Source organism: Scyliorhinus canicula, unplaced genomic scaffold (genome assembly GCF_902713615.1).
Source record: "Scyliorhinus canicula unplaced genomic scaffold, sScyCan1.1, whole genome shotgun sequence".
NCBI lineage: Eukaryota > Metazoa > Chordata > Chondrichthyes > Carcharhiniformes > Scyliorhinidae > Scyliorhinus > Scyliorhinus canicula.
Window position 1 is genome coordinate 302619 of NW_024055909.1, and position 69183 is coordinate 371801.

General features: G+C 47.2%; 1 protein-coding gene and 1 pseudogene across 1 annotated transcript; both read left to right on the forward strand.

Moving 5' to 3' along the window:
* The window catches only part of LOC119961300, a 16871-nt pseudogene extending 15629 nt beyond the window's left edge, over positions 1-1242 (forward strand).
* A 45491-nt stretch (positions 1243-46733) lies between these two features.
* Positions 46734-52742, forward strand: LOC119961296. Its single transcript, XM_038788710.1, has 2 exons — positions 46734-48787; positions 51747-52742. The coding sequence occupies exon 1, from the start codon at positions 46857-46859 to the stop codon at positions 48504-48506; it is 1650 nt and encodes a 549-aa protein (XP_038644638.1). The 5' UTR covers positions 46734-46856; the 3' UTR covers positions 48507-48787; positions 51747-52742.
* Positions 52743-69183: the final 16441 nt, after the last annotated feature.

Sequence of the window (69183 nt, forward strand, 5' to 3'; positions counted from 1 at the left end):
GCTATCCACTTCACTCTCCGCCTTAAGGATGCACCACAGTGTCCCCAGCCGCCTCTTGGTCTCCGAATGCAGATTTCCAGGAGTTGAAGCTGGACGCAATTCCTGAGAGCCCCTGGCAATGGAAATGTTCCCAGCTTCCCACGTGGAACACAAGGAGAAAAGCCACGCCTTTGGTTTTTCTGCTAAGACTTTTAAATTAAACCTTTCGTGGATGCTTGATGTCAGACAATATTCATTATTCTCGGGCACTTCCCTACTGGTCCACGTTGCTATAGACTATTTCCCTTATAAACTATAAACCACAAAAAGTCCTGACAAACTATAAGTGATAAAAACAGTAAATATTTACCCGACGTTGCCCACTACTTACCAAATTGCTCTCCCTTTTGCCTGTATTGCTGCAGCAGGGTAAGGCCACTCTGAATATTTTTTTTAAAATTAGAAAGCAAACACAAAATATGAAAAAAGCAGCACTTTCCTCTCTGCATCGAATTCCCACTGTGCTCCTAATTCCCGATACCCACACTCACTCTGGCTGTGTCTCGTACTGAAATAGAACTGAGGTAAGATGAGATGACTCATGCGCCAGTTAAGCATCAATAGCAATCATGGTCAAATTAGTCCCTCGTTAGGATTCATGTGACTGGCAGATAATTGTCACCAACTCGCAGTTTACAGAGAGACGGACTGCGCCCGCCCATACACCGGGCTGGATAACAGGATAAACAACAAAGAGGGATAGGAAAACATGTTAAATTGAGGGCAATGCACATTCCTCTCACACCGAGCCACCTGCGCCAATGTCTCTGGAATTCTATATTTTTAAAAACATTTATTGTACATTTTCTGCAGATCCAAATCCGCGGATACCGTTCGTCTCTGTCCTCCTGCCCTCGACTGAAGACGTCTCCGCTCAGAGATTCGTCTCCCTCAGCTGCTTCGTGAGAGGTTTCTCCCCCCGAGAAATCTTCGTCAAGTGGACCGTCAATGACAAGCTGGTGAATCCCGGGAACTACAAGAACACCGAGGTGATGGCGGAGAACGGCAATAGCTCCTTCTTCATGTACAGCCTGTTATCCATTGCAGCGGAGGAGTGGGCCAGCGGCGCTTCTTACTCCTGTGTGGTGGGACATGAAGCCATCCCCTTGAAGATCATCAACAGAACGGTTGATAAATCCAGCGGTAAACCCAGTTTTGTGAACATTTCCCACGCTGATGGACACCGGTAATTCATGTCAATGAGAATCAATCAGACACATTTCGATTCTTAAATAAAATACAATAAAGGCCTTTCATTCAAAACTTAGCTATATGCACAATCGCTCACTTAACCCTGTGTAAATATGTCACGAAAGTAATTCTCTGCCTGGAGTCGTAAATTCTCCTTCCTCTGGCACAAACCTTACATCCACCGCTCGCAGTTCAGATACTGCACGGATTAGAGATGTATTGGAGTTCATTCATTACATGATTCCACAGAGTATTTTCTGTAATATGCCTCCTGCTGAATTCGGATAGTTTTCTATTACTGAGAAACAGCTGCAGCAAATTGAAATATCGGTGTCCCTGGTTCGTTCATTATCTATCACTCAGAATTGGGGTCAGTTGTCAGTTTAGCATCGTGCGCCTCATGGGAATGGAGTGATGGTCATATAGGAACACGTTCTGCTGCTCATCAAAAAGAGTAGAAAGGTTAATTTGTTAACCCTCTACTCCAAACTGGAGAGGATAATTGATGATTGTTAACACGCTTTAACCTCGAATCCCAACCCAGGCAGCAGAGAGAGCGCAAGGATGAATTGAAAAATGAAAACGGCTTGTTGTCACAAGTAGGCTTCAAATGAAGTTACTGTGAAAAACCCCTAGTCTCCACATTCCGGGGCCTGTTTGTGGAGGCTGTTACGGGAGCCCAGTACACTAACACTTCCTTGATAGTGGTGGGGGGCGTTGACAGAAATTATTAACCCATTGTAATCACATTTCTCCATCAGAGTAACGAAAAAGGACAAATGTTTGCACATTGTTTTTTGAATTCCCTCCGAAGGAGTTTTTAAAAAATACATTTAGAGTACCCAATTATTTTTTCCAATTAAGAGTGGCCAATCTACCTATCCTACACATCTTTGGGTTGTGGGGTTGAAACCCATGCAGACACGGGGAGAATGTGCAAATTCCACACGGACAGTGACTCGAACCCGGGTCCTCAGGGCTGTACAGTAAGAAGTCTTACAACACCAGGTTAAAGTCCAACAGGTTTGTTTCAAACACGAGCTTTCGGAGCACGGCTCCTTCTTCAGGTGACTTCTGAGGAAGGAACTGCGCTCCGAAAGCTCGTGTTTGAATCAAACCTGTTGGACTTTAACCTGGTGTTGTAAGACATCTTACTGTGCCCACCCCAGTCCAACGCCGGCATTTCCACATCATCTCTCAAGTAACACGCTTTTGCACAGAGCTGTGAATACTATTCCCTATCATGCACGCCACCAGAACCAGGCATGGCTGTTGGTGAAACTTGTAGCAAAAATCAAAAATACCCACATGCAAACACACGCACAAACACAACCGCAGATAATATGCCATCACAAGCATGCAAGCAAGCAGGGACCCACAGGTAAACATTAACAAATGCACTTGCAAACTCTAACAAACACAATAATGTAGACATGATGACAAATATTATCTTGGAAATGAACACATATATGTGGACACAGATGCATGAACACTAACAGGCACATACAGCCACACGCATTTCATAGATAAACTAACATTAACAAATTCACAGTGACACACATAGGCGCAGATGTTAACAGACACGCATAAGGACACAAATATATATGGCAAGAACAGACATTACCACATAAGTCCAAGAACATAGAACATAGAACATTACAGCGCAGTACAGGCCCTTCGGCCATTGATGTTGCACTATCCTGTGAAACCCTTCTAAAGTCCCTCTACACTATTCCATTATCGTCCATATGCCTATCCAATGACCATTTGAATGCGTGTAGTGTTGGCGAGTTTACTACTGTTGCAGGCAGGGCATTCCACGCTCTTACGACTCTCCGAGTAAAGAACCGACCTCTGACATCTGTCCTATATCTGTCTCAATAATAATAATCACTTATTGTCGCAGGTAGGCTTCAATAAAGTTCCTGTGAGAAGCCCCTCATCGCCACTTTCCGGTGCCAGTTCGGGGAGGCTGGCATGGGAATTGAACCCTGCTTGTTCTGCATTCCAAGTCAGCTATTTAGCTCACTGTGCTAAATCAGTTAATAATAAGAGGCGGCACAAATTGCCACAGTGGTTAGCATTGCTGCCTCACAGCGCCAGGGCTATGGCCTTGCATGACTGTCTGAGTGCAGTTTGCACATTCTCCCCTTGTGTGTGTGAGTTTCCTCCGGGTTCTCCGGTTTCCTCCCACAGCCCATAGATGCGCTGATTGGGTGGGTTGACCATGCTTACTTTGCCCATTAGTGTCCAAAAATGTGCAGATTAGGCGGGGTTACAGGAATAGGGCAGGTTAATCGGGTTAGGTTGGGTGGTCTTTCGGATGGTCGGTGCAGAATCGATGGACCGAATGGCCTCCTTCTGCCCTTTAGGGGTTCTATGAATAAACAATTTAACAGGATCATACAGTCAAAAATATTAACATACACACAAATGGAAAGTCGAATGCATGCAAAATGTCGTATATTGCACATCCAGACACTTAAACAGAGATAAATGCAAAGATAAATTTATAAACATACATATCAACACAGCAACACATTAACGAGAAACACATATTCAGATCATGCATGTTCATTGATATACTACCACAATGCACACACACAGAGGCAGACGCAGATGCATTAATATATCCATCAATCCTCATTAGAATGTTTCCGCCACTAATTAGAACTCATACAAACACAAGTGCAGAATAATTCAAATGAAACGATACAGATGCATATTAGAGCGACAGAGAGATAGAGAGGGAGAGGGAGAGAGAGAGAGAGTGAGGGAGAGAGAGAGAGAAAGACGAAGGGCAAAATCAGAATTATGACGGACATTTTTTACAGCAACATTCGACTGTTTCGACAGCAATTGTCGTTAAATGACATGCACAAAAGCCAGATAACAGATAACAACTGATTTTATTTAATGATATACCAACCATTTCCATCACACACAAAAACATGCGTGAAACTCTGTTCGAATAGCTCTATTCACTGTCTTGTCTGAAGTAGTTATCTGAAACTATCATTACGGTGACCATTATCAATGTGTAAACCTTCTTCTGTGTCTCACCATAATATTCCCTGATGATAGACCATTTAAAAATTGATTCGCAATTAAGTTGCATCTGAAGGTGAAGAAAAAATACAACATTTTCAAACACAGATGTATCATTGTTTGCTGTTACTGCTTGCTTTGTGAGCTAGAACCTGTAGATGTTGCAACATGCAAGGCACAGGATGTTCCCATGCGTGCTACATTTGATCCAACCAGCAACAAGAGCGTGACTCATTGCAGCGTTTTGATAGGTCACCCAGATCAGGTCAAGTGTCAGTGAAGATCCGTGCAAGGGAGGCAGTGGCGTTGTGGTATTGTCACTGGACTAGCAATCCAGAGACCCAGGGTAATGCGCTGGGGACATGAGTTGGAATACCACCAGGGCAGATGGTGGAATATGAATTGAATAATAATCTGAAAGTAAAATCCTAATAACGACCATGAAGCAATGGTCGATTGTTGCAAATGCCCCATCTGGTTCGCTATTGTCCTTTAGGGAAGGAAATCTCTCATCCTTACGCAGTCTACATATGACTCCAGATATACTGCAATGTAGTTGACTCTTACATTCCCTCGGAGATCGGTAACAATGCTGACCCAGCCAACGCCACCTATATCCCACGAACGAATCCAGAAAATCTGCAACAGGATAATAGGTTCCATGCACATAAACTGCTGCTGTCAATCACGAGAAGCTGAGTTGACAGGCTCAAAAACAGGAAGGCAGAACCACAGGCAAGTGAACTTAATATATGTTAGAGCATGGGCATAATCTGCACATTTTTGGATTGTAAGTAGGAATATAAATTGTGAGTAGGATATACAGAGGAGACTGGTGACTAAGATATTTTCAGTGACTGTCGTCACAACCAGATAATATAATGAGAATTGGGAAATTGTCAAATATTTGAGGAACAAATTAAAAATAAGCATATTAGCGAATGTGTGGGGAGATTGCAGAGCACTGCGATTTAGAGAGGACTGTATTTCCTCAAGTGTGAAATGAAAACGGTTAGTATGCAGGGCCAGCGAGTAATCGGGAAAAAATGAATCTAGTTTTATCATGTGGGTAATTGAATACAAAAGTAGCGATGCACCGCATCAGTTACACAGAGTGTATGCTAGATCACACCTGGAGTCATTGCGCACAATCCTTTGTATAAAGTCGGGATATATCCTTTCCTAGAATCAGTTCATGGTCACAATCTGACTTTTAATTCCATTTTTTTATTCTACTCAAATTTCACTACCTGTCATGATGAGATTTGAACCCAGGACCACAGCTCATTCTCCTGCTTTGCTGAATTACTAGCGCAGCGGCAGTATGATTACGCCACTCCCCACTCCTTGCTGAAGGGAGGATGTAATTTCGCTAGAAGCAATGTTTGCCAGAGACTACCATGAATACCACCGGTTGTTTTATGATCAAAGTTTATATACGCTAATGTTATATGCACTGGAGATTAAAAGCATAAGAAACATATATAATGCTGAGATGTCTTGACATAGTCTCTGTGGAAAGGATGTTTGCTCTGCTGGGACAATCGGGAACGAGAGGTCACTGTTCAGATATAAGAGGTCGCCAATTTCAGGTAGAGTTGAGGGGAATTGTTTTGTCTCTCAGAAAGTCGTGAGTCTTTGGTCCTCATTGCCTCAAAAGCCGATAGAAACTTAGTCTTTGAATGTATTTGATAGAAAGATAGATAGATTCTTCAGAAGCAAGGAGTGATAGGTTTATTGGATTCGGCAGGAATGTGGGGGTGAGGATACAGTCAGATCGACCGTGATCTCATTGCGTAGACGAGCAGGCGGTCGGGGTTGACGGATCTCCGCCAGTTCTCAGGATGCATAGTTCGGGAGAAGACCTGGAGAGCAGGAAAGGCAGCAGATGTGTGGTGGCTTCCTGATGCGCTTCGAGAAGCCAACGGTGACCCTTTGGAAACATGGCGATCTTCTATATCTGGCTGAGAGTTGGTGCTGGAGTTTAGCCTCAGGAATCCATGGGAACGTTGTCGCAAGAAGCGCGATTGAAAACCTGGCAGGTGAGAAGTCATGGAAGCAGTCCGGGGGATTTACACAGTAACTTCATTGCAGTGTTAATGCGAGCCTACTTGTGCCAATAATAAAGATTAGTATTATTAGAAGGAGCTATTTTTAAAGGCAATTCAGAGGTTCGATATTTGGAAAGGAATGCTCGAGTTCCCTCTTGAGGGGAGATAGTTTGAACCAGTATCGTGTAACACATAATTGATAAGGACGCCTGGCTGTGTTGTGTCGGGGTCTGTGGAATCTATGTTCGTCACATCGACCATGCATTGTGCAAGTTTGTGTGTTCGACTGCCGATTACCTGTTAATTCAAATGTGCCACGTGTTGATTCTGAATGTTTTTGATTAAGATAGGTATTGCAAATAACCACACTTCTTTGACTTTGTAGAGTAATGTTTAATTTGTTTGTGCAAAGACTGTGGATTTTTATGGCTTGGAGTGTACATTGGATATTAAACTTTGCAAACGTAAAACCGAATCATACCAAAAATCTGTTGGTCTGATCTAGGATCATAACAGAACATATTTATGGAATACAGCGGTGCTATTAAGTATTAGATATGTATTGATAAGAGAGATTAACTTAGCATGTTGACCCCGGTTGAAAGTTTAATTATAGAACAAATTGCACTTTAAGGGAAGTAAAAGAGGAAGTAGAACATCATTAGGATTTTAACCGACTGAAATACCCCTTTCCCATCTCCGTAGACATTAGAGGCCACATCTGGATTGAAGACGGTGGGGATGATAATGGTAATATCGGGACAACCGCTTCCACATTCATCACTCTGTTTGTCTTCAGCATATTCTATAGCACTGCAGTGACTCTGGTGAAGGTGAGAAGATTCAATCCATTCACTCTACCATCTCTCCACATTTCTACAAGTTTCATTGAAAAATAAATTAGATTACTGCAACGGATCACTAAATATCTGTTTCATTCTTTTATTTCTCGTACAGATCGAGTGATCAGTTGAAGTTAGGGCGACGTTCATTTTCCTCAGTGTTTATTGGCACCTCTGGATTACAATAATAAACATATTCTCTTGATCACCCTTAAAGAAAGATGTCTTTATTTTATGATGCCAGTTTTTTTTGTGACGAGAGAAACATCTTGCTGAGGTTCTCCATTTTGCACATCCAGAATCTTCGGAATCATACCTGTGTTTTCAGCAATATTCAAGTGCAGAGTGATCAAGAGACTGTTTCGATTCGTAACCTGCAGTTGAAAAGAATCATGATTGGACATCTTGCGTGTTTTTGTTCCGTTGTTCATTTTTGCGGGATGTGGGTTTCGCTGGCTGGGCCACCATTTGTTGCCTAACCATAATTGCTCGAGAAGGTGGTGGTGAGCTGTCTTCTTGATCCGTTGCAGTCCATGTGGTGCAGGTACATCCACTTTGCTATTGGGGGGGGGGGGGGGGGCGTTATCATTATACGGTTAAGGTAACTTCGATTTTCACTTTAGTTTTTGTTAATGTGCTCATAAATAGCTTTTCTCGCTCCTGTGCTCAGATATTTCTTCCTTTTATGTCGCAGTTATATTTGCTCACTGGTATGTTACAGGTGTAGATAGTGCTGGTAGCTCAGACCCCAAGTGTTCTTTTCTCAATTACTCTCTAAGCTGTTGTATCCTCTTAGTGTAAGTTTGAAACATACGTTCTCCCGAACATACTCTGTGTGAATTTGTCAATAAATTGTTAAACTAATTAACTTGAAATTGTTTGCATTTCTTTTTCTAAGGTTCCTCCCCAGCTTTCGATTTTCCCTATTAAAGCCTCCCCCCCCCAACCCACTCCGCACTGCCCCCTCCCCCCGCACACACACACACACGGAGGGATCATGGCAGCCAATCACTTTCGCATGATGTTATCAGAAAACGCAGAGGCAGAATGACCACACAGCCAGAAGAACCTCTCTGAACTCTTTCATATGATGATTCGTCAAAATCACATGCCAGTTTCTTGTAAAGGGCACCACACTGATCCATCCCAGCCCGAACAGAACGGAAATTGGAAAATTAAAACTGCCTGTACAGTGTCTCAGTCAAACGCTACGGTGCAGGCACAGCATGGGGTTAGATTCAGAGTAACGCGGCTGTAGACTGTGCCAGCCTACATTCCCAAGGCATTTTCAACTTACCCGCAGTTCCAATTTAACCATTTGGGTTGTGGATACCCTCGGATCTAATATCTAATATATTCCATGATAGATACACAGTGAAGTTCCTTCTTCAACGGCCAATCAGTGGCTTTCCCGACGGGTACATTCGGGGTTAGATAGAGAGAAACTCCCTTTATGCTGCACCTCTCAAACACGGCGAGGACAGGTTTAGTGCTGGATTAGATAGACAGTAAACCCCCTCTATATAGAACCATAGAAAAGGTACCGTGCAGAAAGAGGCCATTCAGACAATAGTGTCTGCGCCGGCCACGACAAGAGAAAATCCACTAGTCGCTCATTTCTCTCTCACTTTCCAGCAATTGGTCCGTAACCTTGCAGGTTGCAGCACTTCAAATGCACCCCCAGGTATCGTTTAAATTAGTTGAGCTTTTCAGCCTCAACGACCTTCCGAGACAATGAATTCCAGACACCCACCACCCTCTGAGTGAAAAAAAATTCATCACGCCCCCGCTAATTGTTCTCCCAATCATCTTACTACAATGCCTCCGAGTACTTCACGACAAACCTTACAACATGCCAAACATCAGCTGGCCAATACTGTTACTTGTTTCGTGCTCAGACGAATTAATTTCCATATTGCTACTATCCATTATATTATATGAGCTCCATACTTAATATCACAATCCCAGGCCAGACCCCAATAGTGGATAGGATACTTGACCGAACCCCCAATGTTTTATTTAAATTTTGTAAAACTATGATGAAACGATACCTTGCTCCAGGAGTGATTGCACGAAGAAATCGAGATATGGTCTATTAAAGCAAACAAACTTTATTACTAACACGATATTAAAATCTTTAACATAATACCCGACAATAGCTGTCAGACATTCTAGCTGCATGTCTTCAAAGGCTGTTTTAACGGGCTTGTTTCAGCTCACCCGTGTCCTCAGGCACATCGGTATTTCTTTACATACGGTTAATCTCTTTTCACTAATTTACAGTGGGGGTTTCACTGTGCGCATAGCTTCGGCCAGATCAGAACAGAATCCAAACTCCTTCCTCAAACTATCTGACGCCTTAGCTCCACCCAGCAATGACAGCATCTCCCCAAGCTGAAAATGAATTGACTCCATTAATCAAAACAAAATTGCATTGCCCAAGCTTTTTACGATGGTTAATCAATCTCTAGCTCCCAAAAGCGTGTTGTCTTGAAACCTTAGAATCTTTGAAAACATTGTTTCAGCAGTCAACACACTCTAACCCAGGCGTTTAACCCTTACTTCTCCAACACATAATACAAAATATCTAAAATTCCGACACTCATCACAACTCCCTCGGCTGTGGTGCAGCACATTTTCTAAAGACTTCTCGAAGCCCATCAACAGAAATGGCCGCATTAACCATCTGTGTGACTCATCATAAAAGTTAACTAAACTTAATTAAACTTCATTTGCCATTACCAAGTCATTGTTGTATTAATTGATCAAGAAGTCGGTTCCAGCTGGTTCCACTGATGTGCCACCTTATCAACATTCCTGGAGTTTCCAAAAGTTAGATTGTGCATAATTGCGGATCAATGTGGCTGATTTGTGAACATTAAGGTGTGCGACGGGGCCAAGTATCTCAGTTGAACAAATAACAAATAATAAAGGAAAGAACAGCTCAGGAACAGGTCCTTCAGCCCTGCAAGGCTGTGCCGTCCATGCTGCCCGCCAAATCTGAAACGTTTTACAATTCCGAGTTCTGGATCCCTCTATTCCCATCCTATTTATGTACATGACAAGACGTCCCTTAAATGTTTCTATGGGACCTGCTTCCACCATCCCCTCCGGCAGCCAGTTCCAGGCAACTACTACCGTCTGTGTAAAAAAACGTCCTTCGCAGATCTCCTCTAAACTTTGCCCCTCACATCTTAAACCAATGTCCCTTCGTAATTGACTCTTCCACCCTGGGAGAAAGGTTCTGACTATCCAATCTGTCCATGCCCCTCATAATTTTGTAGACTTCTATCAGGTCGCCCCTCAACCTCTGTCATTCCAGTGAGAAGAAACAGAGTTTATCCAACATCTCTTCATAGCTAATGCCCTCCATACCAGGCAACATTCTGGTAAACCTCTTCAGTACCCTTTCCAAAGCCTCCACATCCTTCTGGTAGTGTGGCGACCAGAATTGAACATTATATTCCAAGTGGTCTAATTAATGTTCTATATAGCTACAGCATCACTTGCCAATTTTTATACTCAATGCCCCGGCCGATGAAGGCAAGCATGCCAGATAGCTTCTTGACTACCTTCTCCACCTGCGCTGTCACTTTCAATGACCTGTGGACCTGTACACCCAGACCCCTCTGCCTGACAATACTCTTAAGGGTTCGGCTATTTACTGCATATTTTCCACCTGTATGAGACCTCCCAAAATGCGTTACCTCACATTTATACCGATTAAACATCATCTACCATCACTCCGCCCACGTTTCCAACCAATATCCTGCTACATCCTCTGACAGTCCTCATCACTTTCTGCAACTTCAAGAGCCCTTATGTCATCCGCACAGTTACTTATCCGACCAGTTGCATTTTCCTCCAAATAATTAAAATATATTACAAAGAGCAAAGGTCCAAACACTCATCCCTGCAGAACACCACTAGTCACAGCCCTCCATTCATAAACGCACCCTTTCCACTGCTACCCTCTGTCTTCTATGGCTGAGCCAGTTCTGTATGCATCTTGCCAGCTCACTTGTAATACCGTCTGACTTCACTTTCTGAACCAGTCTGCTGTGATGGATCTTGTCAAGTACCAAACTGAAGTGGATTTAGACATCATCCACTGCCCTGCCGTCATCAATCATCTTTGTTACTTCCTTCAAAAACTTAATCAAGTTAGTTTTCTCTCTTTCACAAAACCACACTGTCTCTCGCTAATACATCCATTTGCTTCCAATAGGGAGTAAATCCTATTTCAAAGAATCCTTTCCAATAATTTCCCTACCACTGACATGAGGTTCAGCAGCCTGTAATTTCCTGAATTATCATTGCTACGCTTCTCAAACAAAGGAAAAACATTGGCTATTCTCCAGTCCTCTGGGACCTCATCTGTAACCAGCAGGAATGCAAGGATTTCTGACAAGGCCCCAGAAATTTCCTTCCTTGCCTCTCTCAGTACTCTGGGTAGATCCAATCAGGCCCTGGGGACTTATCTCACTTAATGTTTTTCAAGACGCTCAACACCTTCAACTTTTCGATCTCAATGTGACCCAGAGTATTTGCACATCCTTCCCCAGGCTCATCAACACCAAGTCTTTCTCTTTCGCGAATACTGATGCAAACTATCATTCAGTACCTCGCCAATTTCCTCTGGTTCCACGCATAGATTCCATCCCCTGTCCTTGAGTTGACAAGCCCTTTCCCTGGCTGTCCTCTTGCTCTTTATTTACGTGTAAAAATCCTTGGGATTTTCCTTAAACCTATTTGCCAATGACTTTCCGTGGTCGCTTTTAGCTCTCCTGACTCCATGCTTTAGTTCTTTCCTACTTTAGTTGTATTCTCACGGGCTTCCTCTGTTCTTCGCCTTCTAACCCTTACAAATGCTTATTTTTTCCTTTGGACGAGGCTCACAATATCCCGCGTTATCCAGGGTTCCCAAAACGTCCCATATATATCCTTCTTCCTCACAGGAACGTCCCTGTCCTGAATTTCGAGCTGCTGACATTTGAAAGCCTCCCACATGCCAGATACTTATTTAATCTCAAATGTCCGTGCCCGACCTCGGGTCTTCAGTTCCCGCGAATTTGTATATAAATGGCCTTCCCCCAATTTAGCACCATCAGCCGAGAACTACTTGATCTTTGTCCAGCAGTACCTTAAAACGTACGGAATTATGATCTCTGTTGCCAAAATGCTCCCCTACTGAAACGTTGACCACCTGGCCCGGTTCATTTAACAACACTAGATCCAGTATGTCCCCTTCCGTAGTTGGACTAGCAACATTTTGTTTCGAGAAACCTTCCTGGATGCAACTTACAAACTCTGCATCATCCATTCCCCGAACACAAAGGGAGTGCCAGTCATATAGGGGATGTTAAAATCACCCACCACACCAATCCTGTTGCTTTTACACCTTTCCAAATTCTGCCTACATATCTGCTCTTCTATCCCCCTGGCTGTTGGAAGGCTTATAGTAAACCCTCAGCATTGTGACTGAACTCTTCCTATTCCTCAGCTCTACCCATATTGCATTGTTGCATGAGCCATCTGAGGTGCCCTCCCTGAGTAGACCTGTGATATTCTCCTCAACCATGATGCCAGAAGTCTTTGTGACCAAGGTGAGAGGGCAGGAGAGGAGGCATGGGGAGATGCCATTTCAAGTGATGGGAGGGAGTTTTCAATACTTGGGAATTCAGGTGGCACGGGGATGGGAGTAGTTACATAAATTAAATCTGGCCCGATTGGTTGAGTAAATGAAGGAGGATTTTTGGAGATGGGACATGCTCCCGCTGTCACGGGGGAGGGGGGGGGGGGGTACATACCCTAAAAATTATGGTTTTGCAGAGATTTCTGTTTATTTTCCAGTGTGTCTCTGTTTTTATTCCAAAAGCTTTTTTTAAGATGGTCAATGCAATGATTTCTGGGTTTGTATGGGCGGGTAGAACCCCGCGAATAAGGAAGCTGCTGTTGGAGCGGAGCAGCGCGGGGGAGGGGCTGGCTTTACCGAACTTCAGGAATTAATACTGGGCGGCAAATGTAGCTATGATCAGGGAGTGGGTAGTGGGGGAAGGTTCGCTATGGGAGCAGGTCGAGGCGACATCATGTAGGGGCACAAGTTTAATTTCACTGGTGATGGCATCGCTGCCATTCTCGCTGGCTCGGTCCTCCACAAGCCCGGTGGTAGGGGCAGCTCTGAGAGTTTGGGGGCAGTGGCGGAAGCAGATGGGAGTGGAGGGAGCGGTGGCGCGGGCTCCAATTTGTGGGAACCACGCTATGTACTGGGAAGGTTGGAAGGAGGGTTTGGGGGGTGGCATAGAGCAGAGATTGAGAGGCTGGGCAACATGTTTATTGATGGGCGCTTTCCTTGTTTGGAGGATTAGGGCAGCACGGTAGCATGGTGGTTAGCATAAATGCTTCACAGTTCCAGGGTCCCAGGTTCGGTTCCCGGCTGGGTCACTGTCTGTGCGGAGTCTGCACGTCCTCCCCGTGTGTGCGTGGGTTTCCTCCGGGTGCTCCGGTTTCCTCCCACAGTCCAAAGATGTGCGGGTTAGGTGGATTGGCCATGCTAAATTGCCCGTAGTGTCCTAAAAAGTAAGGTTAAGAGGAGGGGTTGTTGGGTTACGGGTATAGGGTGGATACGTGGGTTTGAGTAGGGTGATCATTGCTCGGCACAACATCGAGGGCTGAAGGGCCTTTTCTGTGCTGTACTGTTCTATTCTACTCTATTTGTAGGAGGAGGTGGTCTTTCAAGGGTCTTTAGGCTCGTTCGGCCTAATGGCCTCCTTCCGCAAGGCAAATTCCATGATTCTCTGATTATCACCTGTAAAGTAAAATGAGAAAATATGTCATTGGAAACATGGAAGTCTGACAAAACCTGAGGGTACATTAGAAAATGTAGGGAAAATCTCACGAGGGGTTAACAGCAGCAGTAAAAGAAGGTAGCCTTTATGAAACAGGCGTTAAGAAAACAGCTTCTGACAGCTCATTATGTAAAACTGATGCCTGTCTTTCAAGTTAAAGCAGATTGATCTTTTAATTACATGAAGGGATACAGTATTTCGCACCTTCTTTGAAGTTAATTATTTTAGTAAGCAGTTAAAAAAGAATTGCGAGGATATCCAGTTGTATTGGGTGACAAACGATTAGGTGTGAAATCCTGCTGACACCAGTTGAATATGGGAAGCCAGAGACGATGTGTCCACGAGAGCACAAGTTAACACCAAGTCGTGGTCAGAGGTCTGACAAGCTAAGGGCACTATTTGGTAATAAAACAACTTTAGAAGTGACAGGAGCCAAATGTAACACCCCTCTAGGATCAAAGCACTTTTGAACATTACAAGGAAAAAAATGTAATCAGAGTTCGATGAACTAAAGTCATGCTCATCATGAAAACGTAGTTGTGTTAAATGTAATTAAGATTAAAGGTACACTGAACAGTCAAGAGCAAAACGAAGTTACTTTACGATAATGTCATAAATTTAACTACTGTTAGAAGGGCAGTTTAAACCCTGAATGGCTAGCAGCCAGCAGAGTCATCTCTCATAGCTGCCCTCGGTCATGGGACGGATAGAACACGAAAACCGAGCAAAACAGCAAATTATACCGGGGGATAACTGGAAATATTAGTTTTACCCAAATACAGTAGCACCTACTTAAGTCTGCATCGGAGTCAGGGAGTGAGAATCCCTGTTCACCATTTAGAATATCTTGATTTTTATTGGCATAGGGGGAATTCTAAGAATATTGGTGAGTTTTTTTACTTCACACCTCCTGCAACGTGGAATGCGCCAGCTGGTGGGTGTCTTGAGCATACCTCATTTTAAATGCATGAGAAGTCTCACAGCACCAGGTTAAAGTCCAACTGGTTTTCAAATGGCAAAGTTTCCAGCTTGATGAACCCTGCCATATCATTAATCCAAACTTTCATGCTTGGGGGCTTCATATCCCTCCACATTAGTAGGATCCTCCGCCGGGCTACCGGGGACGCAAAGGTCAGAACACCAGCCTTTTGTTTGGCTCCTGCACTCCCGGCACGTCTGATACCCCAATAATGCTATTCCCCCAGCTCGGCTTGACCCGGGTGTTCACACTTTGGGACATAGTCCTCGCAAGCCCCTCCAGGACCCCTCCAGCACCGGGCAAGTCCAGAACATATGCGCGTGATTTGCTGGGCTCCGCGAGCACACCCACACCTGTCCTCCACCCCAAAAAACCTTCTCATCCTCGCCCCCGTCGTATGCGCCCTATGAACAACTTTGAACTGTATTAGGCTGAGCCTGGCGCAAGAGAAGGAGGAATTTAACCCTACTCAGGGCATCAGCCCACATATCCTCATCCAGCTCCCTCCCCCCACTTTGCCCTTTAACTCCTCCACCGAGACCTCCTCCACTTCCTGAGTTCCTGATAGATCACCGAGACCTTGCCTTCTCCAACCCATATTCCCGAAATTACCCTGTCCTGAATCCTTCATGCTGGGTGCCGCGCAAATTCCCTCACCTGCCATCTCACAAACGCACTCACTTGCATGGACCTAAAAGCATTCTCGGGAGGTAACCCAAATTTCTCCTCTAGCGCCCCGAGGCTCGCAAACGTCCCATTGATGAATAGGTCCCCCATTCTTTGAATCCATGCCCGATGCCAGCTCAGAAACCCCTATCCATCCTACCCGGAACAACCTGTGGTTCTCTCGTATCGGGGACCAGACCGAGGCCCCCACCTCGCCCCCATGCCACCTCCACTGCCCCCAGATCTTCAGAGTCACCGCCACCACCGGACTCATGGTGTATCTTGTCGGCAGGGAGCGGCAACGGTGCCGTCACCAGCGCCCCCAGACTCGTACCCACACAAGACGCCACCTCTAGCCTTTTCCACACCACCCCTCTCCCTCCATTACCCACTTGCGGATCATCACCACATTAGCTGCCCAATAATAGCCACATAGATTTGGCAGCGTCAGCTCCCCTCTGTCCCTGCTATGCTCCAAAAACACCCTCATCGCCCTCAGGGTGTTTATTCGCCCATACGAATCCCATAATGCTCCTGCGTACCCGTTTTAAAAAAGCCTTGGGGATTAGGATGGGCAGGCACCAGAACACAAACAGGAACCTCGGGAGGACCATCGTCTTGACCGACTGCACCCTACCCGCAAGGGAGAGTGGCAGCATATCCCATCTCTTGAAATCTTCCTCCATCTGTTCCACCAACTGTGCCAAATTGAGCTTATGCAGGGCCCCCAAGTTCCTAGCTACCTGGATCCCCAGGTATCGAAAGCTCCTCTCCGCCCTCTTCAGCGGGTAACACGTCTATCCCCCTTCCCTGGTCCCCTGGCTGCACCACAAAGAGCTCACGCTTCCCCACATTGAGCTTATAACCCGAAAGTCTCCAAACTCCCCAAGGATCCGCATAACCTCCACCATCCCCTCCACTGGGTCTGCAACATATAACAGCAGGTCATCAGCATATAATGACACCCGGTGTTCCTCCCCTCCCCGAACCAATCCCCTCCGGTTCCTAGACTCCCTCAGTGTCATGGCCAGTGGCTCAATTGCCAGTGCAAACAACAAGGGCGATAAGGGACACCCCTGCTTCATCCCGCGGCACAACCTAAAGTACCTCCGACCTCCGCCCGGTTCATAGTCGCACTCGCCACTGGGGCCCTATATAACAGACTGACCCACCTTATGAAACCTTCACCGAACCTAAACTCCGAAGCACCTTCCCAGAGATACTTACACTCCACCCGATCAAAGGCCTTCTCCGTGTCCATGGCTGCCACTACCTCCGCTACCCCCTCCACCGAGGGCATCATGATCACATTTAGGAGCCTCCGCACATTCGTATTTAACTGCCTGCCCTTCACAACCCCATCTGGTCCTCATGGATTACCCCCGGGACACAGTCCTCAATCCACATAGCCGGAACCTTCGCCAAAAACGTAGGGCGCGATTCTCCCGAGTCACGAAGACTCGGAAGCAGGCGTCAAAAACGGGCGGGGGTTTGACGCCAGCCTCCGCCCCCCCCGACTGGGAACCGATTCTGCTCCTCCGGTCGGGGCTAGCATCGCGCGGTAGCCCGTGAACTCCAGGCATGGCGTGCTTAATGAATTTCGTTAAGCCCGCTAGCCAGAGTTAGCGACGGCTGACGCATCAGATGACGTCAGCCGTGCATGCGCGGATTGGACGACTCCAACCCGCGTATGCGCGGATGACGTCATCAAGCATATGCATGAACACACGCCATGCACGGGCCGGTATGCCCCTCAGCCGCCCCGCGAATGGATACAGCGGGGCGGCGGAGGGAGAAAAGATGTGCGCGGGTGTAAGTACCCGCTGCCAGCGATCGGTGCCCCACCGATCGCGGGCCCATGGCACCCTTGGCACGGCCGTGGTACTTGCGTGCCAATCGGTGCCATGGTTCCCCAGATCGGGACTTTATGGCCGTTTTATGAACGGTCAGACCAGGTGTGTTTTACGTTCATAAAAACGGTCGTAAAGGCCTTGGAAATCGGCCCATCGGCCAGGGGTGATCGCTGCTCGCCGTTAAAAAAACTGCGGGCAGCGATTCGTGTCGGAGGAGGCGGGCGTGGGGGGGGGGGGGGGGGGGGAGAATAGCGGGAGGGCGTCGGACCAGCGTGGCTGTAAAAATTTACGCCGCCCGCTATTCTCCGCCCCGTCGTGAGTGCGGAGAATCGCGCCCGTGGCGTCTACATTGAGGAGCGAAATCGGCCTATACGATCCACATTGCAATGGATCCTTGTCCCGCTTCAAAATCAGCGAGATCAGTGCCCGGGACATTGTCGGGGGCAGGGTTCCCTCCTCCCTCGCCTCATTAAAAGTTCTCACCAGCAACGGGCCCAGCAGGTCCACATACTTTCTGTAAAATTCAACCGGGAACCCGTCCGGTCCTGGAGCCTTCCCCGCCTGCATGCTCTCCAATCCCTTAACCAGCTCCTCCAGCCCAATGAGCACCCCAAACCAGCCACCTGCTCCTCCTCCACCCTCAGTTGATCCAAGAATCGCCATATCCCCTCCCCTCCTCCGGAGGCTCAGACCTATACAGATCCCCATAGAAGTCCCTAAGGACCTCGTTTATTCTCACCACACTCTGCACCGTATTCCCCCCTCTGTCTCTAATGCCACCAATCTCCCTCGCTGCCTCCCTCCTATGAAGCTGATGTGCCAGCACCGGCTCACCTTCTCCCCATACTCATATACCGCCCCCTGCATTTTCCTCCACTGCGCCTCTGCTTTTCCCGTGCTCAATAGATCAAATTCCATTTGGAGGTTTCATCGCTCCCTAAGCAACCCCTCCTCGGGTGCCTCTGCATAGCTCCTGTCCACCCTTAATATCTCCCCCACCAATCTCTCCCTCTCCCTCCTCTCTCTCTTCTCCCTATGGGCCCTAATGGAAATTAGCTCTCCCCTAACCACCGCCTTCAAAGCCTCCCAGACTACCCCCACCTGCACCTCCCCATTACCGTTGGCCTCCATGTATCTTTGAATATACCCCCGGATCCGCTCGCATACCTCCTCATCTGCCAACAGTCCTGCATCGAGGGGCCATAACGGGCCCTGGTCCCTCTGCTCCCCCAACTCCAGCTCCACACAATGCGGGGCGTGGTCCAAGATGGCTATAGCCGAATATTCCGTTCCCTCCACTTTCGGGATTGTGCCCTACTCATTATGAAGAAATCTATCCGGGAATATGGCTTTATGGATGTGGGAGAAAAAAGAAAATTCTCTGGCCACTGGCCTGGCAAACCTCCACAGATCCACTCCCCCCACCTGGTCCATAAACCCCCTGAGCACCTTGGCCGCAGCCGGCCTCTTACCCGTCCTGGACCTGGAACGGTCCAGTGCTTGGTCCAGCACCATGTTGAAGTGCCCCCCCCCCCCCCCGCCTTCCCATTATCAAGCTCCCTGCCTCCAGATCCAGGATCCGACTCAACATACGTTTCATAAATCCGGCATCATCCCAATTTGGGGCATAAACGTTCACCAGTACCACCCGCATCCCCTGTAACCTTCCACTCACCATCACATCTCGACCTCCATTATCCACAATATTCATCGCCTGAAACGACACCCGTTTCCCCACCAGTATTGCAACCCCTCTATTCTTCGCATCCAGCCCTGAGTGAAAAACTTGCCCTACCCATCCCTTTCTCAGCCTAACCTGATCTGCCACGTTCAAGTGTGTCTCCTGTAGCATGACCACGTCTGCCTTCAGTCCCTTTAAGTGCGCCAACAGCCGGGCCCTCTTGACCAGCCTCTCACATTCCATGTTATCAGCTGGATCAGGGGGCTATTCCCCCCCCCCCCCCCCCCCCGCTGACTAGCCATCCCCTTTTTTAGGCCAGCCACGTGCCCGTGCCTCCCGCATCCTCCACTCCCCCAGGCGGCAGACCCCCACCCCGACTCCCTCTTCTACCTCCAGCTCCCCTTTGGCCAATACAGCAGCAACCCAGTTCTTCACCCCCCGACCAGACCACCATCCAGCCATTCTGCTCCCCCATTACGCTCCCTTAAGTCAGCTGATTCCTGTTCCCCCCGGCCACTCCCACCATTCCAAACCCCCCCCCCCCCCCCCACCAGTATGGTAATCCCCCGCCTCCCCCTGCCAGTCAATATACGCTCTCCTCCAGCACCGCCCTTCCCCCCAGGCCACACCCCTCCCTTCCTTAGCACGGGAAAAAGCCAACGCTTTCCATCCGAGCCGGCCCCGCCCCCAATGGCACAGCTCTTTTTTCTGCGACCTCGCCCCAGCTCCCCAACCTGGGCCTCCAAACCCCCCCTCCATCAGCGGGGACCTGCCCCTACAGTACCAGCGCCCACACTCTCACACAGCCCCCACATCATACCCCACTCACCCCTTCCCATGTCCCCTCTTCTCAACCCGAAACCAGCAGAAGAACACCCTCACAATACAGTGAACACCCCTACAACAAACCCTCAGTTCGAGTCCAGCTTTTCAGTCTGAATAAAGGTCCACGCCTCATCTGGCGCCTCAAAATATTGGTGACGGTCCAGAAACATAACCCACAATCGCACGGGCTGCAGCATTCCAAACGTCACTCCCTTCCGATGGAGAACCACCTTGGCACGATTAAAGCCAGCCCTCTTCTTGACCACCTCCGCACTCCAGTCCTGATAGATACGGATCTCAATATTCTCCCACCTGCTGCTCCAGTTTTTCTTCGCCCATCTCAGGACGCACTCCCTATCCATAAAGCGGTGGAACCTCACCATTACAGCCCTTGGCGGCTCGTTGGCTTTGGGCCTCCTTGCCAGGACTCAGTGAGCCCCGTCCAGCTCCTGGGGCGTCGGGAAAGCTCCCACGCCCATCAGCGTGTTGAGCATTGTAATTACATATGCCCCAGCGTCAGACCCCTCCACTTCTTCAGGGAGTCCCTGAATCTGAAGATTCTTCCTCCTCAACCTGTTTTCCAGGTCCTCAAACTTCTCCTGCCACTTCTTGTGTAGTTCCTCGTGCGCCTCCACTTTCTCTGCCAGGCCCAGAATCTCGTCCTCGTTCTCTGAGGCCTTCTGCCACACCTATCGAATCGCTGCCCCTTAGGCATTCTGGGTCTCCACCAGCTTTTCTATCGACGCCTTCATTGGCGCCAGCATTTCTGCTCTCAGCTCTGCAAAGCTGCTTTTGAGGAACTCCTGCTGCTCCAGCGACCACTGCGCCCACACTGCTTGATCTCCACCCGCCACCACCTTTCTCTTCCTGGGCCACTCTCTTCGCTGCTCCAAAACCACTTTTTTGATCGCTCCACTCCTGGTCCACTCCATACAGTGCTGGCGGAACCTTACTATCACCTGCCCACACTGGGAACCGTCGTACCAGTGCCGCTGGGGCTACTCAAAAGGGCCTAAAAGTCCGTTCTTGGCGGGAGCTGCCGAACGTGCGACCTAGCACAGCATGGCCGCAACCGAAAGCACGGACTGTAAACATTGTCCGGCTCTGTTCACCTGGATCCACCTTGTGGGCATTTTCTAAATAAGAAATTGGGGGCTGGTTCCGCTCATTTGCCTGGACAAATGGTTTGTGATGCAGAGCCAGTCCAACAGCGTGGGTTCAATTCCTCTACCGCCTGAGATTAGTCATAAAGGCAGAATCCAGGACCAGTAAACTATTCCGAGGAAACTCACCTCCCGTCCCGGAGATCAGCATCTCCCTGATACGGGACCAGTAAACCATTCCGAGGAGACTGTCACTGCCAGCCCCAGACAGCAGCACCCCTCTGATCCAGGATCAATAAAACATTCCGAGGAGGCTGTTACCTCCAGCCAAGGAGATAAGCACCCCCCTGATGTGGGTCCAGTAAACTGTTCCCACCTGATCCAGGGCCATACGTCTTTTCTGTCTATTTAGCTGTTGCATTAAATGTAAACTGTTGCTTCTTAATCAACTGCTTTAAAATCACCTATGATTTCGACCCCCTTTTGGATAATCTGTGACTCCCGGACACTTGTCCGTGAGAGTAAGGGAAGGTCTTATCTCTGAGTCAGGAGGTTGTGGGTTCAAATCCACCTCCAGAAACATGAACATCAAATCCAGGTTGATATTCTGATGCAGTCCTGAGGGAGCACTGCACTGTCAGAGGTGCCGTCTTCCAGATCAGACCTTTAACTCTGGCCCCATCTGCCCTCAGTTGGGTGTAAACGTTCCCATGATGTTATTCCAAAGAGCAGGGGAGATCTCCCTGGTTTACTGCTTAATATTCATCCCTCAACAAACATCACTGAACAGATTCTCTGGTCACAATCACATTTATGTTTGTGGGATCTCGCTGTGCACATTTGGTGACTATTTCCTACATTACAACAGTGACTACATTTCAAATGAAGATCATTGTCTGTAAAACACTTTGGGACATCCTGAAGTTGTGAAAGGCGCTACATAATTACAAGTCTTCCATTAACAAAGGAGAAAAGACCCAACAATGGAACAGTCGGTAAAAGGACATTAATCAGTCTCCTCTTATCTTCGAGAAATCAAGGTCTCCAACACTGTGTGTTCGACACAAAGCTGATTTAATTCATCTATATACAGAACATTAAACTCCAGTTACAGGGATTATTAACATCAACAGAAACAAACTCCAACTGTCAGAATGAACATGGTTCAGTCCTGGATGTGACTCACAGCAGCAATAACAGCAGAATCCAACTCCTGTAACTTGTGAAATCGCTGGTGTATCTGCAGGGTGAATGAATGAGAGAATCTCTTCCCACTCTCGGAGCACTGAATGGTCTCTCTCCAGTGTGAGCACTGTTGGTGAGTCAGCAGATTCATTTTGCTTCTAAAGCTCTTCTCACAGTCAGAACACATAAAATGTCTTGTGTCAGAGTGAACATGTTGGTGTGAAGTGAGATGGGTTCGAGTAATAGGGTTTTAAGCACAGAACAAGGCCCTTTGTCCCATTGTGTCTGTGCCGGCTATCAAGCACCAGTCTATTCTAATCTGTTTCTGGGATTATTAACATCAACTCAAACAAACTCCATCTGACAGAATGAACATGGTTCAGTCCTGGATGTGATTTAGGTTCAGTCCTGGATGTGATTAACATCAATAACAGCAGAGTCCTGGAGGCACTTGTGAACTCGCTGGTGTGTCTGCAGGGTAGATGCCCAAATGAATCCCTTCCCACGTTGGGAACAACACTCAACAACAACAACACTTGATCAACACTCCCTCACTGCGCTGAATGCGCTGGTGTTTCAGCCGGAGGGAATGCTGTGCGAATCCCTTCCCACACACTGAGCAGGTGAACGGCCTCTCTCCAGTGTGACTGCGTTGGTGAATCAGCAGATCCATTTTACCTTTGAAACTCTTCTCACAGGTGGAACATTTAAAAGGTCTCGTGTCAGAGTGAACACGTTGGTGTGAAGTGAGGTGGGCAGAGTGAGTGAATCTCTTTCCACACTCAAGACAAGGTAATGGTCTCTACCCAGCGTGAACGCGCTATAAATTGCCCGAGTGTCCAAAAGGTGAAATGGGGTTACGGGGAGAGGGCAGGGGAAGTGCGCCTGTGTTGCGTGCTCTTTTGTCGGGTTGGTGCAAGCTCAATGGGCCAAATGGCCTCCTTATGCACTGTAGGGATTCGACAATGCTGCCAGGCCTGTGGAGTTAATCTGGCATTTTCAGTTTTAACTCTAGATTACACACATTTGTAATCCACTAATTATATCTACGAGGAGCAGTGTGTTGATGTTTCAGCTATTCCGGCCTTGGGTGACTGTGTGGAGTTTGCACATTCTCCCCGTGTCTGTGTGGGTTCCCTCCGGGTGCTCCAGTTTTCTCCCAGTCCAAAGATGGGCAAGTTAGGTGGATTGGCCGTGCTAAATTGCCCCTTAGTGTCCAAACAAAGGTTAGGTGGGTGAGGCATGGGCTGAAGTAGGGTACCATATCCGATGGCCGGTGCAGGCTCGATGGGCTGAATGGCCTCCTTCTGCCTGAACCGATGGATGTGACTGGTGGGATTTCCCTGGGGGTAGCACAATTGATTCACAGCACCAGGGTTCAGAGTTCAATTCCCACTTGTATCACTGTCTGTGTGGAGTCTGCACGTTCTCCCCATGCCTGCATGGGATTCCTCCGGGTGCTCCGGTTTCCTCCCACAAGTCCCGAAAGACATACTTATTAGGTGAATTGGACATTCTGAATTCTCCCTCTATGTACCCAAACAGCCGCCGGAATGTGGCGACTAGGGGCTTTTCACTGTTACTTCATTGCAGTATTAATGTAAGCCTACTTGTAACAATAATAAAGATTATGTGTTTGTGTATTTTAGGTAGAACTTCCTTGGTTCTACCTGTTGTTCCTTCAGATATTCCATCTGTTTTTGGTTAATGTGTCTGGAGTCTGAGTTCTTCCAGTCTGTCTCCAATTCTCCTTCCTGTCTGGGGTATATTGGTGTAGGTAGCTTGGTGTTGTGATTCATGCTGTTTAGTTGTCTGTCTGTCTCCAGTAGGTATTGTTGTCCCTCGATAATGACTGCTGCTACCCTTGTCTTCTGATCTTATGAACATATCAATGTTGGATCCAAGCTCCCAGATTGTCTGTCTTTCTCTCCGGGTGAGATTCTGTTTGTTTCTTGTATTTCACTGTGACAGGGCAGAGACCTGATTGAAGGGACTCAAACATGGGAGTTTTGGGAAAGATGGGCAAGGATTTGGGAGGTGGCAATATGTTTTGGAGAGGAGAGGGAGGTTGAAGATGGGGCAGTAATTTGTAAGGATGGCAGGGTCAAGGGTTTGTTTTATGGAGGAGGAGGTGATGATGGCAGATTTGAAGGATAGAGGGACACTTGAAGAGAAAAATGTTGACAATATCCGTGGACTCAGTAGTTGGCTGATCAGTAGCTCAGTGGGAATATGGTCAATGAAGCAGAAGCTGGGTCTCATGGACAAGATGGGCTATGAGAGGGAACGAGGGGAGATGGGAGAGAAACTAGAGAAAGATGTGGGTTCAGGGCTTGGGGAAGGATGACATTTAGAGACAGTTTGGTCCGGTGGGTTTGTGTAAGGGAGGGAAGCAGCAGAGGCAGCTGATCGGATTGATTCAATCTCAGTCACAAAGAAGCTCCACAAGCTCCTCACACTTCTTGTTGGAGGTGAGGATGGAAGAGACAGGGGAGAGCGAGAGTACTTCAAAAGGAACTAACTTGTGTCAGAGATATTAAAAAGTTTCAACACACTGCGTATTTCACACAAATCTGATGTATTTGACTTTTAGCCAGAATATTAGCCCCTGTAAATGGGCTGGAGTTTGTTATCAGCAGAAAGAGACCCAAATGAACATGGTTCAGTCCTGAATGTGAAGAACAGCAAAAATCAAAAAATGCACAGCGATCAAAGAACAATACAGCACAGGAACAGTCCGTTCGGCCCTCCAAGCTTGTACCGGTCATGATAGCTACCTTGGCCAAAACCCTTGTGCCATATCCCACTATATCCATCTTGTCCATGTGTTTGTCAAGATGCTTTTTGAATGCCGTTAAGGTAACTGCTGTGTGGCCTCGTTGGTGTGTCAGGAGGTGGGATGAAGCGGTAAATCCCTTCTCACATTTGGAGCAGGTGAACAGTCACTCTCCAGTGTGAACTCGCTGGTGCCTCTGCAGGGTGGATAAGTGAGTGAATCCCGTCCCACACTTGCGGCAGGTGAATGGCCTCTCTCCAGTGTGAACTGGCTGGTGCCTCTGCAGGTCGGATGAATCAATGAATCCCTTCCCACACCAGGAGCAGGTGAATGGCCTCTTCCCAGTGTGAATTCTCTGGTGTCTCCGCAGGGCTGATGACTGAGTGAATCCCTTCTCACACCAGGAGCAGGTGAATGGTTTCTCCCCAGTGTGAACTTGCTGGTGTTTCTCCAGGTCGGATGACCGAGTGAATCCTTTCCCACACTTGGAGCAGGTGAATGGCCTCCCCCCAGTGTGAATTCGCTGGTGCTTCTCCAGGTCAGATGACTGAGGGAATCCCATCCGACACCAAGAACAGGTGAATGGCCTCCCCCCAATGTGAATTCGCTGGTGTTTGCGCAGGGCCGATGACTGAGTGAATCCCTTCCCACACTGAGAGCAGGTGAATGGCCTCTCCCCAGTGTGAATTCGCTGGTGGTTCCGCAGAGTGGATGACTGAGCGAATCCCTTCCCACACTGAGAGCAGGTGAATGGCCTCTTCCCAGTGTGAATTCGCTGGTGTGACAGCAGGTTGGATGACTGAGTGAATCCCTTCCCACATTGGGAGCAGATGAACGGCCTCTCCGCAGTGTGAATTCGCTGATGTACAGTGAGGTAAAATGATCGTGTGAACCCAGTCCCACAGTGAGAGCACCGGAATGGTTTCTCGTCAGTGTGAACACGTTGATGGATCAGCAGTTCCGCAGAACATCTGTAGCACTTCCCGCAATCTGGACATTGAAAAGGTCTCTCATCAGTGTGAACTCGCTGGTGTTTGCGTAGGGCGGATGGCTGAGTGAATCCTTTCCCACACTTGGAGCAGGTGAATGGTCTCTCCCCAACATGAATTCGCTGGTGTTTGCGTAGGGCGGATGGCTGAGTGAATCCTTTCCCACACTTGGAGCAGGTGAATGGTCTCACCCCAATGTGAATACGCTGGTGTTTGTGCAAGTGGGATAACTGAGTGAATCCCTTCCCACACTTGAAGCAGGTGAATGGTCTCTCTCCAGTGTGACTGCGCCGATGAATTTCCAGCCTGGATGGGTAAGTACATCCTTTCCCACAGTCCGCACATTTCCACTGTTTCTCCTCAGTGTGACTGCATTTGTGGCTTTTGAGGACCGATGATCGACTGAATCCTCGTCCACACACACGACACGTGTACGATTTCTCCCCACTGTGAACGATACTTTTTTCTTCCATGTTCAAAATCCGCAGATATTCAGGATTTGATGAATTGAGGGCTCTGTCAGATCCTGATGTGATGCTTGGTTTGAGTTTCCAGACTTTGAATCCTCCCCTTCGAACACCCTGTGAAACTGATTTAAAACAGAAAATAGGGAGTGAGAGAGAACCCACAAAAACACAAAGGCAGGTTGTGAAATTGAGCTGAATGAAGCTGGTCATTTGTGGGGCCGGCTCTAGGAAAAAGTGACCATGAGAGCTGGTGGATTGTCATAAAAACCCAACTGGCCTGTTTGGGAGGAGAGAGAAAGAGGCGAAGAGAGATTTTGTACATCTACAAGACATAGCGAGAGAGTAATTGGCAAAGCAAACTCGACCTTGAGCTTCATAATTAGAAATTTTGATACCGAAACAGGATAGCTAGGCTTCAGGTGGCACAATGATTAGCACTGCTGCCTCACAGTGCCAGGGACTCGGGTTCAATTCCGACCTTGGTGACTGTCTGCGTGGGTTTCCCGGGCGAGACAGAGTAGATTCAGGAAGGATGTTCCCGATAGTGGTGTTTCAGAAATAGGGGTCACAGTCTGAGGATACGGGGTAGACCATTTAGGGCAGAGATGAGGAGAAATTTCTTCACCCAGAGAGCGGTGAGCCTGTGGAATGCGTCGCCACAGGAATTAATTAAAGCCAAAACATTGCATGTTTTCAAGAAGTAGTTAGATACAGCACTGAGGGTGAAGGGGATCAAAGGATACGGGGGGAAAGCGGGATTAGGCTATTGAGCCTAATCAGCTCTGATCGCTATGAATGATGGAGCAGGCTCGAAGGGCCAAATGGTCTCCTCCTGGTCCTATTTTCTACATTGCTCCATATCTGTGCCTGTAAATGGTCCAGAAGGTATGAGGAAGAATGTTTTTACACAGCCAGTGGCAATGACCTTAAACTTGCTGCCCAGGACAGTGTTTGGAAATAGACACAATAAATGATTTTTTTTTTTTAATTGGATAGAAACCTGAGAGAAATACCTGGGACCTCGGCGCTGGGAGGCAACAGTGCTACTCACTGCGTCACCGTGCTGCCAGCTGACATTGACATTTTAGTCTAATCTCGCCTTGTAATTTAACCCCGGGGGGTTCAGATATCACTCGGGTAAATCTGTGCTCACTCCCTCCAAGGCCATTCTATCCTTCCTCAGGTTTGTTGCCCAGAACTGAACACAGTTCTCCAGGTTTGGTCGAACCAGAGTTTGTGAATCTGGGGGCTTTTCCAGTCACACTGAGACCTGAAATCTTCCCTCACAGACAGAACAGACAAACCTTTTACCTTCCACACCCAGATGCTGCTGAAATTCTGGTTCTAATGAACCGAGTGACTCTGTCAGATCGCGATGTGACGTTTGGTTTGCGTTTCCCGTCTGTTAAACCTCCACTTCCAGTATCCTGTAAATTTACAGAAACCTCACTGTCAGTTTAGGATAGAAATTCACAACATTCTCTCCTTGCCAACTTTGATTAAATGTGTTCCTGGAGGTTTGATCACATGACCTGTCACCATCCTGGGTGGTGGTTTAGCACACTGGGCTAAATCGCTGGCTTTTAAAGCAGGCCAGCAGCACGGTTCAATTCCCATACCAGCCTCCTGAACAGGCGCCGGAATGTGGCGACTAGGGGCTTTTCACAGTAACTTCATTGAAGCCTACTCGTGACAATAAGTGATTTTCATTTTCATTTCCTCCAGCCATTAATCAGTCAACACATCCATCTTTGTGACACACTGCCTTCCTTGGCCAATTGGGAAGCAAAAGGACTCCTGACCTACCAGGAAAATGTTTGACTTGGGCAGCACGGTGGTGCAGTGGTTAGCATTGCTGTCTCACGGCGCTGAGGTCACAGGTTTGCTCCGGGTCACTGACCGTGTGGAGTTTGCACATTTCACCCCCACAACCCAAAGATGTGCAGGTTAGGTGGATTGGCTAGGCTAAATTGCCCTTTAATTTGAAAAACTGAATTGGGAATTCTAAATTTATTTTAAAAAAGTAAAAAAGATTGACTGTCAGCCAAACAACCTTTATCTCATTTTCAATATTTTCCTATCCGCTGAGGAGAAATGTTCAAAAGTATTTTTTACTTTCTTAGAACATAGAACAGTACAGCACAGAACAGGCCCTTCGGCCCTCAATGTTGTGCCGAGCCATGATCACCCTACTCAAACCCACATATCCACCCTATACCCGTAACCCAACAACCCCCCCTTAACCTTACTTTTATTAGGACACTACAGGCAATTTAGCATGGCCAATCCACCTAACCCGCACATCTTTGGACTGTGGGAGGAAACCGGAGCACCCGGAGGAAACCCACGCACACAGGGGGAGGACGTGCAGACTCCACACAGACAGTGACCCAGCCGGGAATCGAACCTGGGACCCTGGAGCTGTGAAGCATTTATGCTAACCACCATGCTACCCTGCTGCCCAAATGACCCAAAATTAATATCTTTACTGTCCAAATCATGTTCCAGTCACAAAAATATTTTATACTGTCCCAATGATCTTCCTGCCTCCCAGATCTGAAACTAACCAAGGCAGAAGGTATAATTTGAATTCATTGAAATTTTACATTTTAAAAATAAATTGAGTGTACCCAATTCATTGTGGCGCAACGCCTGTTCATCCGCTGTCACAGCGTCTGCATGGTCTAGCCAATGTACCACGCTTCGGGAGCTTATTGGGGGTTTGTGAATCCTCCCCGCCCACCTGCCAGGGTTTCCTTCCCAGGCAGTTCCCTTGCAGTCGGGGAACACTTCAGCAGTCAAGGGCATTCAGCCTCTGATCTCCGGGTAAGTGTTCTAAGGCAGCCTTTAGGATGCGCGACAACACAGAATCGCCGAGCAGACTTTTAGCCAAGTCCCGCACACATGAGTACGGCCTCAACCGGGACCTTGGATTCATGTCACATTACATTCAACCCCCCACCATCTGGCCTGGGCTTGCAAAATGCTACCAACTGTCCAAGCTTGAGACAATTCACACCTCTTTAACCTGGATTCCCCCTCTCTCTGGATCTGTCAAGACTTAATTACCTGCAAATGCTCGCATTCAAAGCATTGTCTGGCATCTTTGACTTTCCCTATGTATATATTTCTGGAACATACCTCTTCATTCACCTGAGGAAGGAGCAGTGCTCCAAAAACTAGTGATTTGAAACAAACCTATTGGACATTAACCTGGTGTCAGACTTCCAACACCGGCATCTCCACATCAGTGTCACAATGCCCAGGGACTGATTGACGGCGGGTTCGGACCAATAGAAAGAGGGGGCGGATCTGGAGGACCGAACAAGGGCGGCTGGTCCTCCAGCCAATCAGAGTGAATGGGAGGCGGAGCAAAGCCGGGCCTTCACTCCCTCCGCATGCGCCCGGCCACCCGGGCCTGTCTCGGGGAAAAGCCCGAACAGCGATCGCCAATTCAACTCCCATATCCGAGCTTCGTAATCCGAATTTAGGGCCGACACGGAGTGTTTATGAAACCTCCCGACCCATCCACTGGCTCCATCTCTCCCTTATGACTCACCGATCTGAAATTGACCGGCTGATAATTTCCACCCGACCGCCAAAATCCTGAACTTATATCGGCACTGCGCATGCTCTAATACAGGATGGTGATTGGGGCTCAGTCACGTCCCTGATTCACTCTGATTGGTTGGAGGAGGGGTTGGGTCCTCCAGCCCCGCCAGTTTCTTTCTATTGGTCTAGAGCTGCCGTCAATCACTCCCCGGGCATGGTGATGTGGAGCATGCGCAGTGCCGATGCTGGACTCGGCTGAGAGGTTTCGCCGGAATCAAACCCGCGTCCCTGGTGCTGTGAAGCACCAGTGCTAATCACTGTGCCATCGTGGGGTACAGGAGCAGAGGTCATTAAAGGTGGTAGGATAGGTGAAGACAACAGTTAAGGCATATGGGTCAGCACGGTAGCACAGTTGTTCACAGCTCCAGGTTCGGTTCCCATCTGGGTCACTGTCTGTGTGAAGTCCGCACGCTCTCCCTGTGTCTGCATGGCTTCCCTCTGGGTGCTCCAGTTGTCTCCCACAATTCCCGAAAGATGTGCTTGTTCGGTGAATTCCACATTCTGAATTCTCCTTCCGTGAACCCGAACAGGTGCCAGAATGTGGTGACTAGGAACTTTTCACTGTAACATCGTTGCAGTGTTAATGTAAGCCTACTTGTTTCAATAAAAATTATTAAAGGTTATTATAATATTCAATAATAAGGGCATGGAGTACAGTAGCAAGCTGGTTATGCTAAACTTATATGAGACACTAACTGGACCACAGAACTGTACACAATATTCCAACGGTGGTCCATGGAGGACTTCTTCCAACTAACAACAGGAGACCCAGGGACAGGCAACAATAGGTAATTTCAATTCAAGCATGGAGGGAACTATCCTAGTGAATCGTTTGTAGGAGCACCTTCCCCTGAACCAGATGTTTGACTTTCCAACCTAAATGTTTAATATTACCTGGCTGGAGGTCAGAAAGGAAAATTTGAAGAGTGGTGATCGTATGACATTGCCCACGAGCATGGTGACCATCCACATCTAGTCCCTTTTGGATAAAATCAAACATAGTACTTATTCTCAATCTAGTTATCAGACTTCTTAAATTTTGTACCTGACACACTTATTTCCATAGTAAGATATATACCGTGCTTCCTTCCCTCAGTTCTGAATAGCCCATAAAAGACTTGTTCTTCCCAATTTATCCCGACCATCATGTGGAACTTCCCAATTAGTCTTCCTGCTGCATGACCGGATTAGTTTGGACACAGGTTCAGGTGCTGATAAACATCCTGGTGTTTCCTCAGCCACCAGTACTAATTATGAGCATATGGGGACATGAAAGTGAAACACTCACCCAATTTGATCCCTAAACAAAAAATCTTTTTGTAAGACATCCAGATGTGACCCAAATCGAATTAGAGCCTCTTTGTGATAGAAAACCTCATCGTGTAGGATGGGTGAGTCCTTGCTGTGAGAGATAAGGGAAAGTCTATCACCTCTTTACCATTCTCACGCTAGGGTATGGGTCCTGACAAGTGTTTTAAATCAGGTTTATCTGGAGTCTGTCATACCGATGCCAATGATTGTAATTTGGGTGGATCCCATGGACCTTCCTCTGGAGCAGCATTCCTGGTGAGTCAGACTGCCTGGTTATTACCATCACCCTCTTCACCAACTCCTGCTACTGATGTACCTTCACCTCGCAAATAACAACTAGTTCTGGACAATTACTAGCAACATCCGAAATCATTCAGAGTTTGGACTGGTGTGTGAGTGGTTTCCTTTCTGCTGTGGAGAAGCTGTGTGTTTTTTTGCTTGATAAATATGTTTTCACTGAGAGTGTTACAACTAATGGAGCTTTCAGAATTGTGGTTGATTCTGTCAACAGTTTCAAGGGCAATAATAATGATGATGTCCTCAGATTGATAGGCTAAATGCTGTGATGGTGTGGAGTTTGCACATTCTCCCGTGTTTGCATGGGTTTCGCCCCCACAACCCAAAGATGTGCAGGGTAGGTAGATTGGCCACGCTAAATTGTCCCTTAATTGAAAAAATGAATTGGGCATTCTAAAAGAAAACGGGCAAATCATTGTTTTCCACAGGGGTGAATGTGACTATGAACAATCCAATTGGAAAACAGCAGATACACATTGTTCTCACTCTGCCAGCAGGGCTGTGGGATTCAATGAAGAGATCTTCCAAAGAGCCAGTACAAGTCTAATGGGCCAAACGACTTCCATTCATGCAGTATCATTCTGTGAAACACTGAATATTCAGTATCAGGAATAGAGCGAGAAAGCGAGAGGGACCAGTGACGGCGCGATTGAACCCAGCCAGAGTCAGTACCATGAGAGGAGGTAAGAGAGGAAACAGCATAGAAGCTTGAACACCTCTGCGTGGTCACACAAGAGAACACTGAGAAAACGGAACATAGTAGATCACCAATTCACAATTTGAGATTTTTAATTAATTAATCTCAAATCGTAACAAAGTTATTTGGTTGAGTGTTTCGGATTTGATTGGTAGGACTATTACCAATCATTCCCTGCGGTTGTGAATGTGCCCTATTCACTCCACAGGAGGCCAGTGAGCAGGCGCAGTGCTGTATCCGGAGCATGCGCAGTGGTGTCTCCGGTGCATGCGCAGTGGAGGCTGTATCTGGAGCATGCGCATTGTCACTTTGTTCGGAGCCCTGTCCTTGCTGGAGCGCCTTTGTGGTGGGTTAGAGTCGGTGAGGCGGAGTGAGTAATGGAGCTGTGAGTCCGGGTGGAGAGGGAACGGAGGCTTCATAAACAACAGGTACAGGCCCCACGGCCGGAATCAGATCCTGCATGTCCCGAGTTTGCAGCTGCGGAGGTTCTATCCGGGAAAGGCCCAGTTCCAGCGGCGCCATCTCTGTTCAACAGGGAGCGGGGCGCATGCGCGGTCATTTTTGCGGAGCAGCAGATTCAGGGTCCCGGTGACCAGGAGAGAAAATGTTTGAGTAAATGAAAGGTGCGAAATACGGGCGCCCTCTTTATATGATATGGAGATGCCAGCGTTGGGCGGGGGTGGGCACAGTACGAAGTCTTAGAACACCGGGTTAAAGTCCAACAGGTTTGTTTTGAATGGCTGGCTTTCGGAGCACAGCTCCTTCCTCGGGTGAATGAGGAGAAATTTCTTCCCTCAGAGGGTGGTTAGTTTTTGCAATTCTCTTCCCCAGAGAACAGTGGAGGCTGCATCATTAAATATATTCGGAGCAGTGGGTGGAAAGTTACAGCATTTGGGGAATGAGATAGGAAAGCATGTTTCACAGTGTCAATTATCTGTTCTGAATTTGTGAGCTGTACTGATAGTGATGACATTTCTAATCTCCTTTAATAGAATATTAAAAGCAAGATCTGACGGCGTCATTCGGCCATTTTACGATCAGTGTGACTGGAAAAGCACCGAGACACGGACACCAGCACTATGAGGAAACCATGGAAATGTGGAGATTGTGGGAAGGGATTCACTTTCCCATCTGAGCTGGAAACTCATCGGCGTACTCACACTGGGGAGAGACCATTCACCTGCTCTCATTGTGGGAAGGGATTTACTAATTCGTCTGACTTGTTGAGACATCATCGAGTTCACTCTGGGGCGAGCCCATTCATCTGCTCCATGTGTGGCAAAGGATTCAGAGATTCATCCAGCCTGCTAAAACATCAGCGAGTTCACACCGGGGAGAAGCCATTTACCTGCTCAGTGTGTGGGAAGGGATTTACTAATTCATCCAACCAGCTGAGACATCAGCGAGTTCACACTGGTGAGAGACCATCCACCTGCTCCGTCTGTGGGAAAGGATTCAGAGATTCATCCTGCCTAATGGCACATCAGCAAATTCACACTGGGGTGAGACCATTCACCTGCTTACTGTGTGGGAAGGGATTCACTAATTCATCCAACCTGCTGATACACCAGAGAGTTCACACTGGGGAGAGACCGTTCACCTGCTCTCAGTGTGGGAAGGGATTTACTAATTCGTCTGACTTGTTGAGACATCATCGAGTTCACTCTGGGGAAAGACCATTCACCTGCTCCATGTGTGGCAAAGGATTCACAGATTCATCCAGCCTGCTAACACATCAGCGAGTTCATACCGGGGAGAAACCATTTACCTGCTCAGTGTGTGGGAAGGGATTTACTAATTCATCCAGCCAGCTGAGACATCAGCGAGTTCACACTGGGGAGAGACCATCCACCTGCTCCGAATGTGGGAAAGGATTCAGAGATTCATCCTGCCTAATGGCACATCAGCAAATTCACACTGGGGTGAGACTATTCACCTGCTTACTGTGTGGGAAGGGGTTCACTAATTCATCCAACCTGCTGATACACCAGAGAGTTCACACTGGGGAGAGACCATTCTCCTGCTCTGTCTGTGAGAAGGGATTTACTATTTTATCCAACCTGCTGACACACCAGCGAGTTCACACAGGGGAAAGACCATTCACCTGCTCCGTGTGTGGCAAGGGATTTACCAATTCATCCAACCTGCTGACACACCAGCGAGTTCACACTGGGGAAAGACCATTCACCTGCTCCGTGTGTGGCAAGGGATTTATCAATTCATCCAACCTGCTGACACACCAGCGAGTTCACACTGATGAGAAGCCGTTTATATGCTCCGTGTGTAGGATAGGATGCAGAAATGCATCCTATCTGCGGAGGCACCAGCGAGTTCACAAGTAATTAGAGGGGTTGGATTCTGCTGTTAATCACATCCAGGACTGAACCATGTTCACTCTGACATTTGGTGATCAGGGAAGGTCAGAGGGTTTCCCTCTCGACTGGTCGGTCTTCCAATTTTCACTCCAGTGAACTGATTCTCTTTGAGCAAGAGCACGTTTCCACTGCAATGATCTGCAAATGCAGATATAGTACATTAATTTTATCCTGTTTAGTAAATAGTCTTTCGTCTACCGCAAAAGGTGTCCTTTTGTCTTTCATCCGTCCTCATTCCGAGTGTTGGCCGCTGTCTAGACAGTCTTTCTCACTGATTTCTCCGCTGCTCTCACTGCCCGTCCCATCGAGAGGCCAGTCCACATTCTGACATTATCCACCCAGGCCACCTTTGGGCTTTCCTTGTACACAGTTTCCAGGTGCCTGGCATTGCCTCTTTGTCCAAACACTCCCTTCCTATTCACAACGCATGTCCAAAATACGTGAGCTTCCTTGATATCAGTGCCTCAAACAGGTTCCTCCGAACACCAGCTTTCTCCAGCTCCCACTCATTCATCCACTTTGCCATCTATGACAGACAGAATACCTGTCTGAGTCCGCTCAATCCTCTCCAAACTCTTTGAACTTGTTGTCACCTGCCAAATCCTTACCCATCTTTTCAAGAACTCTCATGTTTTAATCCCTTCAATCAGGTCTCTGCCCTGTCACAGTAGTGAAATACGAGAGACAAACACAATCTCACCCGGAGAGAAGGACAGACAATCCGCGAGTTTGGACCCAACACTGATCTGTTCATAAGACCAGAAGACAAGGACAACAGCACAGTCATTATCGAGAGACAACAATATCTGCTGGAGACAGATAGGGAACTAAACAACATGAATCACAACACCAAGCTATCTAGACCCATATTCCCAAGACAGGAAGGAGAATTGGAGACAGACTGGAAGAACTCAGACTGCAGATACATTAGCCAAACGGATGGAATATCTGAGGGGACAACAGGACGAACTAAGGAAGTTATATATACTCCTTAAAATACACAAACACGGAGACTTCCGGTGGCTGTGATGGAGTAGGAAGCCACACATTTGAGAGCTCCCGTTTTAAAGAGACTTTTCGGCTCTTTTGAGAGCCCAAAACGGAAATTTCTCGATGTCTCCCGGTGGGGGAAGGTGCGCTGAACGACTTTCCCCGCAGTCCATGCCTCGAACTCGGAGTGGAAAGGGGGAAAAAAACGGCAGCAGCTCCTCAGAAAAAACGGGGGAAGGAATCCAAGATGGCGGCCGGGGGAGCCCCAGAGGAGTGGAGGCTGTGGGCCCAGGAGCAACAAACTGATCTCCTGCGCTGCTTTAAAGAATTCAAGGATGAGGTACTGAGATCTCTGCAGGAAACGAACAGAAGGCTGTCAGAGATTCAGTCCACCCAGGGTGCTGCCATCAAGGAGTTGCAGACACAGGCCACTGAACGAGAGGAGGAGGCCATGGTCCTCTTGAGTAAGGTGGAGGGGCACGAGGCACTCCACAAGAAGTGGCAGGAACGCTTCGAGGACCTGGATCACCGCATGAGGCGGAAAAACCTGCGGATCCTGGGCCTTGCGGAGGGGCTGGAGGGGTCGGACCTGACAGCCTACGTGGCTGTAGTGCTGAACTTGCTAGTGGGGGCCGGGTCTCTCCATCTGCCCTTGGAGCTGGAGGGAGCGCACAGGGTGCTGGCCAGGAGGCCTAAGGAGAATGAACCCCCGCGTGCGGTGCTGGTGAGGTTCCACCGGTTCAGTGATCGGGATTGTGTGCTGCGCTGGGCCAAGAAGGTGAAGAGCAGCAAGTGGGAGAATGGGGTAGTGCGGATCTACCAGGATTGGAGTGCGGAGGTGGCTAAGCGGCGGTCCGGATTTAATCGGACGTAAGAGGTGCTTTATTGAAAAAAGATAAAGTTCGGAATGTTGCAGCCCGCGCGCCTGTGGGTAACTTATTCGGACCGGCACCATTATTTTGATTCCCCGGAGGAAGCGTGGGCCTTCGTGCGGACGGAGAAACTGGATTTGAACTAGGGGTTGGGGGTTGCGAGGTCGGCTGTAATATATTAGTGCTGGATACTGCTGTTGCTGTGTTCTCTTTTTCTTCTGTGTTTCTCTTCTTGTTTTAGTACTTTTGCAATTTTGATATGGTTATTTACGGAGGGGTTGTGCTGCTATGTTTTTGTTTTTGTGCTTGGGGCATTGTTTGGGCTGTGTATCTTGCGGGGAGGGTCGGGGGGTCTGTTGTATTCTATGTCGGAGTGGGGGTATGGAGTGGGGCTGATATTTGGGAGCTGCGTCAGAAGGGTGTGGTGGGGCAGGGCGAAAGCGCGGGCTTTCCTCTGGTTTCCCGCGCTGCGGGGCTGGGGGGTGGAGACGGTGACGGGGGAGGCGGGGCCTTAACTGGTTCTTCCCCGCGCTGGAGCGGTGCCTGGAGGAGGGATAGATTGGGGGATCATCCCACTTCGGGAGGGATCGGGCTATTGGCGGGAGTTTCCGGGGTCAGCAGAAGTTAGCTGACCCACGGAAGTACAATGGAGGACGGTTCGTGGCTGGGAGGGTTCCTAGCCTGGGGGGGAAGGGAGGGGGGGGAAAGGGGAATACCGGGTTGCTGCTAGTAGGGTCAAGAAGGAGCTGGTGGGGGCTAGAGGTGAGGTGTTGTTGCTGTGGGGACTGGGTCAGCGGGGGGTGCTGGTCTGGGGCGGGCAGTCGACGGGCTATGGCTAGTCGACGGGGGAGGGGGCGGGACGCCCTCTGATCCGGTTGGTCACCTGGAATGCGAGAGGATTGAATGGGCCGGTGAAGCGGTCGAGGGTACTTGCTCATCTGAGGGGGCTAAAGGCAGATGTGGCAATGCTTCAGGAGACCCACCTGAAGGTGGCGGACCAAGTCCGTCTGAGGAAGGGGTGGGTGGGGCAGGTTTTCCACTCTGGGTTGGATGTGAAGAACCGGGCAGTGGCGATTCTGGTGGGGAAAAATGTGTCGTTTGAGGCATCTGAGGTGGTGGCGGATAAGGGGGGTAGGTATGTTATGGTTAGGGGCAGGCTACAGGGTGAGAAGGTGGTACTTGCTAGTGTGTATGCCCCAAATTGGGACGATGCGGGCTTTATGAGGCGTATGCTGGGACGGGTCCTGGATCTAGAGGCGGGAGGTCTGATTATGGGGGGGACTTCAATACGGTGTTGGATCCTTCACTGGATCGGTCCAGCTCTAGGACGGGTAGGAGGCCGGCGGCGGCCAAGGTACTGAGAGGGTTTATGGACCAGATGGGAGGGGTGGATCCATGGAGGTTTGTGAGGCCGAGGGCACGGGAGTACTCTTTCTTCTCCCACGTACATAGGGTATATTCTCGGATAGACTTCTTCGTGGTGAGTAGGGGACTGATTTCGAGAGTGGAGGAGGCTGAATATTCGGCCATTGCAATCTCCGACCACGCTCCGCATTGGATAGAGTTGGAGATGGGGGAGGTGCGGGGCCAGCGCCCGTTGTGGCGGTTGGATGTGGGGTTGTTGGCGGAGGAGGAGGTGTGTAGGAGGGTCCGGGCAAGTATTGAGGGGTACCTCGAGGTGAATGATACGGGGGAGGTCCGGGTGGGGATGGTCTGGGAAGCCCTGAAGGCAGTGATTCGTGGGGAACTGATATCGATCCGGGCACAGAGGGAGAGGAGCGAGAGGAGGGAGAGGGATAGACTGGTGGGAAAGGTGCTGGAGGTAGACAGGAGGTACTCAGAGGCACCAGAGGAGGGACTGTTGGGGGAGAGGCGCAGCCAGCAGGCTGAATTTGATTTGCTGACCACTAGAAAGGCGGAGAACAGTGGAGGAAGGCACAAGGGGCAGTGTACGAACATGGTGAAAAGGCGAGTTGGATGCTGGCTCATCAGCTCCGCAAGCGGGATGCGGCTAAGGAAATTGCTGGAGCGAGAGACAAGAGTGGGAATGTGGTGCGGAAGGGGGTAGAGGTTAATGAGGTCTTCAAGGACTTTTACGGGGAACTGTACCGGTCGGAGCCAATGGGGGAGAGGAGGGGAATGGAGAGGTTCCTCGATGGGCTTTCTTTCCCGAAGGTGCAGGAGGAGCAGATGGAGGGGTTGGGTGCGCCGATTGAGCTGGAGGAGCTAGTTAAGGGGATCGGGCAGATGCAGTCAGGGAAGGCGCCGGGGCCAGATGGGTTCCCGGTGGAATTTTATAAAAGGTTTGTGGACCTAGTGGGCCCCTTGCTGGTGCGGACTCTTAATGAAGCGTGGGAAGGGGGGACTTTGCCCCCGACGATGTCGCGGGCGCTAATTTCATTAATCTTAAAGAGGGACAAGGACCCCCAGCAGTGTGGTTCATACAGGCCCATATCTCTCCTCAATGTGGATGCCAAGGTGCTGGCAAAAATCCTGGCCACCAGGATAGAGGACTGTGTGCCAGGGGTTGTACACGAGGACCAGGCAGGGTTTGTGAAGGGAAGGCAGCTGAACACGAATGTGCGGAGATTGTTGAATGTCATCATGATGCCGGCGATTGAGGGGGAGGCTGAGATAGTGGTGGCGCTGGATGCAGAGAAGGCCTTCGATAGAGTGGAGTGGGGGTACTTATGGGAGGTGTTGGGGAGGTTTGGATTTGGTGAAGGGTTTATTAGATGGGTGAGGCTGCTATATGAGGCCCCGATGGCGTGTTTGGCCACGAATGGGAGGAGGTCGTAGTACTTCCTGCTTTACCGAGGGACCAGGCAGGGTTGCCCCCTGTCCCCCTTGTTGTTTGCAATGGCAACCGAGCCGTTGGCAATGGCGTTGAGGGATTCAGGGAGGTGGAGAGGTTTGGTGCGGGGTGGGGAGGAACATCGGGTGTCGTTGTATGCCGATGACCTGTTACTGTATGTGGCAGACCCGGTGGGAGGGATGCCGGGGGCAGGGCCGGCTCAAGGTACCGGCAACTCGGGCAGTCGCCCGGGGCGCCATGTGCTAGGGGGCGCCATCAAGGAGTGCGTGACAAAGACAAGGAAATTTCCACAACCGTCAGCTTGTACACGTCACCTAAGGTGGGTCGCGGGCGGCTGAGGACACGGGCATAGTGACCGTCCTCGTCTATAAGACTTTGCATATCAACATGTGGCGTAGGTCAGGTGAGAGTGGAAGGTGTGGGTGGGGTGGGGTCACCTGGGTTGGGCATAAGCCACATCAGTTGTCTTTTTGTTTCTTGAGACTGTGGACCGTCTGATTACTTAAACTTGTCAGGACTCAAGACCAGGAGCTGCATAGGCTAGGCAGCACAACTGCTGAAATGTAGACACGGACAAATCACAATAACGTGAAGAGCATTATATGAAGAAAACCCACACTGGTAGACAGATTTATTCTGGACGTTTCAAAGGCAACTGCCTTCCTCATCAGACTAGAACAAAAAGACCAGTAGCTCTTTATGAACTTTCAGAAATGCCTGCTTCTGATCCTGCAATGCGACATGAAGCAGAGACTCTTGTAACACAAATAGAAGATTACAGTTTCCTAGTGATGATGAATGTCTGGTATGATGTCTTAGGCAGAGTAAATGTTGTCAGCAAAACTATGCAGAACACCTCTGTGGAACTGTCTACCACAGTTTCATTAATGAACAGTGTCACTGATTACTTAATTGATTATCGTGCAAATGGATATGAAAAAGCACTAGAGTCAGCAAAAGAATTAGCTACAGAATTAGATGTAGAGCCCATTTTTAGAAGTAAAAGAATAAGCAGAAAAAGGAGGCTGTTTGAATACGAGTGCATTGACGAGGTTCCAAATGCAGATGACCCAGAAAAAAGATTTAAAAATCATGTGTTCAATGTAATACTCGACAGAGCTATTAATTCTTTATCAGAGAGATTTGAACAGTTACAAAGTTTCAATAACACTTGGGGATTTTTAAATAACCTAAAAGATCTGCCAGATAAAAATAAACTCAAAGTAGCATGTCAAGGTTTGGAGGATAAGTTAAGGTACCAAGAAAATAGTGATATTAATGGATGTGATCTCTTGACTGAACTGGATATTGCAAAAGAATTATTTCCTGAAGATGTAAAGCTTCCAATAGAAGCCGTTAGGTTCATAAACACTAATAAGTTACAGGCTGTCATGCCAAATCTGTGGGTTGCATTAAGAATAATGCTTACAATACCTATTACTGTGGCCACCGTAGAGAGAAGCTTTAGTAAACTAAAGCTTATAAAGACATACTTACGGTCGTCCATGACTCAAGACAGATTAAATTCTTTGGCAATTTTGTCAATAGAAAATGATCTTGTAAAGAAGATAGATATAGAAAGTGCCATGAAAAGATTTGCACATCTAAAGGCTAGAAAAAAAATGTTTTAGGTAGGATAATAAATGTTTTCCAGCATCTGTTCATTTGTTCATACTTTTTATTAGGAGAAAATTCATTACAGCTACAGTTTTTATCATCGTGAACTTACGGAATATAGTATGCTTCTCAGTTTGTTCAGATTCTGTACAGATTTGAATGCCTCGATTTTGTAATATTGTAATAAACTCTTTATGCTACATTTTCAGTTTTTCTCCTTGTGAAAATTTTTTAAAATTATACTTGTAAGGGCGCCGAAGTTCAGCTTGCCCGGGGCGCCAGCAACCCTAGGGCCGGCGCTGGCCGGGGCTGATGGAGCTGCTGGCTGAGTTTGGGACTTTTTCAGGCTATAAACTAAATTTAGGCAAGAGTGAGGTGTTTGTGGTGCACCCTGGAGACCAGGAGGAAGGAATTGGTAGGCTCCCGCTTAGGAGGGCAGGGGAGAGTTTTAGGTACCTGGGGGTGCAGGTGGCCAGGGACTGGGGGACTCTTCACAAGCATAATTTCACCAGACTTGTGGATCAGATGGAGGAGGAGTTGAAGAGGTGGGACATGCTCCCATTGTCGTTGGCGGGGAGGGTGCAGTCCGTCAAAATGACGGTGCTTCCGAGGTTCTTGTTCCTCTTTCAGTGCCTGCCCATCTTCATCCCCAGGGCCTTCTTTAGGAGAGTGACTAGCAGTATTTTGAGCTTTGTGTGGGCACATGGGACTCCGAGAGTGAAGAGGGTTTTCCTGGAGCGAGGGAGGGATAGAGGCGGGCTGGCGCTGCCCAACCTTTTGGGGTACTATTGGGTGGCCAATGTGTCAATGGTGCGTAAATGGGTGATGGGGGGGGCGTGGAAAAGAATGGAGATGGCGTCTTGCAGAGGTACGAGCCTGGGTGCCTTGGCAACGGCGCCGTTGCCGCTCTTTCCTAAGAGGTATACCACGAGCCCGGTGGTGGCGGCGACCCTAAGAATCTGGGGACAGTGGAGACAGCACAGGAGGGAAACAGGGGGCTCGATGGAGGCTCCATTGGGTGGAAATCATCGGTTCATCCCGGGGAACAATGATGGGGGATTTAGGGGGTGGCAAAGGGTGGACATCAGTAAATTGAGGGACCTGTTTATTGGCGGGAGGTTTGCGGGCCTGGGGGAACTGGAAGATAAATTTGGGCTCGCCCAAGGGAACATGTTCAGATACTTGCAGGTAAAGGCGTTTGCTAGGCGACAGGTAGAGGAGTTCCCTTTGCTGCCCTCGCGGGGGGCGATGGACAGAGTGTTTTTGTGGGTGTGGGTCGAGAGGGGAAGGTGTCTGACATCTATAAGGTAATGCAGGAGGTGGAGGAGTCGTCAGGGGAGGAGCTGAAGGCTAAATGGGAGGGGGAACTTGGGGGCAGATAGAGGACGGGACTTGGGCGGATGCCTTGGAGAGAGTCAACTCTTCCTCCTCATGTGCGAGGCTTAGCCTCATCCAATTTAAGGTGCTGCACCGGGCCCACATGTCCGGGACTAGGATGAGTAGGTTCTTTAGGGGTGAGGACAGGTGTACCAGGTGTTCGGGGAATCCAGCGAACCATGCCCATATGTTCTGGGCATGCCCAGCACTGGAAGAATTCTGGAAGGGGGTGGCGGGGACGGCGTCGAGGGTGGTTGGATCCAGGATCAAACCAGGGTGGGGACTCGCGATGTTTGGAGTTGCGGTGGAGCCGGGAGTGCAGGAGGCGAAAGAGGCCGGTGTCCTGGCCTTTGCGTCCCTAGTAACCCGGCGGAGGATCTTGCTGTAGTGGAAGGACGCGAGGCCCCCAAGTGTGGAGACCTGGATCAGTGACATGGCGGGATTTATAAAACTGGAGAGGGTCAAATTTGCCCTGAGAGGATCAATACAAGGGTTCTATAAACGGTGGCAGCCTTTTCTGGACTTCCTGGCTCAAAGATAGGTATCTTGGTCAATAGCAGCAGCAACCCGGGGGGGGGGGGGGGTGTCCCTTATTATAGTTTCTATATTTTTTCTCTACGGTTATGTAACTTAACATTGTGTTAATTTAAGTTGTTGTTAATATGTTGTGTTGTTCATTGAGGAGGGGCGAATGTTTATGGTTGCTATCATTATTGTTATTGTTAGTATTTTATTATGGTTCGATGTTGTATAAATTCAAAATTTTTCAATAAAAATTATTTAAAAAAAAAAGAAAATACATGAATTAATTAACATGCATTTTATAGAGTATGGCCTTGATGCATTACAAATTTTAGGCTTAGAAGCAAATAGCAAATGGTCAACGCCACAAAGAAAAAGACGTGAAAGACATTGGGCGCGATTCTCTGCCCCCCACGCCGGGTGGGAGAATAGCGGGAGGGCCTCCCGACATTTTTCACGCCCTCCCGCTATTCTCCCCCCCCCCACGCCACGAATCGCCGCTCTCCGTTTTTTTACGGCCAGCGGCGATTGTCCGAGGCCGATGGGCCGAGCGGCCGGGCCTACACTCCCGTTTCAACACGGCAGCAACCACACCTGGTCGCTGCCATCGTGAAACGGGCGGCAGATGCCCGTTTGGGGCATCTAGGGGCCCAATTGGCACAGCAGTACCACGGCCGTGCTCGGCGGGCATAGGCCCGCGATCAGTGCCCACCGATCGTGGGCCTTGCGTCCGTAACGGACGCACTCTTTTCCCTCCGCCGCCCGGCAGGATCAAGCCGCCACATCTTGCGGGGCGGCTGAGGGAAAAGACGCCAACCGCGCATGCGCGTGTTGGTGCTGTCCAACCTGCGCATGCGCGGCTGACGTCATCGTGCGAGTCAGCCGGTGTGACGCCCGGGGCCCCGCTCCTAGCCCCGCCCGGGGTGGGAGAATCGGGTCCCTGAAGTGGGCGCGGAGGCTGCTGTGGGTGACGGCCTGTCCCACAACAGCCTTTACGATTCTCCGCATTTGCGGAGAATCTCGCCCATTGGATTCAAAATCTTAGAACAAAGTCCTTGAACGGTCAAAATGAACAGAATTTTCAAACATGAATACATATTTCCTCGATAACAACACTTACTCAGTCTTTCATCATACCCTGACCACACACCCTAACCCCCGAGTCTAGACCTTAACCTTAAACCCTGACCTGGGACCCTGTCCTTGATCCCCACCCTAATACCTTGGGCCTTGAGCTTTGTGCCTTGGACCTTTGGGCCTCACCCTTATCTTAACCATAACTCTATCCCTAATCTTAGCCCTAACTAGGGTATAGTTGTAGAAGTCAGGTATTTTAAATACACTTAATATAGGTAAGAAGACTGTTTAAGACAGAAATATTAAATCCCAGTTTTAAAATGAAAGAAATATACAACTTCCAAACTCAGACATGTGTTTGGGAAAAACAGAACCACTGATAAAAACATCACATTCTTTCAAGGGCAGCAGCAAAATCCCATGGGTTTTAAGGTGGTATAATCAAAGGTTCCATTGTTCTGAATTCTGGCCACTTGTGATAACAGCCTGAACCACATTCCATAATGTATGCAAGCTGAAACATTTTAGACTGTGTCAAAATACAGTTTCATTTATATTTTCGAAATAATAGCATGAGATGACATAATGTCTTAATTGTTGCAGATAAGCAACAATTGGAAGTGGCGTTGCATTGGGAGGATGGATGGCTTGTTATCAAATCAAATGTGTTTTGAATATAGCTTAAACCAATTAGGATTATATTGGGGTGTGATCGGATCGCTTAAGACAGATATCAAAGAGTATATCCATGGATGATTTGGCCACCATTTTAGACGAGAGACAAGACGAGAGACGAGAAGAAAGACAAGTCAGAAAGACAAGAGAAAAGACAAGAAGACAGAAAGTCAGAAAGACACAGAGAGAAAGAGACAGGAAAGAGACAAAGAGAACAAGGCAGAAAGAGAGAGAGAGAAAGTAAAGGAAGAGAATTAGAAAAGAGTTCTGTATTCCTATTTCATTTTCATACTTTGACTTCAGCCTTTGACTTTTAAAGTTGTGTTCAGGCTATTGTCTCAGAAGATAATTCCTGTGATTCTTTGAAGAAAATCAAATTGTCTACAAACTACCTTTTAAATCATTTTCAAGTTGTAACCAATGAACTTCAATAAAACAATTCTTATTTGCACCTGACAAGTTTTTAACTTGCTTTTCTACTGAGTTTCAGCAATGTCTCACCAACAACCGGCAACCGTAAATTAGATAAAACTGGATTCAAATCCGAAGATACTACAATTGGCGTAGTCGGGCAGCAGGGGAGGAGTTCTGATTCGACCTTCGGAGAGGTTCGGAAAGCTTTGTGAGAAATCGGAGGAGGATCAGGCGACGACGGAAGCTTCGGGAATAATCGGAAGAGATCGGAAGACAGTCGGAATCCACGGCTAGACTGGGGTAAGAAATATCTTTTTCACCCATTAAAAGTCTTAAAGCCGCATCAATCAGTGCTTCGACCCCTGAAAAGGACATTTTTATAGACTGTGTTAAATCAATCAGCTGGTGGTTGTTGAGACTAACGCAGCCTACACACAAAAAGTTAAGTGAAAGGTTGAATTTATGGCTGATCCAGTTGAAAGTATAGATTTAGACCCTTTAGAAGGCAGAAATTTACTCCCTACGACGGTAAAAGGAGGAACTGGGATACCAGATGTGTCCATTGAAGATATGTTGGGGGATTTTGGGTCTTTCTTTCGTAAACAATTTGACCTATGTGTAACCTCAAAAAAAATTGAATCAAAGTATAATATCTGCAGAGGACAGTGGTCCTTTGATAATATCAAGAGAGCATGGGGAAAAAGCACACGATTGCACAGTGCAGAACGTGTTAAATGGTCCCTGGCAATTATGGGACAATTACGCAGACAGCAAGAGATAATTACTAAAAATAAAACTGATCATGAATATAGGACCACTAAAGACCAACTAATTGCAGTTGTTGAAGAATTGCAAGATGCAAAGGCAAAACTTGAATCTGATGATGAAACTGGAACTGATTTGGAAAACAAAATCTCTGAACTCCAGCAGTTGCCTGTTCAAATAGCAGAAGTACAAAATCAAATTTTTGAGGTGGACTTAAAAAACCAAAAGCTGCTAGCAAAAACTGAGCAAATTGAACTTGAAAATTCCAAGTTAATTGAAGAAAACTGTGTTTTAGAAAAAGAATTGCGAGATGCAGAATTCAGTTTTGAACAGGATGATGCCAAATTCCAACAGTTATCTGTTCAATTAGCAGAATTCCAAAATCAGATTTTTGAGGTGGACTTAAAAAACCAAAAGCTGCTAGCAAAAACTGAGCAAATTGAACTTGAAAATTCCAAGTTAATTGAAGAAAACTGTGTTTTAGAAAGAGAATTGCGAGATGTAAATTCCAAATTTGAACAGGACGATGAACTTAGAACAGAATTGCAAAACAAAACTTCTAAACTCCAGCAGTTATCTGTTCAAATAGAGTTCCAAGATCAAATTTTTGACGTAGAGTCAAGATACAAACAGTTGCAATCAAAAACTGATCAAACTGAACTTGAAAATTCCAAGTTAATTGAAGAAAAATGTGTTTTAGAAAAAGAATTGCAAGATACAAAAGCAAAACTTGAACATTATGATGAAATTGGAACAGAATTGCATAACAAAACTTCTAAACTCCAGCAGTTATCTTCTCAAATAGCAGAATTACAAAATCAAATTTTTTCAGTGGAGTCAAAATATCAAAAGTTGCAATCAAAAACTGAGAGAATTGAACTTGAAAAATACAAGGTAATGGAACAAAAATGTGTTTTAGAAAGAGAACTGCAAGATGCAGAATCTAAACTTGAACATTATGATGAAATTGGAACAGAATTGCAAAACAAAACCTCTAAACTCCAGAAGTTATCTATTCAAACAGCAGAATTACAAGATCAAATTTTTGAAGTTGAGTCAAGATATCAAAGGTTGCAATCAAAAACTGAGCGAATTGAATATGATAATTGCAAGTTAATCGAAGAAAGATATGTTTTAAAAAAAGATTTAAATATTGCCACTGAAAGCGGCAAGGTCCTAAAAGACTGGATTCAAACAGCAGCTGAAGTAACACAAACTCAACAAGCAGCCCACCTAGTGGCACAATTGGCAAATGCACAGCCGAAATCAAGTGTCATGAATAAGTTAATTCCTCTGCCAAATGAATCAGACGAAGATAGTGTTCCTACAAAGTGTAATACTAAATTAATTCAACTAGCCCCTTTAAAACGCAAACGGGTTAGAGTTGGAAGCAAAAAAATAGAGGAAGAAGGTGAAACTATCTCTAGAAACATATTTGATCATCAATGGACTCAGGAACCAGCAGAGCCTGCACAAATTGACGAATGGTCCAAAAATCTCCCACATCCTAAAAAGGGTGGTATGTCCACATGGAATGGAATTAACAGATTAAAATCCATTTACAGTCTCCACCCATTTGATGGAGTACAAGTTCTAACTATCATGCTCGGTACTCGCGTAATTTCAACCCTTAGAACTGAGGTGGAATTTGCCCTTGGAGACGATTTGCAAAATTTAGACGCTGGTTGGCTAGCAATCAGGGATTGGCTATTAACATATCGCCCCCCGAGGACCGATTGGTCTAAGATCACATTTTGCATTCAAAAAAGTAATGAAGATATTCAGGATTTTGAGGACAGATTTTTACAGACTTGGATGGAATATTCGGGAATGACACTTACAGACGAAACTGACACATGGGATGCAAGCAATTTAAATCCATTAAAAACGGCTTTTGTAGCCGGTGTTAAACCTGAAGTTTCTGATGCCTTGAATTTGGTTTTACCAGCTTGGGCCAAAACTGGCACATACCGAGACATAGTTGACCGGTGCATTCAGATAGATCGCGGTTTACGCAATCGGACAAGCTCATCAGCAGTGACTAAAGCACCACCACAAGATTCAGGGCAAACATGTACCCTGGCTCCATTAAAATCACGTAAGGAAAATATACCACAATGTTTTTACTGCGGTAAAGTAGGACACTGGATGGCAAAATGCTATCTTAAACAACGGATGGATTCGAGAGATGATAATGAGGTAGACAATTTTCACTACAATACATTTCCACCTCGTGGTCAACCACGTAATGCGCACAAACAAGATGCACCTAGGGTAACGTTCCAACAAGACAGACCCAGACTTACGTACCGGGATTCTAAAACCTCCCAACCTTATCCATGTGGGGAGGAACCTTATCCACGTAGGGAAGAACCTTACCCACGTAGGGAGGAATCTTACCCATGTAGGGAGGAATCTTACCCACATGGGGACGAACCGTACCCACGTCGGATTCTACACGATGATAACAATGCTATGAATGAAATGTTAAACAGCTGTCCTCCAGCTCAAAGACGTTCTCTGTGTGATAATTCAAAAAACTACTAGACCCCACTCTTGATGATTCTCTCCATTTCTCTCTACATGCACTTTTGCAGCAGAAAAATGATGGATTATATATTTCATTAAGAGTGGAAGGTATTGATATCGATTTTCTATTTGATACTGGAGCTGAACTTACCTGTGTTACTGAACAGAATGCTGCTTTCTTTCCCCTGACTTCAGAGAAAATTGAAGCTTTGGCTGCAGGAGGAGACTCTGTCCCTCTTCGGAAGACTATACCACTGCTCTTAGAATTTGGACCACATCAACTGATAGCGTCAATATGGGTAGGTCCGGTAACACAAGCACTTCTAGGTATGGACATCTTATCACAACTAAATTCTTCACTCAATTTCAATAATGGGAAAATTACCTGGTCCATTAGACACATAAAAAAAGATGAAATACAACATCATCCAATTTGGGCAATTGACAAAAATGATTGTGGTCTTTTGAAAATGGACCCAGTTACTTTCATGGGATCAGCTCCACCTTGTACCAAACAATACCCCATTAGCAAAACGTCAATTCAAGGTATTCTACCTATAATAAAACAACTTGAAGGGATATTTTAGTGCGTATTCACAGTTCATCAAACAGCCCTGTATGGCCTGTGAAAAAGGCTAATGGTACATGGCGCCTTACTATTGACTACAGAAAGGCAAATCAATTCATTGTCAGAAAAGCTCCTTTCGTGGCAGATCCGTCTACAATTTTTAACTCTTTAACTCCTGGCCTTCAGTGGTTTTCAGTCATTGATATGGCAAATGGCTTCTGGTCAGTACCATTAGCTAAACAAGTACAACCATGGTTTGCTTTTACGGTCAATCAACAACAGTACACATGGACTAGACTACCGCAAGGTTTTCACAATAGCCCAACTGTTTACCACATGGCTCTGCAGAATCACATCAGGGAACTGCCTGATCTGCCTTCAACCATTATTCAGTATGTAGATGATGTTCTGTTAGCCTCCATCAATAAAGATGACCATGAAAAGGACTTACGGGTGGTCTTGAACCACCTCAGTACAAATGGTCACAAAGCTAGCTTTGCAAAAGCACAAATTACCCAGGAAGAAGTTGTTTACTTGGGACAGAAAATTTCCAAAGGCAAAAGGGAACTTACTCAGAACAGAACAGCTGCCATCAAAGCAGCTAAAGAACCCTCAACTGTACAGGAAGTCAGATCTTTCTTGGGACTCTGTAATTTTAACAGAAATTGGATTGATTCTTATACTCAGTTATGCCAGCCATTGAATGATCTTCTAAAAGGAAACAGAAAATCAAAAGATCGAGTTAAACTCAATTCTGAACAAAAACAATCATTTCTGAATTTGAAAAAGGTCCTGTCTTCAGCGCCAGCCTTAGGTATTCCAAACAACGGAAAACCTTTTACCATGTTTGTTCATGAAAGAGATGGTTACATGACTGCAGTACTAGCTCAAGAACATGGTGATCAGTTAAGACCAGTTGGGTACTATTCCCTTAAACTTAACAATGTGGCACTAGCATTTGGCAGTTGCTTACGAGCCATGGAAGCTACATGTCGAGCTGTAATGATTACATCTGGACTTGTTCTAGACCAAAAGTTAATCATTAAATGTCCACATTCAGTCCATTCTCTACTATCCATGAACAGGTTACATCAGCTAGATGGACAGCAATTTTGGAAGCTCCCAACCTATATTTTCACAAAGCCAATCCTGTAAACCCATCGTCCTTGCTCCCGCTTCCCGAGGAACAAGGGAAGGGAGAGAGAGAAGTGCATGACTGTGTGAAAATAATAGAGGAAATGGAAGAAATACGCTTAGTAGAAGAAGAGCCACTACAGAACCCAGATTTAATCCTATTCACAGATGGTTCCTCTTTTATTGACAAGGGTATCAGGAAAGCTGGGTGGGCAGTCACAAGCCCATACAAAGTATTAGCTGAAGGAAGTTTGCCCCCAGCTACATCAGCTCAGCAGGTCGAATTAAAGGCACTTACAGAAGCATATCATGTGGCAAGAGATAAAACTACTAACATCTATACTGACTCCAGATATGGTTTTGGAGTAGCACATGATTTTGGCCAACTGTGGAGAAAAAGAGGATTTCTCACAACAGCAGGTACACCTATCCGAAATGGAAAGGAAGTACGAGATCTTCTAGAAGCTATGACCTTGCCCAAAGAAGTATCAGTTCTAAAATGTAAAGCCCATACTCATGAGGACACTATGGAAGCAAGAGGAAATGCTCTTGCGGACCAATCAGCAAGGGAAGCTGCCTCCCTTTGTGCCTCTCATTGGCATCAGGAATCCAGTCACATTTACAAATTGGGAGTAACCACCTTATTACATGATTTACGTGAAATGCAGAATGATTGTACAAAGGAAGAAAAATGGAAATGGTTAGAATCAGGTATTCAACCGTATGATGATGAAATTTGGAGAGAAGTTCAAACTTGTAAACCAGTCGCACCGCAATCACTAATGCCCTTCTTAGCTCAACAAATTCATTCATGGGGACACATATCACCTCAACAAATGATGGATCGATTCCATAGAAGTTGGTGTGGTAAAGGATTCAAAAAACATGCACAATTGGTAGCAAACCGATGTGTAACCTGTCAAAAGAATAACTTGGGTCCTATAACATCAATGCCTCAATTAAGAGCTCCTGCTCCTGCAGGTCCATTCCAGGACTTACAAGTAGATTACATCACTCTTCCTAAATGTCAACAGTACAATGACGTCCTTGTAATAGTGGATAAATTCTCCAGATGGGTGGAAGCTGCTCCAGCTAGAAGAGGGACAGCTGCCCATACAGCCAAAGTGCTAAGCAAAGACTTTATTCCCAGATGGGGAGTACCAGCTAGCATTGACTCAGACAATGGAACCCACTTTACAGGAGCTGTTTGTAGGGAAGTCTGTAAACTACTAAACATTAACTGGAATTTACACTGTCCTTATCATCCACAATCATCAGGACAAGTGGAACGTATGAATCGAACTTTGAAAGAAAGACTGTCTAAATACAGCGAGGAATGCATGAATTGGGTCCAAGCTTTGCCAATAGTATTATGCAGCATTAGAGCAACACCAAATAGAACAACAGGCCTGAGCCCTTTTGAAATCATCACAGGCAGACCAATGTCTCTGCCAGGAACTATTGACTTGAGGAAAGCAGACTGTCATTTAATGAGTGATGCTTTGCTGTCTTACTGTCAAAATCTAACAAATGCTGTTAGCTTTGCTTCTCAACAGGTGTTAGCTGCGTGGGGTGATCCTCCGGAGGGTGGACACGACCTGGTGCCCGGTGAAGAAGTGTATGTCAAAAAGCTGCAAAAGGAACCTTTGGGATCAAAGTGGGAAGGTCCTTTCGTAATCCTTCTCACCACCCAATCCGCTGTTAAGTTAAAAGGAAAGAAAAGTTGGATTCATGCATCGCACGTGAAGCGCACGTACAAGTAAAATGTTTGCCGCAATTTTAATTTTCAGTTATTTGATTGACTTTGTGAATGTTGTATCAGAAATGAATAAGAACACATTCCTTTACACAGCTAAGATATATGCTGAAAACTTTAACATTTCTAATTGTTGGGTATGCATTGCAACCCCTACTAACTCAGGGGAGGGTATTCCCTTTCTAACTATTCCCTTTAATGCTTCAGAAACAGCAGAATGGTACATCTATCAAAGTGTCCCTCGCTCTGTGGTGACCCATTCTGGAGCATATACATGTGAAAATGGGAGGTACCAGGTTGACATCCAAAAATCTATTAACTTATGGAAATCTGCAGGCTATCCACTAAACACCTTTTCAGGATGGCACCAACTTCAATTTAACCCTGACAAAAAACCTCAAAATCTTAACCTCCCAACTAATATTAAACAAAAAGGATCAATTTGCCTCATCAGTAAGGACCCTAAAGGGATACCAATGGGTAATAGTAATTTTACTAACTATTTAGATGTTAATACAGCTTTTAAATGTACAAACAACCGCTTAGAAAGAGTTATGCGGTCCTCAAGGATAACAGGCATACCTAACCTCAGAAATAATAAAACATTCGAAGACCAATGGCTCTTAGAATATATTTACTCATATTCTGCTTATAATGGAACTTATTTTATTTGTGATGATAAAGCATATCCCTGGCTCCCAAGATCCTGGTCAGGATCTTGCTATTTAGGATACATGGTACCTGCCATTCGTCATGTGACTAATCTCCTGCATATTTCAGAAATGACTGTTCAAAGGAAAAAACGTTCTATCATCTTTAGAGATGCAATTTTTGCTAGAATCATTCCTTTCTATTGGGAAGTAAGGATGGAGAATGAGTTAAATAAAATAACAACCATCATACAAGATGTGGCAGAATACACTGCCACTGTCCTCGATAAAATCTCTGACGAAATGCGAACAATTCGAACCGTGGTATTGCAAAATCGGATGGCACTTGACTATGTGCTAGCCGAAAACGGTGGCACGTGCGCCCTGATTGGTGCAGAATGTTGCACTTTCATTCCTGATAACTCTGAAGAAGTTTAAAGATTTGGTATTACGTATCCAAAAAGAAATCAAAAACTTGATCCATCCCAAGTTCTCTATCTCTGGGATAGAATTTGCGGGTGGTTTGGACACACAGGAATGTCCATAATGAGAATAATCCTATTCTCCTGTGCAGCTGGATTCATCATTTATATGACATACCAATGTGCTACGTGCATCAAAGAACTATTCGCTAAGCGCAGGGGGCCAACTGTCAGAATGATTCACACTAACCCTACTGCACCCCCAATTGATGAATTTGAGGTGAAATACTTTTGTTGAAATGTTAACCGTAATATCAATCAATTATTTGTATAATCTATTAATACTGAATCTGTAGCATCAAATTTGACTAATTCATTAATTGTTATTTTGTAATAATGATTCTTTAAGAATTTTAATGATTATTGTTGAAATGCTTGTTGCAATGCTAAGTTTCCATTCTATTGTTTAAATCTGCAATGACAATATGAATGAATTATTCTTTGCGCTTTTACCTATCCTATCGCTTTAATGATATCTTTTATCTTATTCTGATATATCTCACTTGATCTTTCGAATTATCAAAGGGGCGACTGTAGAAGTCAGGTATTTTAAATACACTTAATATAGGTAAAAGGCAGTTTAGAGCATAATATTAAATCCCAGTTTTAAAATGTTTGAAACATACAATTCCCAAACTCAGACATGAGTTTGGGAAAAACAGAACCACTGATAAGAACATCACATTCTTTCAAGGACAGCGGTTAAATCCCATGGGCTGTAAGGTGGAATCATTAAAGGCTCCATTGTTCTGATTTCAGGCCACTTGTGATAACAGCCTGAACCACATTCCATAACGTATGCAAGCCGAAACATTTTAGACTGTGTCAAAAAAACAGTTTATGATGAGATGACTAACGTCTCAATTGTTGCAGATAAGCAACAATTGAAAGTGGCGTTGCATCGTGAGGATGGACTGCTTGTTATCAAATCAAATGTGTTTGAATATAGCTTAAACCAATTAGGATTATATTGGGGTGTGATCGGATCGCTTAAGAAATAGTATATCCATGGATGATTTTGCCACCATTTTAGACAGAAAGACAGAAAGAGACAGAAAGACAGAAAGAGAAAGACAGAAAGAGACAGAGAGAAAGAGACAGGAAAGAGACAAAGAGAACAAGACAGAAAGAAGAGAGAGAGAGAGAGTAAAGGAAGAGATTAGAAAAGAGTTCTGTATTCCTATTTCATTTTCAATACTTTGACTTCAGCCTTTGCTTTTAAAGTTGTGTTCAGGCTATGTCTCAGAAGATAATTCCTGTGATGCTTTGAAGAAAATCAAATTGTCTACAAACTACCTTTTAAATGCAAGTTCAAGTTGTAACCAATGACTTCAATAAAACAATTCTTATTTGCACCTGACAAGTTTTTAACTTGAATTTCTACTGAGGTTTCAGCAATGTCTCAACAACAACCGCAACCGTAAATTAAATAAAACTGGATTCAAATCGGCCCATCAAGTCTGCACTGATTCTCTGAAAGGGCACCCTGTCTAGGCCCACACCTCTACCCTGTCCCTGTAACCCCATAGCCCCACCGAACCCGCACATCCCTGGACACTAACGGACAATTTATCAAGGCCAATCCACCTAACTTGCCCTTCTTTGGACTGTTGGAAGAAACCTGAGCACCGGGTGGAAACCCACACAGACACAGGGAGAAACTGCAAACTCCACACAGACAGTCACCAACGCCAAAATTGAACCTGGGTCCCTGGCTCTGTGAGACAGCAGTGCTAATCACTGTGCCACCAGAAGCATTGTTTCGGTATCAGTATTACTGTTTATGAAGCTCGAGATCGAATTCACTTTGCCAACTATTCTCTTATTATGTCTTGTAGATATACAAAATCCCTCTTCACATCTTTCTCTCTCCTCCCAAAGAAGCCAGTTGGATTTTTATGACAATCCACCAGTTTTCATGGTCACTTTTTCCCAGTGCCGGCCCCACAATTGACCCAATTCATTCAGCTCAATTTCACAACCTGCCTTTGTGTTTTTGTGGGTTTTCTCTCAGTCCCTATTTTCTGTTTTCAATCAATTTCACAGGGTGTTCGAAGGGGAGGCTTCAAAGTCCGGAAACGCAAACCAAACATCACATCAGGATCTGACAGAGTCCTCAATTCATCATATCCTGAATATCATCGATCATGGAAGGAAAAAGCATTGTTCTCAGTGGGGTGAAACCGTACACGTGTTGTGTGTGTGGACGAGGATTCAGTCGATCATCAGGCCTCACGAGACACAAATGCAGTCACACTGAGGAGAAACCGTGGAAATGTGTGGACTGTGGGAAAGGATTCACTTCCCCATCCAAGCTGGAAATTCATCGACGCAGTCACACTGGGGAGAGACCATTCACTTGCTCCAAGTGTGGGAAGGGATTCACTCAGTCATCCAACTTGCGGCATCATCAGCGAGTTCACACTGATGGGAGACCATTCACCTGCTCAAAGTGTGGGATGGGATTTGCTATTTCAGCCAACCTGCTGAGTCACCAGCGAGTTCACACTGGGGAGAGACCATTTCAGTGTCCAGACTGCGGGAAATGCTATAAACGTTCTGGGGAACTGAGGAGTCATCAACGTGTTCACACTAATGAGAAGCCGTTCAAGTGCTCTCACTGTGGGACTGGGTTCAGACAATCATCTGACCTCATTGTACATCAGCGAATTCACACTGGTGGGAGACCATTCACCTGCTCCAAGTGTGGGAAGGGATTCACTCAGTCAACCAACTTGCTGACACATCAGTGAATTCACACTCGGGAGAGACCATTCACCTGCTCCAAGTGTGGGAAGGGATTCACTGAGTCATCTGCTCTGTCCACACACCTGCGAGTTCACACTGGGGAGAGACCATTCACCTGCTCCGACTGTGGGGAGGAATTCACTGAGTCATCTGCTCTGTCCACACACCTGCGAGTTCACACTGGGGAGAAACCATTCACCTGCTCAGTGTGTGGGAAGGGATTTACTATTTCAGCCAACCTGCTGAGTCACCAGCGGGTTCACACTGATGAGAGGCCATTTCAATGTCCAGACTGCAGGAAGTGCTTTAAACGTTCTGGGATCTGATGAGCCATCGCGTGTTCACACTGACGAGAGACTGTTCAAGTGCTCTCACTGCGGGACTGGGTTCAGGCACTCATCTCACCTCACTGTACATCAGCGAATTCACACTGGGGAGAGGCCATTCGCCTGCTCCGATTGTGGGAAGAGATTCACAGAGTCATCCAACCTGCTGAAGCACCAGCGAATTCACACTGGGGACAGGCCATTCGCCTGTGAGTGTGGGAAGGGATTCACTCAGTTATCCCACCTGCTGAGACACCAACAAGTAACGACAGTGATTGGGTTTTTCTGTTCCTCACATTCAGGACTGAACCATGTTCATTTGGGTCTCTTTCTGCTGATAACAAACTCCAGCCCATTTACAAGGGCTAATATTCTGGCTAAAAGTTAAATAAATTAGATTTGTGTTAAATGCGCAGTGTGTTGAAACTTTTTAATCTCTCTGGCACAAGTTATTTCCTTTTGAAGTTCTCTCGCTCTCCCCTGTCTCTTCCATCCTCACCTCCAACAAGAAGTGTGAGGAGCTTGTGGAGCTTCTTTGTGACTGAGATTGAGTCAATCCGATCAGCTGCCTCTGCTGCTTCCCTCCCTTCCACGAGCCCACCGGACCAAACTGTCTCTAAATTTCATCCTTTCCCGAGCCCTGAACCCACATCTTTCTCTAGTTTCTCTCCCATCTCCCCTCATGCCCTCTCAGAGCTCATCTTGTCCATGAGACCCAGCTCCTGCTCCATCGACCTTATTCCCACTGAGCTACTGATCAGCCAACTACCCTGTGTCCATGGATATTGTCAACATTTCCCTCTCTTCAGGTACTGTCCCTCTGTCCTTTAAATCTGCTATCCTTCTTCAACCACTGGAGGATGTTTCACATCAGAGGATGGGGGAGGAGGGATAATAAATAAGAGCTTACACTTTGCACTCAAATCAATGAGGACTCTGAACTCTGCTAAGGAAGGAAACCCTGGCAGGTGGGCGGGAGGATTCACAAACATCCGCTAGAGGCCCCAAACCCCCAATAAAACCCATTAGTTTTATTGTCAGTCTGTAGACAGGAGCTGGAGAACTGAACCCAGGCAGAGGAGAGGGAGGGAGAAAACTGGGAGTGGAGGAAAGAAATGGTGCAGTTGGTGAGATGGGTTTGGATTTCAGCCCAGGGAGGAGGCAGTGTGTGTGGGACGGGGATTTACAGCTTTGGGGGAACAAGAGAGGAACAAATATTTCAGAGAAACTAGAATTGTCTCTTCAGAATTTCTATTATGTACTGACAGTGATGTATTTTGTAAACTCCTTTTACAAGGTATTAAAAGGGGAGGATTCAAAGACTGGAAACTCAAACCAAATATTACAACAACATTTGGCTGAGTTAATGGCTTCATCAATAGCTGGTAATCCACGGCCTTTGAATGTGGAAGGAGAGATGTCTGTCTGTTCTATCTGTGGGAGAACAGTTCAAACAGCAGTGTGACTGGAAAAGGACAGAGGCACAGACACATCTGAGTGACAGTGTTCCAGTACACTGACTGTGCAAAGTGCAGGTTTGGTGGATTGACTATGGTGAATTGCCCCTTAGTGTCCAATGGTGAAGTGGGGTTACAGGGAGAGGGCAGGTGAAGTGCGCCTGGGTGGGGTGTTCTTTTGCCGGGTAGGTGCAAACCCGATGGGCCAAATGGCCTCCTTCTGCACTTGTAGGGGTTCAATGCCAGACCTGTTGAGTTAATCAACTACTGAGCAGTGTGTTGATGTTTCAGCTATTTTGTAGGATTTCTCTGTCTGATGGGTCTGTCTGGTGGTATTTCCCTGGTACTGTCCATGTGTTTGGGTGTTTGGTATTTTAGGGAGCAGGTAGAATTCCTGGTTCTACCTGTTGTCCCCTCAGATATTCCATCTGTTTTTGGTTAATGTGTCTCCAATTTCCCCTTCCTGTCTTGGGTATATGGATCCAGGTAGCTTGGTGTGTGATTCATGCTGTTTAGTTGTCCGTCTGTCTCCAGCAGTATTGTTGTCTCTCAATAATGACTGTGCTGCTACCCTTATCTTCTGGACTATCCATGTTGGATCCAAGCTCCGGATTGTCTGCCTTTCCGGGTGAGATTCTGTTTGTCTCTTGTATTTCACTGTGACAGGGCAGAGACCTGATTGAAGGGATTCAAACATGGGAATTCTGGGAAAGATAGTCAAGGATTTGGGAGGTGACAACACTTTTAAAGAGTTTGGAGAGGAGAGGGGAGGTTGAAGATGAGGCAGTAATTTGTAAGATGGCTTGAACCAAATACACAGCCTGCACCATTCGCGTGAGGAGGAAACATCCATGTATTCTGTGTGGACAAGCACATTCAACTGGTTGCCTGAACTAAAGAGATAAAAGGACACTGGATCATGAAGACATGGAAATGTGGGGAATGTGGGAAGGGATTTGATTATCGATGCCTGCTGGAAACTCACCGAAGTATTCACACAGGAGAGAGACCATCACCTGCTCTGAATGTGGGAAAGCTTTTACTCAATCAGCTGGCCTCATGTTACACTAATGAATTCATGCAAAGGCGAACCATTCAGCTGCACTACTGTGAAAAAGGTTCAGGCATTCCTCTTCCCCACTGCACATCAATACACTCAACCTGGGGAGCGACCGTTTCGCCTGCCTGCACTTTGGGAAGCAATTCACGTATTCTTCCGCCATTCAACAACAGTCGAGTTCACACTGGAGAAGAGGCCATTCACCTGCTACAATTATGGGAAGGGATTCACTCAGTTATCCAACCTGCATACACACCAGCGGGTTCGTGTTGAGAAGAGGCTGTTCACCTGTTCTGTGTGTGGGAAGGCATTCACTCAGTCAGCTAGACTCATGTTACACCAATGAATTCACTCTGAGGACAGAGCATTCAGCTGCATGTCTTGTGGAATGAGGTTCACGTTTTCATCTCAGTATACACAATTGTGTTCACACCCCAGGGAGAGACCATTTATCTCCTCAGTGTGCGGGAAGGGATTTACTCAATCATCCAGTCTGCTCAGACACCAGCAAAGTTACTATGGAAAAGCCATTCAGCTGCAGTTTCATTGGAAAGACACTCAGGAAGTCATCCACCTTCAGCGCCCACCAACAAATTCACAAAGGGCCGAGACCGACCATCGACACTGTGGGAAGGGATTCACTCAATAACGATATGAGCCGAGACATCAGCAAGTTGGCAAGTGACTGCAAGGGTTGGATTTGCTGTTTATGCTGCTGTTATTCACATCCAGGATTGATGGTGTGACAATATCTGGTTTGATTCTGCTGATGTTAAAACCCTAGAACTGGCTCAGTTTAATATTTTCAGATGTCACTGATTCTCGGGGCTGCGATGTCCCATTTTAAAGCAGCATCTGTGATATTCTCCTTCATTCAAGAACTCATAACAGGATCGTCCTAAATTGATGTTTGATCCAAAATCTACAATTCAGAGTTGACAGGTTCTACTAATTAACATCTCCAATTAGAAAGTGCTGATTAATCCTTGCTGACAATTGTTAGCGACTCACACATTCCTCACAGTAACATGTCCATTGTGAAATTACATTATCAAAGAACATTAAACAAAACAGTGAAATATTTCATACTCACATCAATAAAAACTTCATTAATCAACATTGATATTGATGAAGCTTGGAAGTCACTGAGTTCAATCATTTCTGACACAGCAGCACAGCCAGGGTTGGATAGAGCGGGGGAGTGGGCTGAGGTGGAGTGCTCCTTCACAGGGTCACTGCAGACTCGATGGGCCAAATGGCCTCCCTCTGTACTGTAAAGACCTACAGGATTCTATGTTAAAGGTGGAACTCAACACAGACTGGTTTAGATCCACTCAGCAGAGGTAAATGAAATGAAATGAAAATCGCTTATTGTCACAAGTAGGCTTCAAATGAAGTTACTGTGAAAAACCCCTAGTCGCCACATTCCTGCGCCTGTTCGGGGAGGCTGGTACGGGAATTGAACCATGCTGCTGGCCTGCCTTGGTCTGCTTTAAAAGCCAGCGATTTAGCCCTATGCGAAACCAGCCCCTATAACACTGTCATTGAAGCAAAAAGCAAATGTACAACATGGACCCAACACCGAGAACACTGCATCACTGAAAGCAGCCAAGGCAGTTATGTAAAAAATGGCAAGATTGTGCAAATAAACACTAGACAGCCAACGTCAGTAATTCCACACTGCCTGTGATAACAGAAATGGAGGGCTGCACAGGGGCTCAGTGGTTAGCAGTGGGGCTGAGGACCCGGGTTTGATCCCGGCCCGAGGTCACTGTCTGTGTGGAGTTTTCACATTCTCCGTGTCTGCATAGGTCTCCCCCCCCCCCCCCCCCCACAACCCAAAGATGTACCGGTTAGCTGGATTGTCCACGTTGAATTACCCTTAATTGGAAAGTAATTGGCTACTCTAAATTTATATAAAAAATGATAACGGAAATCTGTATGTGATGGGAAGAAGAAAGCTCCGCGTCTGACCATCACCAAAGTCATTCCCCTGAAATCCAACATGGTGACATCCTGACAGATGTAAACAGATGTCCCGCTGGGTTGAACACGACTGTCAGCTGTCCTCAGTCAGACGGGCATCTCCCAGTCGCTGTCTGACTCTCCTGCAGCTGCCTCATGGCTGAGCTGGAAAAGGCCATTGATGCTGAGCAAGCAGAAAGGCACCCGGCTAGGATGGAATTCCAGCTGAACTGCTCACACACAGAAAGTCCCATCGACTGTCGCACCGTCATGACCTCCTCTGTTGGGAAGTCCACCCTAACCCTGCAACCCAGAAACCCCATTTAACCTTTTTGAACAGTCAGGGCAATATAGCATGGCCAATCTACCTAACCTTTTGGCTTTACAAGGGTCGATCCAAACCCAACGTAAGTTCTATGAAATCAACTTTCAAACTGATGCAGAGTTCCAGCCAATGAGGGAGTCCGGGCTCAGCCTTGCCCCCACATTCACTGATCGGTTGGAGGAGCAGCTGCCTCTGCTTGGTCCTCCAGCCCCGCCCCCTCTTCCCATTGGTCCGGAGGTGCCGTCAATCACTCCCTGGGCATTGTGATCTGGAGCATGCGCAGTGCCGATACTGAAGCAATGTTGTTGGGGTGGAATTATTATTTTTAAAACAAATTTAGAGTACCCAATTCATTTTTTCCAATTAAGGGGAACTTAGCGTGGCCAGTTCACCTACCCTGCACATCTTTGGGTTGTGGGGGTGAGACCTACTCAAACACGGGGAAAATGTGCAAACTCCACACGGACAATGACCCAGAGCCAGGATCGAACATGGGACCTTGGCACCCTGAGACAGCAATGCTAACCACTGAGCCACCGTGCTGCCTTGCTGGAGTGAAATGCTGAGCAGTTCAGAATTAGAAACTGCAGTCGAGCTGGAAGCAATAGTACTGCCGGGTGGTTTGAGAGGCTTCATAAACCCCCGGTGTAGGCCCAGAACCCAGAATTAAAAGCTGCCGATCCACACTTGCAAACAACGGGCTGCAGTTGCAGTTCTCCGTCGACAGGCGCAGGCCCCATCTTGCTGAGGAGCGATATGGTGTATAGTGCGTGTGCGCGGTCATTGGGTAAGGGAGCCGTTGAGGGAGATTCAAGAACCGGACACTCAGTGCCCAAGAACCGCCCCATGACGGGAACATCGTTTCATCTCCAAGGTAGGAATTTGTTATTTCTTCTTTCATGGGATGTGGCGAGGCCAACATGTATTGCCCATCCCTAATTGTCCTTGAGAAGGTGGTGAGCTGCCTTCCTGAACCACCTCAGTCGGTGTGGTGTTGGGACACCCACTGTGCTATTTGAGAGGGATTTCAGGAGCTTGATCCAGTGACAGTAAAGGGACAGTCAGTGGTTAGCACTGCTGCCTCACACTGCCAGGGACCCGGGTTCGATTCCGGCCTTGGGTGACTTTGTGTGCAGTTTGTACGCTCTCTATTTGTACTCCTTTGCAGACTCCTTAAATCCACTTTACAAATTACTTCCTTGCCTGTATTTGAGTCAGACATTCAATCCCTTCATCCAACACATTCATATAGATTATAAATGGTTGAGAGCCCAACACTGATCCTGGTGACATTCCACTTGTCACATCTTACCCACCCAGAAATTACCCATTTATATCTACTGGCTGCTTCCTGTTCGCTAACCAATCCTCTATCCATGCTGATATGTTGCCCCCACCCATGAGCTCTTATTTTGCGCAATAACCTTCGATGTGGCACCTTGGGAAATACCTTCTGGAAATCCAGATAAAACACATCTACAGGTTCCCCTTTATTAACATCCCTTGTTATTTCCTCAAGGAACTGATAAATTAGTCAATCACGATTGACTCCCTGAACCCCATTCTCCAACACTGTATCAAAAGAAAAATCAAATCTCCTCTACCCCTCTGGCTCCTTTGCCAATTACCTTAGATGGACTCACTTTCTGTTAAAGAGCCTGTCAACCCCTCTCACCCACTTTCCCAAAAGTGAACAAATTTAATCAAGAAAAGTCCAGCAAATTCAAATATTTTCCGGTTAAAAGATTATTGATGAAACAGAACATGGTTAAAAAAACTAACAGAAAATTACTTGAGGATGAAAGACAACCAGAGTGACAGGATGTTCACAATGTTCTGGATCCCAAATGGTTTCCCCTCGGCTCCTCTGTACCCTGTTCCCATGACTCCCCACTTTGGACACAGGGGCACTGAACCCTGGGGGTCACATCACCATCAGCCCCTGTCACCCCCACCCTGATGAGTAGGAGATCCATTTCCCAGTCAGGCCTCCAGCACCTTCCTGTCTCTTTTAGTGCTCAAGCCTCTTTATCCTCAGCTAAATTCAGCCCTCAGCTCCATCACCTGGCTGTCATTGACACGAGCAATAGAGACAGAAAGGTGCACGAGGCTCAAACGGGTAGTCAAAATTTGTGGATTGGAACCTCCGTACAGGTCAGCAAGAAAAGGAAATTGAATTCTCAGTCAACAAATTAAAGAATCACAAAACGAGACTTCAAGATTTATGACTTTTAATGTGACAGACAAACTAGAACTTTGCTCGTTTTTACTTTTTCACTAATTCTCATATTTTCCTGTCCGCGTGCTCATGAGTCCCTTGGTTCGCGAGTGTTTTGGGGAAATTTTTGCATCTTCCTCCGTGAAGACAGACACACATTGTTTAGTTTCTCTGCCATTTCCTTACTCCCCATTATAAACTCTCCTGTCTCTGCCTGGAATGGACCCACATTGGTCTTTGCTAATCTTTTACTTTTCACATTCCTGTCGAAGCTTTTCCAGTTGATTTTTAAGTTTCACCCCAGTTTTCTCTCATATTCTATTTCTCTTCATCGATTTATTGATCCTCCTTTGCTGAATTCTAAAGCAAGCTCCTAATCCTCAGGTTTACTAATATTTTGACCACATTATGAGCTTTTCCACTGATCAAATGGGATCTTTAACTTTTCTTGTTAGCCAAGGTTGCATCACTTTTCCTGTTGGATTTTTATCCCTCAAAGGAATCGATATTTGTTATTTATATGTGAAATAAAAGTCACAAAAATCCCAGAGGACCATCGGCTGCTCTCCCCTTTGACAGAGAGAGAGCTGACTGGAGGTGATTAACCCGAGGGTCAGCACACCTCAGGCGAGGGGCCTGGTTGAGAAGGCGCGGTCTTCATGAATAAACTCAGCCAGTACAGGAGTTGGATCCATAGTGTTGGCTTTGCTCTGCATCACAAACCACTCGTCCAGCCAACTGAGCAAACCTACCCCGATAAATATGAAATAATTCCTTAAATATTAGGTATTCCCTGTACCAATCAGTTTCCCATCCACCTCAGACAACTTGCCCCTCATACCCTGATAGTTTTCTTCTGTGAGGAACACCCAGATGAATTAAACAGAAGAACCATGTAACCACCAGGGCCCATCTCCATGGCAATGTGGCATGTTTTGGTGTTCCAAACAGAAATGGAAACTAAATATCTTCAACCTTCCAAACACCCTTGTACAATTTGAAGCCAGGTATTAGCAACAAGGCTCAAAGAGCATCAGCCCACTGGAGGCAAAGTGGTGAGACCGGCCAGTCCAGCAGAAAGAAACCTTCCGACCATCCCCACTGACCACCTGTCAGAATGAACAAAATGCAGTCCTGGATGTAGAGCAGAAACAATAACAGCAGAATCCAACTCCTGTAATCAGTTGTGAAATTGTTGGTGTCACTGCAGGTGTGGTGAAACATGCCATCCCATTTCACATTGAGAGCAGGTGAATGGACTCTCCCCAGTGTGAACTCGCTGGTGTCTCCACAGGTTGGATAACCGAGTGAATCCCTTCTCACACTTAGAGCAGGTGAACGGCCTCTCCCCAGTGTGAACTCGCTGGTGTCTCTGTAGGGTGGATAATTGAGTAAATCCTTTCCCACATTGGGAGCAGGTGAATGGCCTCTCCCCCGTGTGCATTCGCTGGTGTGTCTGCAGGTTATTTAACTGAGTGAATCCCTTCCCACACTGAGCGCAGGTGTATGGACTCTCTCCAGTGTGAACCCGCTGGTCTGACTGCAGGTTGGCTAACTGAGTGAATCCCTTCCCACACTGAGAGCAGGTGAACGGCCTCTCCCCAGTGTGAACTCGCTGGTGTGAATGCAGGTTGGCTAACTGAGTAAATCCCTTCCCACACTGAGAGCAGGTGAATGGCCTCTCCCCAGTGTGAACCCGCTGGTGTGTCTGCAGGTTGGATAACTGCGTAAAGCCCTTCCCACACTGAGAGCAGGTGAATGGCCTCTCCCCAGTGTGAACTCGCTGGTGTAACTGCAGACTGGATAGCCAAGCAAATCCCTTCCCACACGTAGAGCAGGTGAACGGCCACTCCCCAGTGTGAACTCGCTGATGTGAATGCAGGTGAGATAACCGACTGAATCCCTTCCCACACACAGGGCAGGTGAATGGTCTCTCCCCAGTGTGAACTCTCTGATGTTTCTGCAGGCTGGATAACCGAGTGAATCCCTTCGCACATTGAGAGCAGGTGAATGGCCTCTCCCCAGTGTGACCGCGTCGATGAGTTTCCAACTCTGATGGGACTCTGAATCCCTTCCCGCAGTCCTCACATTTCCATGGTTTCTCCATGTTTTGGGTCCCCTGGTGTCTCTCCAGGCTGGTCAATCAGTTAAAGTCTCTTCCACAGACACAACGCAGGTATGGTCTTCCCTCACTGAGTATATTGTGGTGCTTTTAACATAGAACATAGAACATAGAACAGTACAGCACAGAACAGGCCCTTCGGCCCTCAATGTTGCGCCGAGCCATGATCACCCTACTCAAACCCACGTATCCACCCTATACCCGTAACCCAACAACCCCCCCCCCCATTAACCTTACTTTTTTTTTAGGACACTACGGGCAATTTAGCATGGCCAATCCACCTAACCCGCACATCTTTGGACTGTGGGAGGAAACCGGAGCACCCGGAGGAAACCCACGCACACAGGGGGAGGACGTGCAGACTCCACACAGACAGTGACCCAGCCGGGAATCAACCTGGGACCCTGGAGCTGTGAAGCATTGATGCTAACCACCATGCTACCCTGCTGCCCTGTAAGGATCTTTCCACAGTCAGTTCACTGGAACACTCTCACTCGGGTGTGTGTTGTGTGGGTCTCGGTGCTTTTCCAGTCACACTGATGTTTCCACAGTCAGTTCACTGGAACACTCTCACTCGGGTGCGTGTTGTGTGCGTCTCGGTGCTTTTCCAGTCACACTGATGTTTCCACAGTCAGTTCACTGGAACACCCTCACTCGATTGTGTGTTATGTGGGTCTCGGTGCTTTTCCAGTCACACTGATGTTTCAAATCTTTAGCTGACAGTCTGGGCAAACTTTCTCCTTCTAGATTCAAAGGCCGATGATATTCAGGTTCCAGTGAATCGAGTGACTGTCAGATCAAGACGTGACGTTTGAGATTTCTGTCTGTAATTCCTCCTCATCTAATATCCTGTAAAAACAATTTACAAAACTCATCACTGTCAGTACAGGATAGAAATTCAGAACAGACAATTCTTGTTCCTATGGAACATTATTTTCTCTCTTATTCCCCAATAGCTGTAAATCTCCATCCCACACACTCTCCCCTCCATTCTCACTCTGCTGTATCTAATATTCACCCTCCCTATTCTCCTGAAGGTGCTGATTCAGGGTGACGGACAAATCCAAGCTCACAGCTTCCTGTCCAGGAGATCAAAACAAATATGAGCTGCAGTCAGCCATTCGTCCCATCCAGGGAGGCTTTGGTGCCTGGGGCCAATGTGGAATGCTGTTTAGGCAGGGATTTGCCCAGATGGGATACCACCACTCAACTGTGCGTCCTCCAAACCTCAAGTGCCAACGGGTCCGAGCACAACCGTTTTGAGGTCTCGGATGGCACTGGTTGCAAGCCGGATGTCCACTGCCGCACGTTGTGCTAACCCGTGGGGTAACAACCAGCCCATTCCTCCGCCACCCAGCAGGTCCAAGATCCTGGTTAGCCCAGCAGCCACAGCTTGCTCCTCCGCCAGCCACTCAAAATGGTATTGGTGGAGGTGCAGATTCCTGAGCAGAGCAGGTCCTGGTAAAAGATGGGCAGCGCCAGCGGAGGGTAACGAAGACCCTGCAGATCGATGAATAGGAGCTATACGTCATAATTCAGGCCGTCCACTTGGCAGAAGAAATGCGTCGCCAGGACACACCATCATGGAGGGGGTCAACGTAAAGGTATCACTGCAGAGTCTGAAGGCGGAAGGTCGCCACCTGGCTGCCCTCCCTAAAATGGAGACTCAGAATGTCAGCAGCGACCCAGTGCAGTCTCTTGTCCCACAAGAACTCTACAAGCATTCTCTGGAACTTTGTGACAACGTCAGGGGGAGGGTTCAAAGTGACCAGCCGGTACCACAACATGAAGGCTATCAGCTGGTTTATGACAAGAACTCGACCCCTGTAAGACAGCACTCGGAGCAGTCCTGTCCAATGTTTCCTGTGAGCGGTGACCTTGGCCTCCAGCTCCTGCCAGTTAGCCGGCCAGGATTCCTCAGCCGGGCAAAGATGGACTCCCAAGTAGAGGAGGCTGGTCCTGCTTCAGGTGAAAGGCCTGAGCTCCTCTGGGAGGGGGTCCATTTGCCACAGACCAACCAGGAGTCTGGAACACTTGGCATAGTTGATCCTGGCAGAGGATGCGGCAGACACCCAGCCTGGCACTATCACATCCTCCGCAGGTCAGCAGGGTCAGTGAACATGAGGAGCACGTCATCCGAGCGGACCACCCCAATGCCCAGCCCACGCAGAAGCAGCCCTGACAACCTCCTCCGCATGAGGTGCAGGAAAGGCTCCATGCAAATAGAATAGTGTTGACCAGACAAGGGGCAGCCTTGTCACACTCCTCCCCCAAAGTGAAGAGGTGCCATCAGGGACCCGTTCACCTTAACGAGTCACTCCGCGGCAGTTTACAGAAGTCGGATCCCGGCGACAAAATGTGTCCCGAAGCCGAATGCTTGCAGAGTCCTGAATGAATATTAGTGATCCACCCTGTCGAACGCCTTCTCCTGATCAACGGGCAGGAAGATGCTCGGCATACCAGCCCTCTGGGAATGATGGGCCAGGTGCCGGACCAGATGAATGTTGCTATGGATCGTGCTGCCCGGGACCGTGTAGAACTGGTCGGGGTGGATCATGTGGCCCAGCACAGTGTCAAGGCGCAAACACATCACCTTGGTGAAGATCTTCTAATCCGTGCTGAGGAGAGAGACCGGACGCCAGTTTTTAAGATGGCAGAGATTCCCCCCTCTCTTGGGCAGCAGGGTAATGGTGGCTCTGCGCCATGAGAAGGACATCTCCCCGGTCGCGATACTTTTCCCCAGGACCGCTGCATGGTCGCTCCACAGGACGTCCCAGAATGCCCTGAGGAACTTCACGGTCAGCCCATACACCCCTGCGGTTTTGCCCCTGGACAGACTGTCGAGGGTGCTGGTCAGCTCCCCAGGCCCATAGGGGTAGCAAGCCTCCCGGCGCCCTCTGGGCCGACCTGCGACAGGCCCTCCTAGAAAACTCTGCAAGCACCTGCTGCACAGAGGCCATCGGGACATGGGGCAGGTACACCCTTGAAATGTACAGCGGTCGATTCTGGATGCTCCAACCCCAGGCCTCACAAAAGTGCAGATGCTGAAGTCAGGATGGATAGTCCACCAGACATCCGCCAAGTCAAAGAACCCGAGCAGGTTCCTTAACTTCACCACCGCACGAGAGCTGCACTGGGTACCGAGGCGGTCCTTTGTCCCGAGGGTGCAATTAAAATTCCACCCCCAGGATGATGCACCCGCCTGCGACAATGGTGCCAAGATGAGTGGACACTTGCTCGAGGAAAGTCGTCTGCTGCTGTCCAGCTTGGGGAGGGTAGACATTCACAAGGTGAAGTACCTCGATCCCTTCACGGACCGTCAGGTCTGGCACTGGCCCCTTGACCCCAAAGATCTCCGCTGAAAATGTGGGGCCCACAAGATAGCCACTTTGCCTGAACATGAGGTTAGGTGACTCATGTAGAACCCCCCCCCCCCCCACTCCAGCAGCCACGTGGCTTCATCTCCCTAGCGGTGTGGGTTTCTTGCAGGAAGCACACCGCGTACTTCCCGTTCCAGAGGACCGAAAAGTTCTGGAACGTGCAGAGCATGTTCCCGCTGCCTTTAATGTTGAGGTTGACTATGGTCACCTCCATGTCAGCAGTAAAGTGCTACCTTTATGTTTTTAGTGTTCGGAGGGAGCAGATGTGTGCGTGTCCCTCTTCTCCCTCAGGAGTCCGGCGAAGAAAGATTTCAGCCAACGCTGCTCAGTCACATTCGTGTCTCCCACCTCTTTAACGTAGGCGAGGGAAGACGCAATGAGCAGTGCTACAGTAGCACAGTGGTTAGCACTGTTGCTTCGCAGTGCCAGGGTCCCAGGTTCGATTCCCAGCTTGGGCCATTGTCTGTGCAGAGTCAGCACGTTCTCCCCGTGTCTGCATGGGTT

Excerpts from the sequence above, each read along its gene's own strand:
- LOC119961296 (XM_038788710.1), top strand. The coding sequence starts at position 46,857 with ATGGAACAAAAATGTGTTTTAGAAAGAGAACTGCAAGATGCAGAATCT.